Source organism: Hippopotamus amphibius, chromosome 1, assembly GCF_030028045.1.
Source record: "Hippopotamus amphibius kiboko isolate mHipAmp2 chromosome 1, mHipAmp2.hap2, whole genome shotgun sequence".
NCBI lineage: Eukaryota > Metazoa > Chordata > Mammalia > Artiodactyla > Hippopotamidae > Hippopotamus > Hippopotamus amphibius.
In genome coordinates, this window is record NC_080186.1 from 65,449,686 (window position 1) to 65,521,774 (window position 72,089).

A 72,089-nucleotide genomic window follows, 5' to 3' on the forward strand; every position below is an offset into this window, starting at 1 on the left:
TACAAAGGTGAGTCAAAAATTATCCACACTCTGACTGTAGAATCTATTTTAATTAACTTTTAGAAAAGACAAATACATCATTTTTCAACATAATCTCTTTGCTTTTCAATATACTTTGTCCATGTCAACAAGCTTTCATATTCCCTTATTAAAAAAATTTTGGGGCTGAGCTGTGAGCCACAAATGCATCACTGTCTTCACTTCTTCTTCAGAAGTGAATCTTCTGCTAACACTAGTGTGACCTTCCTTGAACTTCTCTATCCATTCGTACACACTTCTTTGTGACAAAACACTTTCTCCATACTGCACACAAAGTCTTTGATAAATAACGGCACCAGGTACACCCTCAGACCAAAAAAAATGAATCACTGGACGCTGCTCTTCTTTTGTGCAAATCACAAGTAGGGCATCCATTTTTGCTCGCACCGCAGTTGAATGAACTGATGTAACACATTCACACCTGCACAGCAGTGACTGGGGAGACAGTAGCCTTGAATGGAAAGTGCTGATAAGACAGTGTGGCCAACAGAAGTTTTAATATAACTGGAGTGCGGATAATTTTTGACGCACCCTCATAACTGTTTGAGTTGACATGTACCAGCCCTACATTTAGATATTCTTGTGCTTTTTTATACTAAAAGCATTTCCTAATGACTACTTTAGATGGTCCCACAAATTTTGACACGAAGCTCTTTCATTTTCATTTAGTCCTGTGTATTTTCAAATTTTCTTAAAACTTTTCTCTGCAAACGGCAGGTTATTTGATAGTATGTTTTTTAATTTCTTAAAAACTGAGATTTTCTAAGCTATTTTTCATTCTGTTGTTCCATTTTATTTATTTATTTTAATTACATTATTATATTATGTATTTTTATAATTATAATACATGTTATATATTGTACATGTATTTTATTTATTGTAAATGCATATATTCATTTTAATTTCTGAGAACTCAGTCCATTTGTGGATTTTTTGAAATCTATAGAAACTTTCTTTTGTGATGATGCATAGTAAGTTTTCTATTAGTAGTTATATATTCTTTAAAACAACGCATATTCTGGAGTGATGTCAGCAGGAGTATAGAATAGGAAGCCCCAGAATTCATTCTCCCACAGAGATACTGACTTAATAACAATGTGTGGTCCAAAAAGCCTTTATGAATCTTCAGAAGCCAGTTAAGAAGCCACAATACCTCAGGCAAGTGAAAAGCCAAGAACAGCTGCATCAAAAGGAATAGGAAAAACCATTGCATTTAATGTATAACAGACTTTCTCCCCCTAAGATTGCCCAACTCAGTGTAATCAAGAGAAAGCACTCTACTCATAACTTCTAACTTGAGGGGAAAGCATGGAACATACATCCAATGTCCCAGTTTTTAGTGGGGGGTCACCCAAGAGACCAGTTTCTTTCTCACCTGACTTGGAGTGCTGACAGGGAATTGCATACTTTGAATGCCTGGAGACCATTAAGAACAAAGCTAAGCAGCTTGTTTCAACATCAGAGAATATGTAGCACTACAAACAGACACAAACAGACAAGGGGAGGGGAGCAAGAGATTATAAACTCCTGATGAAGAAACTGGCAAACCTCTCTAACTGGAAATTTACAAGCACAAATCTAGCAAAGACACATCCCAGAAAAGTTTGGAAATGCCCCAAGAATCTCTAGCTGGGCTGATTTGTGGACTTCTTTCCCTATGCAAAGCTAGTACCTAATGTTGGGGAAGGTGGCTGTTTTTTCAAAATTACGCTCTAATTTCAGCATCAAAAATAACAAGGCATATGAAGAAACAGGAAAACATGGCCTAATCAAATAAGCCAAATAAATCTCTAGAAACTGACCCTAAAGAAATCTATGAGTCTATGAATTACCTGATAAAAATTTCAAAATTATTATCTTAAAGGAGCTAAATGAACAAAAGAAAACACAGGTAGACAACTAAACACAATCTGTAAAACAATGTATGAACAAAATGAGGATATCAACAAAGAAATACAAACTATAAAAAGAAAAAAAAAACAAGTTCTGGAGCTAAATAATACAGTAACTGAATTGAATAATTCACTAAAGGGATTCAATATCAGACTTGATAAAACAGAGGAAAGAATCAACAAACTTGAAGATAAGAAATTTGGAGCTATCAAGTAAGAGGATCAAAAAGACAAAAAAAGAAAAAAGAAAAAGAAAAGAAAGAAAGCCTAAGGGAATCCTGGTTTAAAAAAAAAAAAAAAAAATTCCAGGGGATAAATATACACATGATAGGAATGCCAGAAAGAAAAGAAGGCAGAAAGCTTATCTGGAGAAATAATGACTGAAAACTTTCTGAATCTATGGAAGAAAATGAGCATACAAATACAAGAAGCTCAAAATACTCCAACTAAGATGACTCTAAAGAGTTCCACACCAATATGCATTATAATAAAACTGTCGAAAGTCAAAGACAGATAGATTCAAGAGAAAAGTGAGAGTTTGTACAAGAGAGTTCCCATATCCAACAAACTGGATAACCTAGCTGAAATGGATAAATTTCTAGAAACATACAACTTACAAAGATTTAATCATAAAGAAATAAAAAATCTGAAGAAACCTATAACTAGTAAAGAGATTCAATGAGCAATCAAAAACCTCCCAACAAAGACCCGGGACCAGATGGATTCCCTGAAGAATTCTACCAAACATTTAAAGAAGAATTAATACCAATCCTCAAACTTCTAGAAAATTGAACAGAAAGGAACACTTCCAAATGCATTTATGAGGGCAGCATTTCCCTGACATAAAAATCAGGCAAAGATACTGCAAGAAAAGAAAACTACAGCCCAATATTCCTGATAAATGTTGATATAGAAATCCTCAGAAAAAAGTACTAGCAAATTCAATTCAAAAGCACATTAAATAGACTACGCACCATGACCAAGTGGGAATTAGTCCTGGAATGAATGGGTGCTTCAATATAAAAAAATCAATCAATATACTATGACAAATTAACAGAAAGAATAAGAAGAGTATATGATCATCTCAACTGATGCAGAAAAAGCACTTGATGAAATTCAAGTCTTTCACGATAAAAACACTCAACAAACTAAGAATTGAAGGAAATTACTTCAAAATAATAAAAGCCGTGTATGAAAATCCCACAGCTAACATTATATCCCAGTTGAATCTCTGAAAACTTCTCCTACAAGATCAGGGAGAAGGCAAGGATGTCTACTTTCATCACTTCTATGCAACATAGTACTGGAGTTCCCAGTTACAGCAATTAGGGAAGAAAAAGAAATATAAAGCATCCAAATTGGAAAAGAAGAAATACACTTATGTCTGTTTACAGATAACATGATTTTACAAGTAGCAAATCCTAAAGATTACACACACACACATATACACACACACACACACTCTCACAGAGTTCAAACTAATAAATTCAGCAATGTTGCAGGATACAAAATCAGTTGCGTTTCTATACTAACAAAGAACAAACTGAAAAGGAAATTAACAACTTTTAAATAGAATAAAATATTTACAAATAAACTTAACCAAGGAGGTAAAAGACCTGTATATTGAAAACTATAAAACATTACTGAAAGAACTTAAAGGGGACACATATAAACAGAAACAATATTCAAGGATTGGAGACTTAGTGTTGTTAAAATAGCGATACTACCCAAAGCCATCTACAGAGTTAATGCAATCTTTACCAAAATCACAGTGGTGTTTTTTGCAGAAATAGGAAAAAAAATTCTAAAATTTGTGGAATCTCAAAGAACCCCAAGTGGCCAAAACTATCTTGAGAAGGAAAAACAAAGCTAGAGACCTCACATGTACTGATTTCAATACATATTACAAAGGTATAGTAATTAAAACAGTATGGTTCTGGTATAAAGACATGTATAGAACAATGGAAGAGAATAGACAGCTCAGAAAAAAAAAATCCTTGCATTTATTCTCAACTGGTCTTTGACAAGAATCTGAAGGCTACAAAATAGGAAGAGGACAGTCTCTTCAACAAATGGTATTGGGAAAACAATATCTAACATGTTAAAGAATAAAACTGGTCTCCTACCTTAATACCATATAAAAAGTTAATTAAAAATGTATTAAAGACTTAAATGTAAGGCCAGAAATCATAAAACTCCTAGAAGAAAACATAGGGGTAACACCTCATGACATTGAATTTGGTAATGATTTCTTGGATATGATACCACCAAAAGCACAGACGACAAAAGCAAAAATAGACTTGGGACTACAGCAAGCTCAAATATCTCTGCATAGTAAAGGAAAGGATGAAAAGAGTAAAATGGCCACCTACAGAATGGGAGAAAATATTTGTAAACCATATATATGATAAGGAGTTAATATCCAGAATATATAAAGAACTTCCACAACTTAACAACAAAAAGCACAAAATAAACCAATTAAAAATGGGCAAAATATCTGAATACACATTTTTCTAAAGAAAATACACAAATGGCTAACAGACATAAAAAATGCTCAACATCATTACTCACTAGGGAGATACAAATTAAAACCACAATGAGATACACTTCACCCTCATTAGGATGGCTGCTATAAAAACAAAACAAAACAAAATATTAAGTTTTATGTAGTATTTGGAGATACTAGAACCCTCATGCACAATTGATGGGGCTGTAAAATGATACAGCCACTATGTAAAACACTATTAAGATTCCTCAAAAAGTCAAAAATAATACTGTATTATCTAGCAATTATACTTCTAGGTATACATGCATCAGAAATGAGAATAGGAAATATCTCTTTCCACAGTTTTGAAATCAGGGAATACCTTAAAGAGATATTTGAACACTCATGTTCATTGCAAGAGTTTTCACAATAGCTAAGAGATGGCGGCAACCTAAGTGTCCATGGACAAATGAATGGCTAACTAGATGCTATATACATGCAAAATGGAATATTAGCCTTAAAAAGGAAGGAAATCCTGTCATATGCTATAACACAGATGAACCTTGAGTACATTATGCCATGTGAAATAATTCAGTCATAAAAAAGAAATACTTCATGATTCTACTTATATGAAGGTTGTAAAGTAGTAAAACTGCTAAGAGAAACAGAAAATAGACTGTTGGGGAAAGAGGAGTTGTTATGCAATAGGTAGAGAATATCGATTTTGCAAGATGAAAAATTTATTTGTGTATAACAATGTGCATAAGGTTAGCACTCACTGTAATGTACACTTAAAATGGTCACAATGGTAAATTTTACGTTAAATGTTTTTACTGCAATAAAAATGAATAAATACAATTTAAGAAATGCATATTCTGAAAAATTATTTTTTAAATACAGAAATTACAAGTTTGGGGTTTTTTAACTGTCTTCCTATTTTTCCGATAGTGGTTTTATGTAGCATAGGAGTTAAATATGTACCATGTGAAAATATCTGTTATGTACATCTGAGTAATCCCTTGGTATGTCTTTCACAAGGATATACTGTTCTTTATTTGTTATTATGCTCTATCACTTTATCAATTGACATCACTAACAATGATTTCTCTTGATTAATATTGCCTCAAACACCTATTTTACTTCTTTTGTTTTCAAACTGTCAATTATTTTATACTAAAGGTAGACAACACAGTATTGTATATTATCTTTTTACAAATAAAGTTTCTGTATTTTGAATGACAATTTAATCCATTTATTTTTTCTAATTGCTGTCATAACACTTTTCCTATCTTCTAATGTTTTCACAACTCCCTGCTTTTTATTTTATTTTTTCTTTCTTTTTATCTTTCATTACCTAGATTGAAGTTTATTGCTCTATGTATTATATGGTATGTGGTTTTGTTATATATTATTGTTTATATCTTATAAATTCTATTTTTATAATATTTTCTTTAAATTATAAAGATATAGAACTTATAATTCTAAAATTATAGGTTCTATGTTTATTATTTTAACAACGGTCCCTGTTATTTAGAATTCTACTGGAATCATCTGAAATTTGATTTCAGAACTCTTCCCTGAATACTGCCACCCATTTTGTTCTTCCCTGATAACTTTTGAGGCTTTCCTAATACTTCTACTTTTTCTTCAAGTTCAATAGATTTTTCTTTCATAACACAGTACATTCATTATTGTTCCCAATTCTTCACTCCCTTCCTATATTAGAATTATACACCTATGTCCTGTGTCCAGTGGCTTTGCGGTGCCTAAACCTACAATAGGCAAAATACACAGCAGTCATATTGACTTTCAGCTCATCATGGAGATTTTCTTCAGCCATAGAAATGTGAATGGGTATAAAATAAACAAAGACTTAAATTGTGTTTGCTTGTTTTGGCTTGTTCTTCTGTGATTCTACCAACTACCTTGAGAAAAACAGTGTAAAAGAAGCAGGCACATATGTGAGAGAGATAAAATGTAACTGGTTTTAGCCTTTGAAATTTTGACTCTAAAAGTAGAATAACTGATACTAATAGAGGCAGTATCCATTCTTCTATTAAGCCCACTTATTAAGTTATTTTAGAATTACCTCCTTTGTTGTAAAACACCCAACACATAAAAAATGTATGTGTTCTAAAATATAACAAGATGATGATTAACCATGAACTCACAATTTCACTTAAGAAATGTCATTGCTAAAACAGTGAAACTCCTTATGTATGCCTTTCTGATAACTGTTTCTCCCCAGTTCTGGATTTTGTTTTTATCATTCTGTTGCTTAACCTTAGAGTATTATTAAATATGTCTATATCTCTAAGTAATGCATACTATATATGCATATGTCTCCATACAACTTTTAGGTTTACTGCCTTATTTTGAATACTTTTATTAGATTTTATTCACAGAACTATGATTGATTGATTTGAGAGTAGTTGTATTAGTTGCTGAGTGTAGCTCTAAAAGCTATCAACATCCTTTCTATTCTCTATGTTGAAATTTGGAGAAAAAACTAACTCATTAGCCTCATCATGCCTGCTAGTCAAAAAGACACTTTCATTTTTGTATAAATCAAAAACACTCCTTAAAGTGTTGTTCTTTTGATATCAGAATTTAGGATTTTAATGGCCTAACTGATTATAATTACAGACATTTGTTCCATTATACTCATGAATGATGAATGATTCAAAAGGCAATCTATTGAATTCACATTTTTCTAATCTATTTTTAAATTAGAAAACTCTGAGGCAGTAATTTAGAGTAACAAAGCAAAGATTGTTTTGTGGCCCCAGATTCCTCCTTTATTTAATTAAAGTTGTTTTTAAAAATGATAATTGGGAATGAGGTGTTCTGTTTAACAGAATGTTAAAGCATAAATACTTCAAGTATGCTTTTGAAAAAAATAATATTATCTTACACGAAATTATAAGAACAAATTTTGCATGCAGTATGTACATTTCCAAATATGATTTCTACAGTGTCTTTATTTGAAATATATTAATGCAAATATGTAGTTTGATTTCAGGGTTTTGGTAAGTGAAACGTAAACTTGAAGTCAAAATGAAATTTGCTTTATGAGATAGTTTTCTTTCTTTTCCTTTCTAAATTAAAAAAAATTTATGTAGTGTCACCAAATTAATTTTGTCAATATCCCTGTTATTTAATTACAATATAAAATATATGTGTAAGTATAGTATATAACATAGATACACATACATATATAACCGATGCAACACATATGCTTTATAAACAAAACATCCTTTAACTACAGCATATAACATATAACCCAACTGATAATGGTCCTTATTGTATTTGCATGGAAAAACAAATGTTCAACAGAATAAGGGCAGTACAGTGTTTTTTTCTTAGTTTCCGAATGCATTTTTGTCTTAATTATTAGTGGCATTTTAATTTTTTTTTTATTATTGTACTCCACAGCCTAGCATTAGCCAACAGGCATGATGGTAATGAACAGTATTCAAAACATGAGATTTGCCACTATCATTTGAAAGGGAGTGGGGATTTATCCTTTGCTTGATGCTTTATTTGGGCCTTCTTTGGGGTTTTAATATGAGGTAGTATTAAAAGATACAGGGGATATTTATTACCTTATTAAGGTAAACTGTCTTCCCTGCCGGTGGATGATATTTTATAGAAAAAATACAAAATCCTATAAACTTCTCGGCTGGAGTCCAGCCACTTTTTAGCTGACAACACCATAACCATTACTTTCATTCTAATTTTAAGGACAGTAGTAGCAGCACTTCAATTAACCAATTAATCAAAATAATATTCAGTTTCTGCGCACTAGTTCGTAAAGGCTCTCCATATAGCACATTATTTCAAATGAATGCCACCTCGTGCTATGGTGGGTGTTCAGCTGGCCTAGAAAAGCACCGTAGTTAGCTCTTTCCAATGCAGTGAAAAAAGTTAACAACACTGACACTAAAGTGACCATAATTACTCCATTGAGATTAATGTGGGAACTTTGTACCTCTCCTACTGTCATTGTCACAGACTTATGATCCCCTCTAAATTGCAGTAGTTCATCGGTTCATTTTCCAAATAGTTTTCTCACTTAGAATGCTCGAAGCTCATTAGGAAAAAAAAAAAATCTCGGTTACTATAGAAAGCAGCCTCAATGGAACAAAGTTTAAAGGAAGACCTTACACCTTCAAATTGTAGTATGTTTTCTCAGTGTTTGTGTGAAAAAGACACATCAAATGGCCATATAAAACAACCAAACCCTTGTAACTGATAACATTAAATATTTAGCAGAGTGAATGTGAAAGTTCAGAGATTAATTTTCCATGAATACAAGTTAAAAAACGTAAAATAATAAACAGAAAGCGAGTTTTGCCCTATTCAAACAATTTAATCCAAAGGTTTGACATGCTTTATGAAAAAAAGCTTATAATAATATAAGGGCATGAAACATGGTATCAGGTTACATATCATGAAAAAACTAACACACCAATTTTGTTTTAATGCTTTTCTATAGTAGTAGAAAAAACATACTGGTATGTAACTGTTTTTATAAGACTATTACTATAGTTTATTTTTTTTTCTTTTCCAGTTTTATTGAGATATAATTGACATACAGCACTGCATGAGCTTAAGGTATACCACCTAATGACTTGACTAACATACATCATGCAGTGATTAACACAGTAAGTTTAGTGAACAGCTTTCATCTCAGATAGATACATCCCCAGCACCATTCATCTTATGACTGGAACTTTGTACCCTTTGGCCACCTTCATCATCATCCAAAGATATTAAATTATTTGACAATATTCCCTACACTGCATATTTCATCGCTGTGACTCAACTATTTTGTAATTGGAAGTTTGTACCTCTTAATTTCTCTCAGGCATTTCACTCATCCCTCCCACTCTCCCTCCCCTCTGGCAACCACCTGTTTGTTCTCCGTATCTATGACTCTGCTTCTCCACCAATCGGAAGGAAATGCTAAACTGTAGTAATTACCCATTGAATAGGAGCTTCCTTTGTTGGACTATAGCCCAGGAGATTCAGTATGCAGCAGGGTTTAAAACCACTGGCATAAGTTTATATACTTGTGAAACCCTAAGCCTTAAATTCATTTGTAACATTGGCCTACAAGGTCCTTTATTAAAAGAACAGACTATTGAGGTCAAAAACCACTGCAGCTAATAGCTGAGTGCTTTTCCTGAACTAATTCGACTGTTATAAGACACTTCAAAAGCAATTTCCTAATTTGTATTTTCACACTATTGAAAATGCTTAAACACTATGCTGTGCTTTGTCAAACATTTTCCCATGTTACAAAATTAACTGTTTTATGCTGTAGAGTATATTTATCTTACTTTAAGCTCTTTCCTGACATTAGTGAATGCTAGCCTATTTTCAATAAAACCAGTCAGTTAGTTTGAGTTGGTTAAGGCACATAGTAAGTAATACCAAAAAAAAAAAAAAAAACAGGCCCGGCTGATATTGTGAAACCAACACTAGAAGTCTTTGTAATGGATATCCTCAGATTTGAGTGAATGGTGTGGGAGAAGGAATTGGGTAGGTAAATTTTAAAAATATAATCAGCTTTAATCCATGAAGAAACATAATTTTGTGAAGGAAATTTTGAACTGTTAATTTAGCTGCTGCTGTCTTAATTTAACTTGCATTTATATAGCCTGTTTTTTTTTCTTAGCCAAGCATGCTTTTATCAATTGAATCAGGTAATTCCATTTTGTTTATCAATAATGACAAGATGCAATGTAATCATTGTCCTTATTGCTTTGATAAACTAGAGTTTGTTCATTTTTTTCTTGACAATTTGTGCAGTAATGTAATTTTGCTTTTATTTTGGAGAAAAAAACCATTATTGTAGTTTATGGTAGACAATTCTCTGCCCTTCCTATTTACCTTTGGTGGACCCCTCCCAAGTTCAGTCTAAGGATTTGGTGAGATTTATTCCATAACTCTGAACCACAAGTGAGCACCATGTTCAGGCCTGGCCATCCAGTAACTGTCACTTAATTGTATACAGTGGAGGGACTCAGGGGTCCATGACCCAATGCAGTCCAAGGAGATTCATCCCTTTTAGGTTAAGTTATAAAGATAACAAGTGATGGCCATCTTTAACACAACTTTACCACAAGAAATCTTGATTGGCAGTGAAACTAACCTGGAAGAAAATTAAGTGAAACTCGAAAGATTCCCAGTGATATATTTCGAGGAGAAACAATGAGGGATTTTCCTGTATTAGTTCGTTAGGGCTACTATAACAAAATACCAAACATTAGGTGGCTTAAGCAACAGAAACTGGCTTCTCACAGTTGTGGAGGCTAGTGGTCCAAGATCAAGGTATTAGTGCATTTGATTTCTTCTAACATCTCTCTTCTTGCCTTTCAGATGGCTGCTTTTTCACTGTGTCACATGGCCTCTTCTCTGCAGGTGTGCATTCCTGGTGCCTCTTACTCTTCTTGTAAGAACACCAGTCCCGTTTTATTAATGCTTTACCCTTATGACTTCATTTAATCTTAATTACCTCTTTCAAAGCACCATCTGCAATACAGCATATGAATTTGGGGAGTATATAATTCAGTCTATAACCCTTTCCTTTTGACACTTGGATTCCTTCTAAAATATTTCTAATTGCAGATTCCTTATACCTCTAGAATTAGAAGTTCAGAGAGCTCTTGATTCTTGTTATGTGGGATTCATACTCCTCCCATTAATATGACTTTCTGAACTTATATCTCTGCCTTTATTATGTTTCATTCCAATTATTCAAAATGTTTTTTAGTTTTATCCTTCAGTGTGGTGCAATACATAACCAGGGAATAATTAATTTTAAGAGATTACCAAATTTTCCAAAGAATTCAATGTATTTTCTCATCAGGCCATTTGTATTTTGATGTAGTAACCTTTTCCTCCTTCACTTAGTAGAGTACTCAAAAGCCTGCAGACCTCTGAGCAATTAGTGTGAGTAATTACATACATAGAAAAATCTTACCTCTTTGAGTGCTGAAACAGTTGGTAACTGTTGGTTACTAAAATATATTCTGAAAAGTCAGGATGCATTTTAAATAGATAAGAGAAACATTCAGACATGCTTTTCTTCTTGAAAGTATTTGATAAATGTCTCAAGCTTGTAGCTCAGAAATTAAACTTTGTACACAAATCTCTTTGTTGTAGTTTTTTGTTTTTTTTCTAATTGATATAGAACGTTTTGGAGCCAAGATAAACTCTGCAGGTCACCACAGTAACCACTACCTTCTGTGAGCTCTATCCCATCACCTTCCTAACCTATGAAGATAGGTGGGGTTTGCATTCTCAGATTTAACACACAGGCAGTCTGTGGTATGGGACTACTTATACAGCATCAATTGTTTTTTATGCTGCTTAAAAACTCAGAAACATCAGAGTGAATGATTGGGGATAAGCAATTTGAGGTGAAAGCTAAGTTTTAGATGTCTACCATTTTTTTTCTTATGTGAATAAATATAAATTATTAGTTGCACATTTTAAGTTCCTGTATCCAGAATCAAGGCCTGTGAAGAATTAGCCTACACCATGCATTTTCTAAAGGATTCAGTAACATGCATTGCCAGCAGTTCACCTTTGAAAGAGTTCGTATTAAAAACCAGATCTTTTTTAAAGAACAGAAAAATTAGTAAAAACGTTGTCTGCATTCCAACAATCAGTATAGCAGGGTATTCATGTCTACTTCCCGTACTACTTCCTGTAGCTTGATCACCCTCTTAGTTTCTCATCTCTTATTTATATGAAGTTCCTGATCCCCACAGCTTTGGACTTTGTGACTACTACTTTGTGTTTCTACTTATGACAAATAATACTCAAATTGAACAAATTTAAGCAAAACAAACGGCGCTTATTGGCTTACATAGCTGGAAAGTTCAGGTATGAAACTATGTTCAGGAACACCAGAATGCAGACTCCATTAGTTTTGTTATAACTCTCACATCCCCTTCTTTTCATTAGACTCTGCTTTTGTCTTTGGCTTTGTTCTCAGTTTAAACAATATTTAACCTAAACTGTTTGCACAGCTAGAAATTTAAGGGGTAAGAAAGCATCTCTTGAAAATATCTTCAACAAATCTCAGCAATACCTTTCATTGGCTTAGATGAAATCATGGTTAGCTTCCTGAATAAACCTTGTAGCTAGTGTTTGGAGTTCCCCAGTTAGGCTTTGCTCACCTGCTCATCCCTACATTTCATACATCATCAGCACAACATGTACTGAGTAGGGGCTGTGCATGAGAAATTTGGGTGAAACAGGACAAATAGGAGGTGTTCACTAATCTCTTTCTGGATAACATTGACATCTTTTCCTCACTATAGACAATTTTAAAGCATCTTTTCCTAACATGGTACAACTATACCATAGGCTGATGCAGATACTTATCAAATTCTCCTTAGCATGAGACTACCTAATATCTCTCATAATTACTACATGCAACTGCTAACCCAAGGCATCTGGTTATGCTTTTCTTTTGCCCAGAGTGAGACCTGTTTTCTTACAGTTTGGAAACCACTCGCATCATACTTAATGTACTATGTCAGTGAGTAAGTAGGATATCTTCAGTAAAAACTTCATTTGGACAGGGCAGATGGAGGAAGAATATACAGTGTTCATATTTCCATACCAGACACAATGTCCTTTTTGTACACATAGCAAGGAGGCCCTGTTCTACAGTGAAGAGAGTTCCCTGTCAATCAATCTTCCTGTTTCTAATTCTGTTCTTTTAGAAGATTCCACATTTCTGTTTTTCTAAGGCATCATATTTGAGAAGAAGATTTGGTGAAAACCTTTCTGGTAATTACTACAGCTTAGCATTCCCTTCCCATTGGTGGAGACTTGGATCATAGTGCCTGCGGATTGCTTTAGGAATTAAGCAAACATAGGACTTTTTTTCCCCAAACTCGGGAATTTATCAGGCAATACAACTAATTCCATTTAAACCTCCCTTGGCTTCCCATCCATTTGTATTCGATCCACTTCATGGGATAATTACCAAAGCCGAGGTTTCTCGGGCTTTTTATCTGTACCCCAGCATAGGTGTTTGTCTTTTGGCCACAGCCCTTCAAGATGTTTTGTTCATATATCTTACTTTAAGTATAATGGCTTCTTTTTGGGTCTCTAAAATAATAAGGTTAACCTATCCTTGATTCAGAGTGAATCTCAGTAAGCTGCTCTTTTCATTTTTTTTTTCCAGGGGGAACTTAATTTTGACCACTTGTAGGCAGTTTGTGTAAATCAGAAGATGCTTGAGTGTATCCATGGCCAAGACTCATCTCCCTCTTGGAACATATTTTACTTCATGTTTTGCTTCCAGCTTTCTTCCTTTAGTGTGGAGTTTGGGATGTGGATTTTTGACTTTCTTATAATCAGGTACCTTGGAACGTTGAACAGTGGAAAAAAAAGTCTTCTCTAAGTCCAGCTGTTTTATCTTCCTTCAATGCTCTACTCAGGTCAGATTATCTCTTATTTGTAGGAATTTACTTGAGGTTATACATAATAATTAGCTAACTGATTTAAATACCCTCGCTTTCATATCAAGTCTCCTAAATTTCCAGTGGAAATAGGTACCTGGCCTGGGTCACAGTATCCAATAATTTGCTATGTAAGAAAGTTTGCCCCCTTATAACCTGAGGCATAGCATCTATTGCCTCAGCTTCCAAATGTTACATTTTAGGGCATTTTATTTTCAAAAACCTACTTCTTCAATTTTTCTGCTACCATATATTATTGTTTCTATTTGGCCAATTTTTCCAATTATAATGAATTTGAGGCTGAGATTCATCATGCACTCAATGTTTAATTGACAACTTTTCCTTTTCTTTCCTAATTGTCACATAAAATGTCATGTTATTCCCTACAAGTTATGACATTTAAACATTGGTAGTACAGGGGAAAGATTTAATTAGACCAGGACCCAAGTGTCATAGTCACATCGACACCAATGCACACTATTTATCAACTTGAAATGATTGTCTACGCTCAGCAAAATCCATTTGGTCTCATTGTCTAGTTGGTATGATGAAAGCTGGTGAAGCACATACTAGATAAATGAGAGGTGGCTCCCTTCTACATGTTCATCTTCTCAAAGCCTGGTGGAGAAAGTTAATCCCCCAAATTAGGTGGTAACTATGCAAGATAAGACATCTACTTTATGCACATAATTATTATACTGAAAGTAAATGATACTTTGTTTACTCTTCTCTATCCAAAAAAATTTTAAGTGAAGAAATAATTATTTTTAAGTTGCATGAAGATAATTGGTTTGGACAAACTAAACTCTAGAAAGAAAAGTCACCTATTAGGGAAAAGAAGAAAAAATTAAAAGAAGCACAGGTAACCTTATCATAATCCTTGGATTAGAAGCTAAAATTAAAATTTTAAACATTATTAAAATTTCAAAAATAGAAATATGTTTTTTCTGTATTATGAAAACATTCAGTACACCCCCCAAAATAAATAAATATAGCAAATAAATTAAGAACTAAACTGGGAAAATGTTATTTCCAAATAGAATCCACCAAATTTTGGTGTTCTTTATTATAAGGCTCATGGAAATAAATTCACACTAAAACTGACATTAAGAAATTAACAGTTACTACACGTATACAATTCACAAAAGAGAAAATAAATCTGATCTTCTGGAAATCAATTTACATGCACAAACAATAGTCTTAAAGAGTTTATTTATGGGGACTTCCCTGGTGGTACAGCTGTTAAGAATCCACCTGCCAATGCAGGGGACATGGGTTCCATCCCTGGGCTGACAAGATCCCACATGCTGTGGAGCAACTAAGCCCGTGTGCCACAACTACTGAGCCTACACTCTAGAGCCTGTGAGCCACAACTATTGAAGCCCATGCACCTAGAGGCTGTGTTCTAGGTGCAACAAGAGAAGTCACCACACTGAGAAGACCGTGCACCTCAACATACAGTAGCCCCCAATCACCACAGCTAGAGAAAGCCTGCATGCAGCAATGAAGACCCAACACAGCCAATAAATAAACAAATAATAATAATAGAAAGAGTTCATTTATGGAATCTCCCTATGATAGGACTTTACTCCAATCTAATCTGAGCATCCTCTGTGTGGATAATCGGAGTCTCAATCTAGCTTTCTTAGACAAGAGAGGGAAATAAACATTTTGCCTCAACTAAAACACTGTTATTCTGTTATTGCTGTTATATTAAATGACAATGATGTTAACCTAGGTACAATCAACAGAACTTTATGTTAAATAGTATAAGTTAAGTATAAGTATCATAGACATATATATACTACCAACTGTAAAATAGATAGCCAGTGGGAAGTTGTTGTATAACAAAGGGAGTTCAACTCGAGGGTGGAAGATGCCTTAGAGGACTGGGACGGGGAGGGTGGGGGGGACTCGAGGGAGGGTGGGGGGGAGTCAAGGGAGGGAGGGAATATGGGGATATGTGTATAAAAACAGATGATTGAACTTGGTGTACCCCCCAAAATAATAAATAAATAAATAAAATTAATTTTAAAAAAATCTCAATTAACATAAAGAGCAGTTAATGTTTTAAAGAACCCTCCCCCCTCATGTCCCCCAGCCAACTACACACCTCCCACTGTGTCAAACACTGTGATCTCTTTGTAGATCTTAAAGATTTACTATCTTGGACAAATCTTGTAACCTTTTTATTGATCTTAATTATTTTTTAGGTAGGTGTCATGTCCTCTTTCAAATATATGTTATCAGTACTCTTGAAATAATTTAAGAATACAAGTTTCACTTTCCTCCTCCCTGCTGAGTATCAGATCTAATCTTCCCACCTCCCTGTCCTGAGACTGCTCTTCCTCCTCTGATAACAAGGCAACCTCAGAAGGGATCTCGGGCCTGAAATTTTGATATGTTAATAAACTATGGTTTCCTCTTTTCTCTTGGCAATGCACTTCTTATCATGCTTTTACATTCTGAGTCTGTGGAGTTTACTTTTTCCTCTAAATATTAGCCAGAGTTAATCCCAATAATAAGGAAAACACACAAAGAAAACTTGTCATATTCAAAAAAGAAATTCACAGAGTAAATACTAAGAAATGAACATTCCTTAATTCTCATTATTTCCATAAGATAAGATGTTATTAGTTATACTCATTTCATTGATGAGGTTTTTGATGCTTCAAAAATTGAAATAATTTGTCCCAGGTAACAGAAATAGTTGGTCTTGGAGTGATCACTGTAAAAAGCAATATATCCAAGGTTTCTCCCTTATTTTTTAGTAGAAGACTACTTCAACACATTATGGAATATCAAGAGTCCTTTGTGTGCACCAGATGTACTAATTATGAGCTGACCTAAAGGAAAATTGCAAAGCCAGAAAATATTATTTTATATGATTAATTAATTAACACATTAATAAGACAAATATCTCCTTAATCTCCTATTATTTGCTAACTTGCTAAACTCCTCAAGGTGTTTATAGTGTATGGTAGGAAGAGGAGTTTGACATGTACATACAAAAGCACAATGAGATATTATTTATGTTTAAATTAAGGAACAAGAGATTTAATTTTGATGGGGGCATAAAAGAGGGAGTAATCACTTCTACTTTATGGAAGTGATCTAAATGGACTTCAAAGAGAAGACAACTTTAAAGCTAAAACTTGATAAGTGGGCAAGTATTGAGCAAATTGACCGGGGAGAAAGGGCATTTTAAGGAGAGGGCAAAGTTTAAAAAAGATAGAGAGAGATGAAAGAGCATGATACGTTTAAAAAGTACAAGTCAATACCTATGACTAGAGTGACTGAATCAGTAAATAGTCTCCAGATTAGGATGGACAAAAAATCAGAGGACCCCTGGTTTGCCAGTTCTTGGCTGGAACACTGGAGATGTTACTGTTTTCATCAGTCAATGCAGTTCTCAGGCTTCACAGACAGAGAAGCAGATAGTAGGTTGGCTACTCAGAAAATTCCCGGGAGCTGGGAGTGAAGCTCTTCCTGTTAGAGTGACATTTGACATTTTGATCCCCTCAATTAGATGCAGTTTGGCAAATCATAAGACTGTCAGGAGCCATCTGGGGAGCAGTGTGGTGGTGAAGCGCTTCCTGATCTTTCTGGCCAGGTCCCCCATCCTCATCTCAGCACTGCAGAAGCCCTGTGTTTCGGGTGATTTTCCATTCATATTCACATCTGTTACCCCTGCACTACCTCTGTTCCCCATCATACTTTGTATTTTTAGATAAGTCTCTTCTTTTTCCCCCTGCAGACTTACAATAGCCCTGAATTAATACAGAATCATCAGTATTTACTGTGTTCACCTAGATCTCATGAACTCTAGTTTAAGCCATTACAAAATGATTGTGGGTAGAAAAACGGAAACTCATTTATTGAGGAATTTTTCCCAAATCCAATTCTATCATACATGGCAAAGAGTTTTAATTAGGACCTTTTTGGGTGTTTGGTCCCCCTCCAGTACAGTTGTATTCTCTTTTCATTTCAACATCTTAAGTAGCTTCATCTTTTCCTCTGTTGTTCCAGTGTTTCCAGACATGCATCATCCTGGAATTACCAGCCTTGGAAACAGTCTATAATATGAATTTCATTTAAAAAACCCACTCACTTCCTGATAGAAGAGCCATCAGAAAGCACTGAATTCAGCCTTTACAGTTTAAATAATCTGTAAAAGCAGTAAACAAGGCTATGACTACCTGTTCAGTTAATACATTTTGTCTTAACATGGAAGGGTGGGTCCAGCTCTGACAGCAGAGCAAAGTGACTGTGAACCATGGCTGCTGGGGCAGGAGGGATGATGGAGAGAGAGAGAAAGAACCCAACAAATGAAATAATGAATGTTAAAAGGTTGATTCAGTACCCCAAATGAGTTTTCTGTGGAAACTTTCTCTAACCTAAAGAAATTAATCTAACGGTGGAAAATTTAAGCATTATCAAAAAGCAGCAGGAATTTGTGGTGTTAGCTCATTTCCAGTCACAACACATTTAGAAGTGACCTGACCACTCATTTGAGTTCTCATCCATTTCTTCAGCATCACTCACTAACACAGTCAGGAAACATCGTGCATTATTTGTAACATGAAGTAGATGATCAATATGAGTACTGTTTATTCATTTGACAAACAATGATTAAGCTTCAAACATGGACCAAATATTATTTTGATGCTGGGAATACAACGATAAACAAGATACATGGCAAGAGTCATATTCTGTAAAGAGTTGCATTCCAGTGGAAAGGCTAATAGCAGGAAAACATAATAAGGTGCAATTAACATATGTAATGGGAGTAAGCCAAACATAGGAATATCTAGAAGGGGTGTTTCATGTTCAAGCTTAGAGGTTAGAGAAAGCAGCCGCACTTGGGAATTGCAGAGAGCCTGGGATTGTGTTCTAGCTCTGCCCTATAAGGAATGTAAATCTGGATAAATTACTTAATAACTCTATCAATTTATGCTTCTATAAAGTAGGAATAATAATGATACCTATCTTGGTGTGGTTTGAGAATTAAATGAGTTAAAATGTACAATACCAGAGGAGTTCTTAGCATATAGTCATATAGGCAGCACTCAATAAAAGTTAGTTTTTTTAATTATATTATCATTTATGTTCTTCTGGTTTTTAGCAGGAAAGTGACATGATCCTCTTTGTAAGGCATGACTCCCTGCCTAGCACCAAATCAGATCTCCTGCTCTATTATTTCTTGCCTTTTGGAATGTTTTATTTCTTTTGTGTACACTTGTATAAAAATGAGTAAAGGAACATAATGACCTTTGAAGGAAAATGTACACTTACAATTTTTTTAAATGATCCTAATTTTCAATGTAGATTATCATAAAATGAGAAACAAGCCTTGATTTCACCATAAGACCAAATTTTGGAAAATGATACATGTCTGAATCTTACTGTATCACTGAAGGAAGAATTTGTAGAGGAACACAGTTCTGGGGCCTTGGCAAGCATGACCATGCCACATGTTTCTTTGGACCCTACAGCATATTTCAGACTCTCCCTTTTTCTTGTAAATTCTGTGTGCTGAATTTTAAGGAAAAATGTGGGCTAGAAGCCTGAAAATCTGTTTCTCACCTCTCACATATTCATCCTGATGGGAACTTTGCATGTTCTCCTACTTTTGAAAATCCACAAACAGCTAACTGAACATAACCTAAGTACAAAATGTAGCATCTGAGACAGCGTGCTCTGCCAGAGGCCCACTGCTCTTGCCACACATGCTCACTTTGTTCTGATCTCTCCTGCCAGCTTATGGCATTACTGTCTTTGGTCCAGCACTGCTCACCCTCTTCCACATTTCTCCCAAACTCGGCCCTCCTGCTATATTCTTTCCTTGCATCGTGGAGGGTGTTATTTCTTTTGTGTTCATTTATGTAACATCAGTTAAAGGAACATGAATGCATCTTATGAGAGCCAGGCTCTAAATGTCTTTAATTTTTCTTTATTCCATTTTGTTATCAACATCAGTGCATTATGTACCTCTACAGTAAGATACAATTTTCCATCTTTGAAAAAGAGGCTTATTTTTTTTTCAAGATAACTGGTGGCTTTTTAAAAAATGAAAAAGACAGATTAAATGGAGGCAATCATACAGCTGGGTTTACAAGCATGAGTTACTTACAAAGGCTGCCAATCACCAAAGAACTTTTTTCTATCTGATATTTTCTTTGACTCAACTCCAAATACATATTAAGTAATGGATTAACCATTTCCAGGGTAAATGCTGATAATAATTATAGCACATAGAGTTTATGGGTGATAGGAATGCTAAATGCCACTAAACTGAGCCCTGGTTGATTTTCAATTCACTTTCCAAGTCAAACCTTCAGACACATCTATATGCCTTTTGATATTTGTTCATTTTCATTTATTTTCAGTTTGATTAACTGATAATATGGCATTAATTAGAATTGCACTGATGGAATCATCATATTTACATCTCTAAAGAATACCTTCAGAAAATATTTACTGCTTACTTCGTCCTAGGCATAGTTTTAAATTTCAAACCTTTTATAATTTGGTAGTGGATTATTATGAACAAAAAGACAGAAAGAATCCAGATTTCAGTAAATAAACTTCTTGCTTCTCATTATTCATAATTTATATGACTTTATATGTGGTCTTAATTTATATATATATTCTGAATAAATGACATTTACTTTCTTCACTTAATTTGCCATCTAAACAAACAAGCACCCTAAACCACATTCAACAGCCATTAACACAGACTCTGTGACCTGCAGAGTTAGATATGTGTTATGTTCAAAATTTGTAGAGATTATGTTACATTTTAGTAGTTTGTACCATCGATATATAATTATTTATATAATTTTTTCATTTAGAATTTCATTTTTGCAGGTTTGCTAATAACAATTGTCTCAGGGTTGCCTTATCTGAAAATGGCACTTCTTTGCTTTTATCTTTGGAGGACATTTTCAATAGATGTAGAAGTCAAACTCTGATCATTCTAACTATGACATTCCATTTTCTTCTGGCTTCTGTGTTTTTTGGTAAGTCTGCTCTAAATCTTACTGTTCTTTTGAAGGAGATATTTTCAAGATTTTCTCTTTTCAGAGTTTGACTATGGTGTGCCTGATAAACTTTGCTTTCTTTGTATTTTACGTAACGTAAGTTATGTACTTATAGGTTTTCTGAGTTTCTTGGAACTATAAGAAAATGTCATTTATCAGTTTGCAAAATTCTTACCCATATCTCTTCAGTTTTTTCTTCTTTTCTATTCTTTGTCCCTCTTTCCATCTGGAACTCCAGTTAGAGATATATTACATCTTTTCACACTGTACTGTCCATATACTCTTTGCTTTATTTTCAATTACTTTTGCTCTTTCAACTTCACTTAAGATATATTTCTATTGTCCTGGCTTTCAATTCTTTAGGGTAATTTTCTGTAATGTCTAATCACCTTTTAAAGTCATATAGGGAGTTCTTAATTTCAGGCTCTGCATTTTTCAGTTGTAGGTTTTCTATTTGATCTTTTCTATAGATTCTGTTTTTCTTATGACTGTCTCCATTTCATCTATAATTTTCTATGTTACCTCCTATTTTATGGAACATATTAAAAACAATTCTTAAACTATTAATCTGAAAACTGCAATTCTGTGTAATTTATCTGTGTCTTTCTACTTTCAAATTCTCTCTCTTTTTTTTGTCCAAATGTTTCTGCTCACTGTCATGCACAATGATTGAATGATTGGATATTCTGGACATTGTAATAAATTGGTTAAGAATTCAAATATTGTTTTCATTCTTCAGAGATGTCTTAAGTTTCATACAGTGGCAAGCTAAACAGAGGAAAGTTTACTGCTTGGGTAATACTCAGTGTGCATCTGATGTACACCTGTCCCTAGGGTAAATCCTTCCAGGATTTTCAAATGAGAACCTGGCCATCCACCATGTTTTTTCTGGTAGCAGTTGAATTTCAATCACTATTTCCTCACTACTGCTAGACTACCATAACTTTGCTATAATTTTCAAAAATTCTAACCTTATTTTTTTTTAGGCTCCCACCCCATGCAGTTTCTAATTTCAAAAATGCTTAAGTGGGAAATTAGCCCTTTGACTGAGGCTCCTGGTTATTCCAGCTTTGCAATTTCTGCAAATGCCCTACTGTTTTCATGGCTCCCCAGTATGGCTCCTGATGGGGACAATATCAAATCCGTAGCCTCTTGCCTGCATCCAAATTCAACAATAAAGTTTTCCAATGGAAAAACAGCTGTAGAAAGTCAGTTCACCTTTCCACATGTCTTCACTCTGTGGACTCTTAATTTCATTATTCCAGATCGTTTCTGCAACCCTCTGTTGCCTTTCCTATTTTGTTTCCCCCCTAGATATTTATACCTAGAGCTTTAACCTGCCACAAATTCCATCCTACTCAGAAGTAAAATTCCTCTCAACTTTTGAATGATATTTTTTGCAGGATAAAAAAATTGTTCATTTTACTTTTATTCAGCACTTTGAATATATCATTTTACTATATCTTATACCTTCCTTAGTGCTGAGAAATTAGTTTTATTGTTCCTTCTTTTAAGGTAATATGTTGGGTTTCCCTCAACCCCTGCAGCTACTAAGATTTTTTTAAATGTAATTTTTAGCAATTTTACTCTAAAGGGTCTAAGTGTCATTTCTCTCTATTCATTCTAACTAGAAATTTTCTGGTGTTTCTTGAATCTGTGACTTGGAGTCTTTCATTAATTTTGGAAAATTTGTTTTAATATTGCTTCAAATATTGCTTCTGCTCAATGCATTCTCTACTGTGTTTGCATTTTTCCGCTTCATATCTAGTATCTCTTGTGTTTTTATATATTTTTTATTCTTTTGTCTATATATGCTACATTTTGAATATTTTCTTATAATTTATATGTAGTGCACTGAAGATGTTTTCAACTATGTCTATGCATCTTCAACTATATTTAAGCCTTTTCTAAAACATCAATTTTTAAAACTGTATTTTAGATAACTGTGCTTTCAGTTGCATTTACGAGAAATTCTATGAAGAGGTCCAATAGACCCTTTTCCTACTTTTCTACAAAGGTAACATTTTAAAAAACTATACTACAATATCTTAGCCAGGATATTCACATTGATCCCATTAAGATGTGGGGTATTTCCATCACAATGAGAATCCCTCATGTAACCCTTTTATAGCCACGCCCATTCACTTGCCTCCCCTTCTCATTCCCATCTGAACTCATGGCAACCATTAATCTGTTCTTCATTTCCATAATTTTGCCATTTCAAGAATGTTATATGAATAGAATAATACAGTATATGATCTTTTGGGATTGATTTTCACCCAGCATAATTATCTTGAGATTTATCCAGTTTTTATAGGTATCAATAGTTTGTTGATTTCTATTACTGAGTACTAATCCATGGTATAGATGTACCACAGTTTGTTTAACTTTTCATTCATTGAAGTACATCAGGATTGTTTTCAGTTTTGGACTGTTACAAATTATGCTGCTATGAACTTTCATGTATATTTTTGAACATAGTTTTTATTTCACTGGGAACCCAATTGCTGTCTTGAACAGTGGCTGCATGTTTAAATTTTAAAGAATGTTTTCCAGAATGGTTATACCATTCAACAAAACCAGCATTAATATATGAGTGATAGCTTTCTCCACAAACTCAATAGCAACTGGTGTTGTCACAATAATTTATTTTAGCCTTTCTGATAGGTATATAGTAATATATCAGTGTTGTTTTAATTTACTTTTCTTTAATAGGTAATAATGCTGAAGATCTTTTCATGTGCTTATTTGCCATCTGATATCCTTTTCAATGGAAAATTTCTTCATGTCTTTTCCCCATTTTTCTAATAGAAATTTATTTTCTGTTGCGTTTGAAAGTTTTTTATATATTCTAACACTAGTCCTTTGTCAGATACGTGATTAGAAAATATTTTCTCCCAGTCTGTAGATTGTATTTATTTCATCTTAGTTATGTATCACATAGAGAAAATGTTTTTAATTTTGATTAATTTTGAGAAGCTTGTCAATTTCTCTTTTTTATTGATTTTGCTTTTGGTGTAAAGTATAAGAACTCTTTGTCTAATCCTAGATACCAATGATTTTGTTTATGCATTTACTAAAAGTTTTAATTTTATGTTTAACTCAATGTCATGGTAATTTGGATTGCTTTTTATATAAGCAGGAGACAGGTCAAAATTAGTTTACTTATTTATTTAATGTATTTACTTATTTTTTTTTTTTTGCTTATGGATGACCAGTTACTGTAGCAGCATTTATTGAAATTATTAACTTTTCTCTACTAAATCGCTATTGTAACTTTCTCAAGAATCAATTGAGCATGATTTTGTGGGTCTAATTCTGGTTTTCTCTTCTGTTCTATTGCTCTTTGTGTTTATTTTGTGATTGCTATAACTCTGTAGTGATGTAATAAGATTTGATTTCTGGTAGGCTGATTCATTCCACTTTATTCTTTATTTTCAATTTTTTTCCAACTATTTTGTTTCTTTTGCCTCTCCATATAAATAGTGGGTGTGCATGTGTGTGAACAAAAATCTTGCTAGGGATTTTAATAACAATAGTATTAAACTAGTGGATAAATTTCAGAACAACTGACATCTATTGAGTCTTCCAATCCATGTCTCTCCATTTGTTTAGATCATCTTTGGCTTCTTTCATCAGAGTTCTGTAGTTTTCAACTTACAGGTCCTGTACAAGTTTTGTGAGATTTACACCTAAGTATTGATGTCTGTACATTCATTGCTGGAATCTTGCTGAAATTACTTGTTAGTTCTGGGAAGTTTTTTGTAGATTCCTTATGTTTTTGCATATTGAAAATCATTTCCTCTGCAAATAGGGATTTTTCTTAATTCCTTCCTTTCCAATCTGTGTGCTTTTTTTTTTTTTTTTTTTCCCTTGCCTATTGCATTGGCTAGAACCTCCAGAACTCTGGTCGATTGAGTAAGAATTGTGAGAGAGTATATCCTTGCCTTGGTCTTAATCATAAGAAGAAAGCATTTAGTACCTCAGCATTGAGTAAAATATCAGCTTTAGGATTTTTGTATATGTTCTTGAAGAAGTTCCTCTCAATACTATTGTTTTGGAAGTTTTTATCAAATGTATTTTATGTATAATTAATATGATCATGTGATTTTTCTTCTTTAACCCATTAATATGGTGGATTACATTGATTTAATTTGTAATCTTAAGCCATCCTTACTCTCTGAAATAAATCTTACTTGGTCATGAAATATATTTCTTTTTATAGATTCTGAATTCTCTTTGAAAATATATTTGTAAGGATTTTTTTGTCTATATTCATGTCAGTAATTGCTCTGTAATCTTCCTACAGTCTCAGTGTCTGTTTTGGTACTAAAGTAATATTAGATTTATAAATTAATTTGGAATCATGTCCTCTTTTATTTTTAGAAGAAATTGTGTAGAATTGGTGTTAATTTTTCTTTAAAATTTTGGTAGAATTCTCTAGTGAAATGAACTTGACCTGGAGATTTCTTTTTTGAGAAGTTTTTAAATTGCAAATTTAATTTCCTTAATAGTTAGAGGACTATTCCAATTATCTATTTCATTTTTGGTGAGTTGTAGTAGTTGTATACTTCAAGGAATTGATCCATTTGTTTAATTTGTTAAAATTTTGGATTAGGGTTACTTATAATATTTTTTTTTCCTTTTGATATCTGGTGAATCTGTAGTGATATCCTCTGTTTCATTTCTGATATTTATAATGTGTGTCTTTTTCTCATTGTCAGTCTATATAGAGTTTTGTCAATTTTACTGATCTTTCTAAAAGAAACAGCTCTTTGTTTTATTGAATTTTCTCTATGGTTTTCTTTTCTCAGTTTCACTGATGTTCTGCTCTTATCTTTATTATTTCCTTTCTTCTGCTTCCTGGGTTTATTTTACTCTTCTCTTTCTAGGTTCTTGAGGTAGGGAGTTCAAATTAGTAATGTGAAACTTTTTTCTATGTATGCATATAATGCTGAACATTTTTCTTTCAGCACTTACTGTGTCCACAGATTTTGACATATGGTATTTTCATTTTCTTTCAGTTCAAGTATTTTTTAATTTCTCTTGAGAATACCTGTTTGACACATGGGTTATTTAGAAGTATGTTGTTAGTTTCCAAGTGTTTGGGAATTTTCCTGTTATTTTTCTAGTACTAGTTTCTTGTTTGATTTTATTTTGATCAGAGAACATTCTATACGACTTAGTGTCAAATTTTCAAGGTTTGTTTCATGGCCCAGGATATGGCTATCTTGGTATATATTTCATAGACATTTGAAAAGGATGTGTATTTCCTGTACTGCTAGATGGAATGTTCTGTAAATGTAATTAGAGCCTGTTGGCTGAAGGTGTTATTGGGTTCCTTTATACCCTTTTTTTTATAGGTAAATTTATTTATTTATTTATTGGCTGCATTGGGTCTTCATTGCTGCACACAGGCTTTCTCTAGTTGCAGAGAGCAGGGGCAACTCTTCCTTCCAGTGCACGGGTTTCTCATTTCAGTGGCTTCTCTCATTGCAGAGCACAGGCTCTAGGCATGCGGGCTTCAGTAGTTGTGGCACATGGGCTCAGTAGTTGCAGCTCGCGGGCTCTAGAGCACAGGCTCAGTAGTTGTGGTGCTCTGCAGTATGTGGGATCTTCTTGGCCCAGGGATTGAACCCATGTCCCCTGTATTGGCAGGCAGATTCTTAACCACTGTGCTACCAGGGAAACCCCTGCTTTATACTCTTAACATTTTTCTGTCCAGGCATGCTACCAATTGAGAAAGAGTTGTTGCTATACTCAACTCTAATTGTGATTTATGTATTCCTGTATTTAGTTTTATCAGTTTTGTTTCACATATTTTACAGTTTTAAATATTTTAATATTTCTGTTTGGTCTGTAAACATTTATGATTGTTATGTTTTCTTGATATATTGATCCATTTATCATTATATAATATCTTTCTGTTTCTGGTGATTCTATTTGCAATGAAATTTGCTTTATCTAGTATTGCTATATCTATTACTGCACTTTACAATTTATGTTTATATGATATATATTTTTACCAATGTTACATCCCTAGCTGGGAAATATATATATATATTTGTATTTAAATATATATATTTATGTATTTATATATGTATTATGTATATAAATGTATATATTTATCTCTTGAATTAATGCTAAAATTCATATTATAAGTAATATCTAGTGTACTAACTAGTGCATAACTGTTCAAACATTAAGTGTTTGAATAGATGAATAGATATGCAAAGACATTTGAATGGATCAATCAATATTTTCCTTAAAGGAAAAAAGAGAAGATTGTTCAGAACATTATTTTACATGAGTATTTTTTTCTTGTCGTAATAAAAGGAACATATAAAATGAAATGACTGCCTTTGTATTATTAAAAGTAAGGTAAGCTTTTACTGATAATTAATGCATTATGCATTGGACAACATGATTATGTAATTAACGTGTTTATTTGATTATTTAGTATTTATACTTAGTGCTTTCTGTTTTGTCTGGTTTTGTTGTTTTTTTTTAAAGAATTTGAATCAGCTTCAATACAGTATAAAGCATTTCTGTTAAACATTTCTTCCAGAGCCTGCCAAGAAAAAGAGCACTTTAATGGGACAGAAGAATTGCTATTATCAGGCACCTGTGATGAGTCAATCACTGCAGATAAACACTGAATTTATGTCTGTTCATCTTGGCAGCCAAGGCAAAAAGGAAAAATGTGGTTCTCCCAAGGTTGTCTTCAGACACAAACATTTTCTTGGCTCAAAATTGAAGGGAGACTTTAACATGTGTTTTTTTATGTTTAGGGACATTGAAAAACATAATGGATGATGTCTTCACACATTTTTATGAAAAACATAGACATTGTTCAGCTATAAAAGCCACAGGTTTAACATTAGAAGTAACACAATGAAGACTTTTCTATGGGGCACTGAGATAATGAAGTCCACACATTCTATGTCCTGAAAACCTAAGTTTAAACAGAGTGAATCTGGAGGAAGAGATAATTTACTTGTCCAAAAGACAGCCTCTTTCAAATATCAGATGTTTCAAATGAACCTTTAGCAAGAACTGCACTGCTGTCAATTTAGAGATCCTGAAGTCCCAATATTTGTTTTGTTAATTGAAGATAGGACCCTAATCTTTGACTAGCTAACTTATGCCACCCCCGAAAAAATACTGTCTTGTCCACAAAAGAGAAGGTTTATGCAAAACATATATATCCCAATATAATGTATTAGACAAAGTAAATCTCTTACAAAATCAATTCTAAATGATAGCTGGATAAAATGACAATACATGAGGTAGTTCAATATTACAGTTATTTGTGTATTTTCCTAATTTGGACTCTACTTCCATGCATTTATGAACTAAATTTCAAGTCCTTAAAAATGAGATTTTGGGTTTTTTTTTTTTTTTTTTTTTTTGCTTGCTTGCTTTGCCTTTTCTACACAATAAGTAGAGATATCTTACATTGGTATACATTCAATAAATGGTATTTAATCTGACTCAGTTGTCCATTTCTTTGCTGGAGAACATCTACCAAAATACAAAATACATGGTGCAGTAGAAACATATAATGATATTATTTAAGCTATATTAGGAATTTAAAAAGAAGACTGAAGAAGTAATGTTTAATGTGAGAGTTGAAGAATGAGTAGGAGTTGGCAGGGAAATAAAAGAGTGAACAAGAGAGAATGTTTCAGAAAGAAAATAACATGTGCAAAGTCTGTGTTTGAGGTGGAGCGTGGCATGTTTTGGGTCAGAAATTTAAAGTGGCCTGAGTGTGAGAAGTTGGCAGAGCCAGATCTCAGAGAATCCTGAGCACAGGTTTAACATTTCAGAAAGCAGTGTCACCTGAAATGCAGAGTGTTGGCAGCTTAACACCATTACCCCTACCATTTTTTTCCCTTTATTTCAGGAACTGGAGATCTGAGCATTATATTTCTCAAGATCCTTACAGCAAGGATCCGGATCACATTCACCATTGAACAACAATTGTATAAGTTTTGAAAGATGGAAAAGAAATAGAGCCATTATTGTTTTTCCTTCTGGCATACATGTGCATTTGTCAGAGGTGAGATTTCATAGTGGTATTATGCATTTCCCTCCCACCCACCGGTTTTAATGGTAGGCATAACTATGATTATTGTTGGCAGTTTCCTGTGCTTCCTGCAACTTCCTGATTCCCTAAAATCTAGTAGACCTTTGATTTATGTACAGTTGTCACTGACTTTAATTTCCTAGAGAGCTGTTTAATCACATAAATCCTTAAATTACATCTATTTTTGTTCTCCTAACTGGATTCAGATTGATATAGTATTTGGTATGCGAAATGGTGGGGGAAAGTGCAAGCTGTAAAAATAAAATAAAATTTAATCCACATAGCATTGGCTTAGTCATATAGGGTAAGACAATGAGAAATTAAACATAGTGGGCTGAAGGGATGGACAATTCCGTTATTCTGTAGGAAAACATGTGGTGAAAGAGTCACCTGCAATAACTGTGATGGCAGAATCACATGCTTACTAAGTCTGTAGCTCTATGGAAAGTAGTTTGAAGGAGTTAGAATTATAGTGTGTACTGAATACGTAAGAGGGAAAAATAAATCTGACTCCATATTGGATCTGTTTCTCTTACTTTAACATTTGTATCCATTCATATACAGATAAAAACTTGCAGAACAGAGGATAACATATGTCTTATTGAAGGTTTACAGGAACACAGTTACCTGACCTACATGGACAGCTTCAAGAACAAAGGATTATGACACCAAGAAGTTTGCAACAACTAATCACAACCCCTCTCCTTTTAGTATAAAAGAAGCCTGAATTTTAACTTAGGTAAGGTGGTTCTTTGGGACACTAGTCCACCATCTTCTTGGTCTGCTGGTTTTCTGAATAAAGTCGCTATCCTGGCCCAAGCAAACCATCTCTCATTTATTGGCCTGTCGTGCAACAAACAGTATGAACTTAGACTTGGTAACAAATATTACTTGCTGCACTGACAAAGAAGAGATGAATTCACACTGGTCAGAATGGCCACCATCAAAAAATCTACAAACAATAAATGTGGGAGAGGGTGCAGAGAAAAGGGAACCCTCTTGCACTGTAGGTGGGAATGTAAATTAACATAGCCACTGTGGAGAACAGTATGGAGGTTTCTTAAAAATCTAAAACTGGAACTACCATATGATGCATCAATCATACAACTGGGCATATACCCAGAGAAAACAATAATTCAAAAGGACAGATGTATCCCAATGCCCATTGAAACAGTATTTATAATAGCCAGGACATGGAAACAACTTAAATGTCCAAGGACAGATGAATGGATAAAAAAGATGTGGTACATATATGCAATGGAATATTACTCAGCCATAAAAAGGAACAAAGTTGGGTCCTTTGTAGAGACATGGGTGGACCTAGAGACTGTCATACAGTGTGAAGTAAGCCAGAAAAGAAAAACAAATGTTGTATATTAACGCATATATGTGGAATCCAGAAAAATGGTACAGGTGAACCTATTTGCAGGACAGGAATAGAGATGTAGACTTAGAGAATGGACATGTGGAAACAGTGGGGGAAGGGGAGGGTGGGACTAATTAGGAGATTAGGATTGATATATACACACTACCATGCGTAAAGTAGATAGCTAGTGGGAACATGCTATAAAGCACAGGAAGCTCAGCTTGGTGCTCTGTGATGACCTAGGTGGGTGGGTTGGGAGGTGGGGGTGGAAGGGAGGCCCAAGATGGAGGGTATATAGGTATACATACAGCTAATTCACTTCATCACACAGCAGAAACTAACACAACATTGTAAAACAATTATATTCCAATTTAAAAATTACAAAAAAAAAAAGAATAGATTGATTTCAGGCATTGATTAGAGAGAATGCACAAAGTTTGGAAATGATGGGCCTCAAAGTGTTGGGAAAGCTAATTGTTTCAAAACTCGGGTATTGAAGGAAAAGACTAGAAAAGTCTTCAGTTGCAAAGGTCCAGCAAGACTTTCCATTAAACAAATTAGCAAATATCATAGTGAGGCTTTTATCTTCACAACAAAATCAGTTGTCTCACTCATTATCAATACAGCCAGCATTAATTCAAGAGAAGATGTCGCATGATAGTAGAAGCAAAGAAGTGAATCAGGCTTGGGAATTATGTTTAGGAAAATCTGGGACATAGCTACTGGTATGTGGATCTAGGTAGAAATAAATACATTAGAGGACAACTAAATTTTAAGATAATTATATTGCCAAAGAAATCATAAGCTTGTATTTAAAAATTTCATTCAAGCCTTAAAGTATCATTTGAAACCTCCAAATTTTTACCACTGGAGATACTATGCAAAATCTCTTCAGACTCAGGGAAGATGTTTTCCTAACACATGCTGGTGATATAGATACAAAGAGTTATGGACAAGAAGGAGCCTTCCAGAAAACACGACCACAACAACAATGAAAAAGTTCTTCATGAATAGGAGAATAATTACATAATTAAAGTATTTCTCTACACTTAGCATAAGAGGTCTTAATGAGGTCTGACTATCAGGATATCTCCCAATCTTCCATTTCACACTGAAGTTATTACTGGTGTTACTGTGTCCCAGCTTCAGCGTATAGTAATGAGTGTGTATATTGGACGTGGGAATAATTTGCCCTTCTTTGTGCACTGGTTCCTGTACATGGAGAATCCATTACTGATTTTGATGGAGAGGATAGTTCATCATCTAGGTGACTGATCATCTAAACTTTGAGTTGGATATTGTGACTGGAAATACTTTACATTGCCTCCCTTAGGGAAACAATAAGTATTTTAAGAGAGTGAGAAGGGGTACAACGCACATTCAATGAAAAATAAGGTAGACTGTAGCATCTAAGTGTCACAGAATCCTTTTCTCCTTCCAGCCCACACAATTAGGTTTCCTGTTCCAGGCTTCATTGTAGCTAGGTGTGGTCATGTCATTGGATGCTAATCAATGGAAAGTGAGAGGACACACATGCACCACTTCTAGGTCAAGTCATAAAGGTCTCCAATACATGATCCCTCTTTCTCACTCATTATTCCCTGTCCATGCATTTCTCAATAGGTTCTTTGAATTACCACTTTAAAGACAGCTACACAGGAATTCCATGTGACAGAAATCACTAACACTGGGCTGATGAACAATTAATTTAAGAAACACTTTGCTGCAAGATGGAAAACACCTTGGAAGTGGGCAATAAGAGGTGTAGTGAGATGAGCTAAAAGCCTTCATGAAATAGAAGTTACGGAGAAGGAAAATTTGGAGATGGCATTAAGCACTCTCAAAAGCTGCTGAAAGATTGTATTAGTTTCCTAGGAATGCTGTAACAAAGTTCTGGAAGCTAGAAGTCCAACCTTCTGTTATTTCTTCCCATCTCTGTCCCCTTCAGTTCAAACTGGCAGCATTTCTGCTGATGTGGTTGATTGGATCTGTGAATCACATATCTAAGCTCTCCAACAAAAATCGGTCCAACCACATTCTTGGTGCTCTCCCCCGAGCATGCTTCATTTTTTCCAACATATATGCAGGCTGAAAATTTTTCAAATCCTCATGTTTTAGTCCTTATTTGCTTTATAGTTTCTTCCTGAATTTCTTTTTTTCCTTTTGTATTTTGCTATAAACAGGACAGAGTAACTATGCTTTGCCTTCCACATTTTGCTTGGAAATCCCCTAAGCTAAGTATACAATTTCACCACCTACAAGTTTTACTTTCCACACAACAATAGAGCAAAATTCAGCCAAGTTTTCTGCCAATTTATAATGAGGATCGTTTTTCCAAAGGTATTTCCAAAATCACATTCCTCATCCATTTTAGATGATCAACTGAAGAACCTTCAGCTTTCATATTTCTACCAACAATCTCTTCAAGGCAACCTAGATATTTCTATCATGTACTTCAAAGTTTCTCCAGCCTCTACCCATTACCCTATTTCAAAGCCCTTTCTGCATTTGTAGATATTTGTTACAGCAGCACCCTACTTCCTAGTATCCAAATCTATGTTAGTTTCCTATGGCTGCCATAACAAATTAACACAAGCCATGTGGCTTAAAATCACAGAAATGTTTAATCTAAAAGTTCTAGAGATCAAAGCCTAAAGCCAAAGTATAGGTAGAGCTTTTCTCTCTCTAAAGTTTCAAGGGGAGGCTCTCTTACATGCCATTTGTTTAGATTCTGGTGTTGCTCTCAGTACTCAGTGTTCCTCAACTTGGGGATGCATCACTCCAGCCTCTGGTGCCATCATCAAGTGGTGTTTTCTCTCTGCATGTGTCTGTGTCTCTTCTACTCTTCTGATAAGGACACATCATATTGGATTAAAGCCCACCTTAATTCAGTATGTCCTTAACTTGATTACATCTGCAGTGACTCTATTCCCAAAAAAGGTCACATTTACAGTTACTAAGGTTAGGACTTCAACATATGTTTTTGAGTGACACAATTCAGTCCATACCAGGGGTCAACAAAGAAAAGATCTAATTTGTTTCACTAAGTTTATTAATATAAAAATTATTGGTGACCTTGGCAAAAGCAATTAATAAATGTTATGTTATATAGGAATCAATAATGTTATGTGATTACCAAAATAAATAATGCAACTTAAGATATGTTATCATGGTTATATTACTAAAGGAAAAGACTAATATAATCCTATGCTATTTTTTACCCATCAAAGTATGCATACATCACTGAATTTCATTCTGGCATCACAATTTTAGAGAGTCTAGGAGAGTGACTAGCATAGCTATGTCTGGAAACAGTGATATATTTTAAAATAATGTGCTGAGACTGGAAAAGACACAATTTAAGCACTTTTGAAGGCTATTTTTGATAGCTGTCTCTGATACTTGATAAACTAGCATTTAGTCGAGAGATTAGGTTTTCCTATGTAACTTCAGAAGATTAAGTTAAATTGAATGTAGGCAAAGAATATTTCATCTTAATATGACAAAGAATTTAATCATCATAGTTTCCTAAAAAATGAAATGTGCTTATTTAAATGATAGCAACCTCTATGTGAGTGGAGAACTTCCAAATGGGGCTAAACAATTGAAATTTGAAGTTGTTATAATAGGGAATCATAGGTCACATAATAAAATTACATTATTTTCAAATTTTCCCAAACCGTGTATTCTTTTTTTTTTTCAAAAATTAAGATGACTCTTAAATCTATTTTTAGCTGTTAAAAATTATAGATATAGAAATATATGCATTTCCCCCTATTGGTTATCACTGGACAAGCTTTATCCAACTCACTGAATATCTACGCTAAATTAATTTCTAATTTGGCTAACATTTAAATAGCTATAGTCTAATTCTAGCCAATATTTATTCCCTTACTTTCAGTCTATTTTCCTTACTATAACATTCACCTAACAATTACTTTAATATTTGTCTCCTACTCATATTGTAATTTCCATGGCAATCTAGACCATATCTGTTTTGATCAAAGCTCTCAGTTGTGTATTTACATCCTGTCTGATGTCTAAATGCTATGCAACAAATTATTATAAATAATAAATGTAAAATTTCATCTGATTTAAGAAGTTTTGGTCAGCCTTCATTCTATCAACTCATAAATAATTGTGATGGTTTTCTGCTGTTTTCTTACATATGGAATTAATGGCAGAAGAGAAATCAATGAGAGTTATTTAAAAAAGCAACTTTTTGTTCAAGGCATTTATTGTTTAATTTTATTACCAAATGCATATTTTTATTGGAAGTTGGGAAAATCTGAGAATTCAAAAAGACGATAAAGTTATTTATAACTTGAATCTTCTTACACATAAAAACCACTATCATTCTCATGTACTTCTTTTTAAAAACAGATGATTTTCATAGATGTGATTGCACCATATTTCATAATTTTAATTTGATATTATATGATGTTCAATAAAAATCATAACTAGTACACTTTTCCTATTATTAAGACATTTAAATTGATGAAAATATTTCATCTATTTAGCTCTTTTAAACAGTTTTACTCTTTACTCAATATTGAGGTTACTTCCAATTTTAATAGAATTTGTTTAATGAGTAGTTATGTGTTCACTATATTTAAGGCACTACTCTAGTTGTGGGGATACAAGAGTATACAAAAAGTCTTTCCTCTTCAGAAATTTATGTTCTATTTCAGAGAGATAGTAAGTAAACAAGATAATGTCCATGTGTGGAATGAAAGAAATTCAACAAGATGGCTTGATAGAGATCTGAGATCAAAATATAGAACAGTAGCCCCCCCCTTACAAAAAGGTGGGATGAGACATTCCAAGGAGAGAGAAGGGCAAGTTCAAATGCCCCTAGCTATAAGTAACATTTTTTTTTAGACAAAGAAAAGTTAAGAGCCCAGAGCACAGCAAACAAAGGTGACCTTGGAGTGCTTTGTGGGCCTCAGAGAATGTAAGATACACTGTGGCTCCTGTTAGGAAGTTTGAGTTTTATTTTAAGTAAGATAAGATTTCATTAGAGAATTTAATATTGGTGTTGCATTATCTGATTTATTGTTTTAGAAGCTAAATTCTCTGCCCTGCAGAGAAGAATAAGGGCACCAGTAGAAACAAGGAAACCAGTTAGGAGGTATTGAAGTCATCTAAGATTAAAGGCAGAGATGGAACTGAGACCTCTGCATAAAATCAGGAGCCATAAAAACTCCTGTCCTGGCTATGTAATCTGCATGAGAAACACCCTTGTCTGCTGTTCATGGTTTCACGTGAAACTATTCAGAGAGTCCTGGGACTAGATAATTTAGCAAGATTACCTGATACAAAACTAACATAAAAAATCAGTAATTTCTGTACTAACCTGCAATAGCAGATTAGTGATGAATCCATTCACAATAGCAATCAAATCTAAGGTTCTGATGTAAACAAACATGGTAAATATTTTTAAAGAGCTAATTCTTAAGTTATTTACTACCAAATGATGGGCTATCCTAAAATTTAGTGGCTTAAAACAATCATCTCTCATCATATATTTGAGGAACTTCAGAGCAAAATAAGCAAGAGGGAGAATTGCAGCCAATGTGATCCAAGAAGTACCCAGTGATTCAGACCATGTAGGACCTTTTATATTAAAAATAAAAAATCCCAAATTACCCATTTATAGTGAAAAAGATAAATAAAACATGGAACATTCATAGGCTATAATCTCAGAGGTGATTAAATATTGACCTAAATATACACCTAAACATTCACATTGCAAAGAACCTAAAACAATTGAAAAATGATGCATTCTGTATGCTAGTATTTGAGTGAATTCCAAAACAAAATCACTACAGGTTACTATTAGAACTTGAGCAGGAGACAGGCATGCCAAATTCATATTAGCAGCTTGGTTGCTTCTGTAAGGTTCAGAATGCAAGAATAAGAATGCAAGGAGTATTTACCATATCTGTATTACCTTTATAATTAAAACATGACTATCTGAGGCAAATACTAAACTGTTTATATTCATTAATGTTAGATATATTATTCTCTGTACTTATGTATATGTGTCTGTCTGGGTGTGTGTATTTGCAGGTCTGTGTGCACATGTGTATATTTGTTCATCAGTGGATAGGTATGTTATTTCAGTTAAAAGACAAATTGCGAGACTCTTGATAGAGTAGCAATCTGAGACTTGGCCACCTGGTGGCATGTTATGGTAATGGTAGGGTCTGGAACCTAAATGTAAATCCAATTCTCTGTCCTATTGATAAGGGAAACATCTCTACCCCCATGTCCAGATTTAGGTTATGCACCTATTCTGTCCAACAGCACACTCTGACAAACCCTCACCACAGATGTGTATGGACACGTGTGCACACAGACACACAGGGTTTGGTCTCACTACTGTTGGTGGTGAATTTTGACACTTCCACAGCAAGGTGACCAAAAGGTACACCTCCTGACAGATCCCCTACCAACTCCAACTTCTAATCCTCATACCTTTGTGATGCCTATATAAGTGAATGTGCAAGAAACTTTCTCTCCTCATGCCTGAATATATCGCTTTTTCACAGAAAGAAGACTGTGGTTGCAGGCCTCAAGGGCTTCCTATATTTTTATTCCATTAAGTTATAGAAAAATTTCACATTATTATTTATTATTATTAATTGTTATTATTAATTCTCTTGACACTTTCATTAGGAACTCTGAAGGTTGGAGAGGAATCATCTGTTTCAGGTCATATCACCATCTTTCCCAAAGTGCTCTTAAATTGTTCTTCGGTGGTTCTCTAGAAAAACAAAATATATTAACAGCAATTGCCCAAATCTAGTTTGCTTTTAAGTTATGATTTTATATTGAGAATCTTAGCCTTTTAAAAATTTTGAAATAGAGCTGAAAATTTTGGACTACATAAATAAGTCAATCATTGGGAGAGAATTAACAATTCCTGAATTAGAAAAAATATTAGCTCATCTTATGAAAGAACAATAAGTCAACTAAGCAGTAAGATTATAACAAAATGTGGAAGAGAAAGTGAGATGAAAGAGGGTTTCAAAAAGGCTGACAAAAGATCACAGTGATCTGGTGGCAATTTAAAATATAATATCCTTATAATAATGGCATCAGAAAAATATATATAAATGAGTACCATGTATATTTTAGACATTTGATTACTTCTCAGTATTTATTTAGTAGCTGCTTCTTTTGTTTATTTGTTTCGACCTGGCGCTGCCCTAGGCATCGAGCATGCAAGGTGAGTAAGACACTGGCCAAGCTCTTGAGGAATAATTATTTTTATTTACATTTTGGGAGGTATTTAAAGACACTCAATTTTTTTGGGGGGAGGGGGCACAGCCATGAGTCATGCAGGATCTTAGTTCCCTTGATAGATGGAACCCATGCCCCCTGTATTGGGAACACAGGGTTTTAACCCCTGGACTACCAGGGAAGTTCTTAAAGACACTCAATGTTTGAGAAGTGAGCTTCTCTCTACCCTCAGTGGCGAGAACTAACCAAGCAAAATTTTGCTTAGAAAATGAAACTTATAGGCCTTAAATTATATCTATTCAATGGCTCTCAACTGTATTATCTACTATGTTTCCTAAGTATATTATTTATACTTCAAATTCTGAGCCGTATACTCTACTTCATACTCTTCTAGACGTCTAGTCACAGATTTCCAAATAAAACTTTTAAATTTTTCACTCAGGTCTGCTTCTTTCCTTGTTTTCAGTATCTCATTGTCCAATTTTCTTTATTTTTTTAAATTGTAGCTGAGCCTTCTAAGCATTAATTCAGGAGAAATGTGCAAGGAAAATAAAGGCTATGCTAATTTAAATCTCCGGGATTTAAATTTCAATTTTGCTCAAATATTCTCCATCATTATTCTTTATTTTCCATTATTTAATGAATATGTTTTGAGCACTCAATCTGATACTCATATCTTCTATTCTTATGTGTATATATATATATATTTGTAGCTATATTTACTAAGATTTCTCAACAGTGGGAAAATTTAGCTTATTTACTTTATTCTTCAATGTTTCCTCCATGTCTTTGCTTACATTGCATTTTCTGAATTTTATTTGTGTCTTCTTCCTCTAGCTTTACTGAAAGAAAACTGACAAATAACATTGCACATATTTAAAGCATATGATATGATGATTTGATATATATATATATGCCTTGTGAAATATTTACCACAATACTTTAACAATTCTGTCACTTCACAGTTACTATTTTTTTTTATAATGAGAATGCTTAAGATCTACTCTCTTAGCAAATTTCAAGTATAAAATATGATTCATTAATTATAGTCATGATGTTGTATATTAGATGCTCAGAATTTATTCATTTTATAACTGAAAGTTTGCAGCCATGAATCAACATTCCCCCACTCCCTAAGCCCTAGCTACCACCATTTTACTCTCTGTCTCTAAGAGTTCATTTTTATTAATTTATTTTTTTGGATTTCACATATAAGTGATACCATACAGTATTTCTCTTTTTCTGGCTTATTTCACTTAACATAGTGCCATCCAGTTTCATTCATGTTGTTGCAAATGGCAAGATTCCCTTATTTTAAAGGAGGAATAATTTTCCATTATAGATAGATGATGATAGATGATAGATGGATAGATAGATAGACAGATAGATAGATAGATGATAGATAGTTAGATAGACCTGACTTTTTCTATATCCATTCATCTGTCAACAGATTAGTTTCTTTCCATATCTTGGCTCTTGAGAATAATGTTACAATGAAGATGGGAGTGCAGATATCTTTTCAAGATATTAATTTTATTTCCTTCATATATGTACTCAGAAATGGGATTGCTGGGACATATGGTAGTACTATTTTTAATGTTTTGAGGAACATCCATAATATTTTTCATAATGACTGTCTCAATTTCTATTCCCACCAGCAGTGCACAAGGGTCCTCTTTCTCAATATTCTGTCATTTTTTTTTTTTTTTTTTTTTGGTAATAGCTATTTTAAAATGTGTGAGGTAATATCTCATTGTGGTTTTGATTTCCATTTCCATGATGACTATTGGTGTAGATCACTTTTACATGTACCTGTTTGCCATTTGAATCTCACCTTTGGAAAAACATCTATTCAGGTCCTTTGTCCATGTTTAAATCGAATTGTTTATTTTTTCTGTTATTAACTGTATGGGTTCTTTACATATTTTAGATATTGACTTATTATCAGATATATAGTTTGCAAATATTTCTCCCATTCTGTAGATTTCCTTTTCATTTTGTTGATAATTCCCTTTTCTGTGCAGAAGATTTTTAGTTTGAAGTAGACCATTTGTTTATTTATGCTTTTGTTGCCAGTACTTTTGATGTCATACCCAAGAAATCATTTCCAAGACTAATGTCTTGGACAAGTTTTTCTATGTTTTCTTCTAAGAGTTTTACCATTTCTGGTATTGCATTTATGTTTTCATTCCATTTCTAATTGATTTTTGTGAGTGATGTAAGACAGAGGTCCAGTTCCATTCTCCATGTAGATATCAGGTTTTTCCAGCACCATTTATTGAATAGACTACCATTTTCCATTGTATGTTCTTGGAGATTAGTACAGTATAGATTTTCTTACAATTTCCCTTTCTGCCTTCAAACTAAAGAGAAATTTGGCTTTGCCAGATCAGTTCCCTCTTCAGCTTGCATTGGAGGTAAAATTCTGCTATTGCTTTATCTGTTCTCTCTGTGTGTGAAGCAAATACAAGAGGAAAATGAGCCCCTCCCCTACTTCTACAAGTAATCTGAAATGAGAATCAGCTCCTTTTAGATATCCTATCTCACTGTATACAATGTTTGATTGGAAAGTAAATATGCATCTTGTTCCAAGCTAATCATTTCTTTTTTTCTTAAAACACTTTTGAGATGGAGTTTGGACTGACTAGGGGAAATACTGTATTCCTGTAACAACTGATCATCAGACCCTGCCTCACAAAGAAAGCCTGAGGGAATGAAGCCAAGGTAGGCAGAAAACAACATATAGAAAAAGAACAAGAGAGCCAATTTGTCATCCTTGTTCTGTCCTTCCCTGTCCTTCCCTGTGGTTGGGGACTGTGAGGAGATATACTTTCTCTTGTGCCCAATGTTCCTGTTTTTGCTTTGTCTTTAGTATTAAAAAAAGTGATTTTTTTTTTTTTTTTTGCCAAGTGCTCCTTTCAACTTGCAGTTTGACATTTCCTTTATTCCAGGAGAATTTTCTTTTTTTATATATTGATTATTGTTTGTTCTCCACTTGTTTTACTGTCTCTCTCCTGTATACTGCTGATCTGCATCTTGGATCTCCGGTCACTGTTCTGCATATAAAGGCCTCCACGTCCATCTCCTACAAGAATAAATTGTCTCCTTCTGTCTGCTGATATTCAAGAGAAATTTTCAGGTTTGTCTTTGTAATTACTGACCTCATTTCTAACAATGCCAATTGTGTTCTTTCCTAAATCTAGTGACTTTCAAAATTCTGTAATTAACCCATTTGAATTTTTTTTCTTTTACTTAAATTTCTTCTACAACCTGTAGTTACCTACCTTAAAGCTAGTTACATTTTAAACTTTCAGTTTAAAATAATCCATCAAAAAATAGGCAGAAGACCTAAATAGGCATTTCTCCAAAGAAGACATATGGATGGCCAAGAGGCACATGAAAAGCTGCTCAACATCACTAATTATTAGAGAAATGCAAATCAAAACAACAATGAGGTATCACCTCACACCAGTGAGAATGGCCATCATCAGAAAATCTACAAACAGTAAATGCTGGAGAGAGTGTGGAGAAAAGGGAACCCTTTTGCACTGTTGGTGGGAATGTAAATTGATACAGCCACTATGGAGAACAGTACAGAATTTCCTTGAAAAACTAATAATAGAGATATCATTTGACCCAGCAATCCCACTGTTGGGCATATAGCCAGAGAAAACCATAATTCAAAAAGACACATGCACTCCAATGTTCATTGCAGCACTATTTACAATAGCCAGGACATGGAAGCAACCTAAATGTCCATCAACGGATGAATGGATAAAGAAGATGTGGTACATATATACAATGGAATATTACTCAGCTGTAAAAAGGAATGAAACTGGGACATTTTTAGAGACATGGATGGACCTAGAGACTGTCATACAGAGTGAAGTGAGTCAGAAAGAGAAAAACAAATATCGTATATAACACATATATGAGGACTATAGAACAATGGTACAAATCCACCAGTTTGTAAGGCAGAAATGGAGACACAGATGTAGAGAACAAACATATGGACACCAAGTGGGGAAAGTAGGGGGGGTGGAGGGGAATGAATTGGGAGATTGGGATTGCCATATATACATTCTAATAAGAAAAAAATATATCAAATTGTAGACTTTAAATATATGCATTTTATTGTATGTCAATTGTATCTCAATAAAGTTCTTAAAGAAAAAAATAAAGTTTCAGTTTATGTCTTATCATCTCGTACTTCCTACAGATCATGTGCACATGCATTTTATTGAGACAACAGTCTGCTAGTAAATTCTCAGTATATTCCAACTGTAAAGTATGTTCATTACTAAGATCTTCTATACAGTGAATGCTAAATTGCTTCTCATATTGCAGAATTGCTTCCGGGCTCCTTTGACCTGAAGTCTCCCTTACATAAGACAGTGATGAAATATTTTCAAGACTAGCTTCTGCCATTATTGATATGATTATGTTTTCTAATGCTCCTATCACTCTCAACTATTAAGTGTGAAAGCCTAGACCTTAGTCAGATGGATCTAAACCTCACCTAAATTTCTCTGTGGGACATTTACTTATATAGGTTGTCTCTGGAAGAATAATGAATTACTTTCACCAAAGAATAAAAAAGTCCTAAATTATTTGAAGCAATAACTATATGTCTGTCTTTCCAATGAATGAAAATTCAGCCCTGGAATATATCACCCTCATTGCTTTTCCAAGATTTCTTTCTCTCTTTTTCCCTATTGCTATCATTAGAAACCAGAAAATAAAGGATCAAACTATTCCAGGAAAGGATTTTGTTTCTGGGAAGTGAAATTCTGGAAGGAATCTGGGAAGAACTAGTGAAAAGCTACTTAGTCATGGCATTTTATAACCAAAAGTTTTCCATAGCATAAGGGAAGTGATATGGGTTGTACTTCAACTGTGTCAGATAGGGATTGAAATATATGTGGAGTATTCCTAAATGGCCCCGATATTTACTTCAAGATTTTATTTATGCTTCTGGCAGTGGAAACTCCGAGTTCTATTACCTTGCACTTTCATAATTGTGGCAGTGAATTCGTAGACGGGAAAATGGATGTCGTTAGCTTTCCATTAACAAATCTGGGAGCATAAAATAATACATTTTATTGTCCTTTTCTATACTACAATTACTATTACAATGCCTATTCGTTAGTTTTTACAAAAGAATGTTATTCTCTGAAAACTATAAGACTGGCTATTAGTAAATATCCAGCATCACAAACATTGTTACTGTCAGGTATAATGGTATTTGACATATAAAAACTCAGTGTGTGTGTATATGTGTATCCATGTATAAATATATTGCATATATAGTTATTAACTCTATCTTTTGATTCTCAGAACCATATCTAAGATAGGTATGTCAGGTAATATATCAGTTTTAAGAAGAAGAAACTAATATTTACACAATTTAATTAATTTAGGCAAAGTTAAACTGGTAGAAAATGAGTAAGCAAGACTTAATACTTAGACTTTTAAAATCCAGGATGGATTTTTTCCCCCCGGGTACCATACTGTCTATTAAATTTCTTAACCATATATTTTCAGTGCTTAGAAAATACAATTTAAATAGCTCTACCTCAGAAGTCTTATGTAAGAGAATTCAATTATTTCATTTAAAAAGTTTCCAGTGGTCTATGAAATGTCTATGCTTTTAATAGGAAATTACTTATGGATCAATACAATGTGTTTTGCCAAAGAAACATGTTGAAATGCGGTGGGTCTGATTCTACCTGGCTTATCTACCAATAACTAAATAAACAAATTAATAAATTGATGAATATCTGTCTGTCTGTCTGTCTCTCTTTAAATGTTGATAAAATTCTTCTAGGGCATGAGTGTTTTACATATCTACTATGACACAAAAGACTAAGTGATTTATATTAAAATATGAAGGTTTACTTCCTTTGCTCAGTAGTTGAATCTCTGATATAGAAGCAGCCGTGGTTAATATGAAGAACTAAATACATTATAAGCACTTAACAGTAATTACTCCTTTTCATACAGAGACATGATTCTAAGCTAATGAATATGTCCTTTTAAGTATTTGAGCATGGTTTCTTAAGTCACCAGCCAAAGAGCATCTGCTTTGTTCTATTTTTTAGAGAAGCTGATGGATTTCTCTGAGACCTCCAGATCTAATTTATTTCCTTTTGAACTATAGGCTATACTAGAGATGCAGCTAATTAAAGTAATGTGGACAAGTCAGCAAAGTTCCTTGTTCTACAGAGGAAATAAGTATTTCACTGTATTTTTATTTAATTTTTCCAAATGAGTGATAACTTTGTATACTATATAGAACTGTCTCAGTTTACAAATGTTTATCTTTACTTATGCACTCATTCCTTTGTTATCCATATACTCAAAAAATACTTATTTGGAAGTGTATTCTGTTCCAGGCAATATTTTGGACACAGTTATGGTGATAGTCAATAACTAACATATCCTTTCCTCCTGGAACTTAGAGTTTACAGCCAAAAATCAAATTTATTCAGATAAACACAAAAATAAATGTAAAATTAAAGTGTGATAAACATGAGCCATACTTAAAAGGAAAGGTATGTGGAGATGTGAGGACAAATATGGGGGACCTGATCTACCCTATGGAGCTAAGAAGATAGGAGGGAGGATTTGAATTGAGATCTAAAGAATTAATAGAAGTTAACTAGACCAAATGGCAATGTAACCAGGGAGTCTATTCCAGGACAAAAGAATAGCATATATTTAAGAGCATATATAGAGTGGCTTAAGTTTGCCCATAAATAAAGAGTATATATTTAAAAAAAGACACAAAGCAATTTTCCTGCCTTGGGACAATTATTTTTGTTCCCTGCAACAAAATTCTCTTTCCCCCAAATATGTTATGAATATGGTCAAATATCCTCTTTGCATATTACCTTTCTTGATTACCTCTTCTAAAAATACAAAATTATTCTTTCAGTCTGACAATTTCAACCCTTTAACATGTCCATCGTATTTGTCCATTATATAATGCAGAGCATCTGACAAATTCTACATTTTTTGTGTTTTTATTGTCTGTTTTCTCTCACTAGATTTCCTGAGAGTTAGGATTGTTATTCCCTTGAATAGCATGTGTTCAATAAATATCTCTGAATACTCACTGTATGCCAGTTACTTTGTTATTCTTTAAATATACATTCTCCCACTTCATCCTCTAAAAACTAAAAGTTTCTTTATTCCTATTATACTAATGGAATGTTTGGGGCTGGGATAATTCAGTAACTTGTCCATGATCATACTATTAGTTAACAGCAAAAGTAGAAATTGGCCTTAGCTCTATTTTACTCAAAAGCTGGCACTCTTGAAAACTACATGGCACTGCATTCTAATTTTTTACTTTGTTACCAGAAACTCTGTTACTAGAAATATAAGTAAAATAGAAAGAAGAGGAAAATGAGATCCAAGGTATAGATCATTCTCACTGGTCCTCTCTTTCCTCCGTATAAAGGAATATATGTTCTAATACAGCTATAAATTTTGGGGTAGTTCCTTGTTAAGTGACATTAACATACATATTCATTAAGTAGAAATGATTCACCTACTTCCAAGTGAGTGGTATATAAAATCCAGTGGATTCTTTTGTGTGACTGAACCAGTCTTAACTAAGTCTCATATGCTTAGAATACAAAATAAAATAATAATGTCTTAAAAAAAGAACAATTTCCTCCCCAAGTGCCTTCACAATTGATTCAGTAAAGGAGATATGACCCGACTCCATGCCCCTTCAGGGCCAGGTAGACATTTTATTAAAAGGTCTTTTTCCAAATGACCTACAAATCACTGCATCACTATACTGCAATATTTTGTTGTCCTAGTTGGCATAATTTCCCAGTCCTCTCCCCTAAGCAGGCTAAATTCTCACACCAACATTTCAGCATTTCCAGCTGGTCGCTTTCTGGCTTTCATGTTTGTAAAGATGCCAGTACATCCCTTTCAGCTTATGAGCCAGACCTGGACAATCTCCATAAACATAGGAAGAATCTCCATGACACTAATACTGAGGCTGACTTGGCAGAAGGAAATCACTGCTTTCCCCCAAGCATGGAAAAGTGCACAAGGTCCGTGCCAACCTCCAGGCTGCTCCTGGGCTTGGCACCATTTTCATCCTCTAAACTATAGATTCTCTGATATTTGTTATCCATTTTATTATCTTCTCGAGCCAATTCACCTTCTGGCATCCATGACTCCCAAACAAAGAGTTTGTTTTCAATATGTGGTTCTTAACCGCCTTTACTTTTTATTGTATGAGCAATTATTTTTTTCTGGCAGGAATTTTCTCCTCTCCAGAGCAAGATTATAAACATCCTATAATAATATTCATAATTGTCAATAGTAAATCAATAAAATAAATTTTATATAAATTTGTGAAATAGGCAGTTTGTCTTCATTGTTTCTCAAGTGATATACGTATTGTATCTCTTTGATCATTTATTGAACGAAAACAACCTTATTGTTGGAAAGGAAAAGGAGACTCCTCTCCAGTGAGAGGAGATGGTGAGCATTGAATTGACCACGAGAAAAAATGTTTCTTTTTGCCCAATATTTGTGAATACCAGCCCACCATTGTCCCATCTAAAATGTTCTCTCCATCTGGACCATCCTTATATGTAAGGGTTATTTCATTAATATATTAGATGACTTCCTGTTTCCTTATGCAACCCTATACTGCAAAAGAAAAGTTTATTGCAGCCAGATCAAACACTTTTGGTAAGGATATTTTCATTTAGAAAAAATAAATAAATCAATCAAACTTTAGGGCCTTCCCTGGAGGTCCTGTGGTTAGGACTCCATGCTTTCACTCCAAGGTGCATGGGTTCCATCCCTGGTCGGGGAACTAAGATACTGCATGCCACGCAGCACAGCCAAAAAAAATGTGGTGTGACATTTTGAACATTTCAAATCTACTAAATGATTTGATTCTAAGTAGAAATTGTTAATAGCCTTGGGTAAAAGACCTGGATAAAAGAAAGAGCATGAAGAACCAAATGACAAGCAGAGTGAGGTTGTCCTGTAACTTGTGTGATAGTATGGGTAGCCTGAAAAACCAAAGTTGCCAGACAAGGGATGCTCCCACACTGGAATTTCACAGTGCTATATATGGGACACATTTTACTTCACCTGTAGGTGAAGCCTCGGACATGGCCCTTGTCAACTTTTCAAACAAAAAAGGTAAGTGGTTTAGCCAGCAAAATTTAGTTTATTCAGGTATAGGAGAAAAACTACAATTCAGGACATCCAAACTATGGTGAACCATAGGTGAGCTCTGAGAACAAAGGAGAGAAGTATTCTTTTACAGAGGAAAGGAAGAAGTTGGGACAGGCTATACTGAATGCAAATTCATAGGAGAGTGAGAGTTTGGAATTGTGGTGGCTTCTCATTGGCTGAGTTGTAGCAGTTTCCCATTGGTTGGGTTGTTGCTGGCCAAGGAGAAAACCTTCCTTCTTCCTGCCGGGGATTTAAAGTAAGCTTCTCCCTGATGGGTATATAAAGTACTTGTGTGAGGGCTCCCTCTTAAGCCTTTCCCAGATCTGAGACTTAGAGGCCAAACATTTACCAGCAGATTAAAACAAAACAAAACAAAACATTGTCAAGTCGTTCTCCAGTGTCTGTTGCAAAGAATTCAGTAATGTTATGCAAAAAGATAAATAGAATACAAAAATATGTATCACAGGAAAAAACAAGCACACAATAATTATGAAGATGAAAAGATGATAGATCTAGATAAATGCTCTAAAGGGTGAGATATGAAAAAGCATCTGTAGAAGAGTTAAATTATAATTATACACTTTGCTATATTAAAATATATAGAAACTCAGAAGTCAATATACAAAAATGTTATTCTACACAAATAATATTACTACTTCATTTTCCAAAATTGTATATTAACTGCTGTGTTTTCAGTACAGTAATTTTCTCCCCAGCTCCCCAAATCCTGTCCCTCTCCATGTCCCTTCTCCCAATCAACTTCATTTCTTTGGCAACTAATACCTTAAGGAAGGGCTGCTACAACAGAACCAGTGAACAACATATTGAAATGATATAAATCATTGTAAGATCCAGTGAATAAAGATTCCCTGGGCTGGGAGAAGTAGAGAAACATTAGTAAGAAGGAACCTTAGAAGAAGGGGCACTGAGAAGGACCTCTACGACTTGCGCCTATCTCCAGGTGGTTTTGGGGCAAGGTGTAAATGACAGAATAACAAAAAATGGGTTTGAAATGATCTGGAACCATAGGGAACTTGCACAGTTCTTTCTAAGGGAATGATAAGCCTCTTTATTATCCCTCACATGTTCTCTGCACCAAGCAGTAGGAACAGTAAAAAATGACTAGGAGAGTAGCCAGCAAGGACTGTGACATCCTTTCATAATTTTCCCATGCTTACTAGTATTTGGAGAGTAGTAAATATTTCCTTTGCTTCCCAGAAGGGAACAGAAGTTTCTGGGAAAGTCAGAAATGGAATATTCTTGGAAATGTAAAAAGGGGAACAGAATACCTGTAAGGATTGATATGCAGCATGTATCCAAGCTAAAGGCAAGAGAGATCATGACTCATCTAGAGTTCTCAGTGGCTTGGCATAGATAGAGTTTACAGGGGGAGGAAGAACTAAAGAGAACTGTGTTCCAGAGGCCAAGAAAAGAAAGTTTCAAGAGAAGAGGAAGTGGAGAAGTCAGGACAGCTAAGCATTGAAAAGCATCCTATGGATTAGCAACCCAGCAGTTGCTGGTAAACAGAGCGACAGTAAGAACAGTGCTGGTGGGTGTTGACACCAAACTGCAAGTTTCTGAAAAAGTGGAAACAGTATTGTAAGTGAATATAGAAAAATACTTCAGATAATGCCACAAATATTGGCAGTGAGGAAAAAGAGAGAAAGCAATACTTGAGGAGGTGTACAGTTAAAGGAACATGGTATTCTCACTGTTTTGGTTACTGCCAGGGACAAAAACATGGTCACATAATTATTGAAAGAAGCAAATGAGGTGGGAATGCTTAAAGGAATCAATGAGAGATGGCAGAGTTGAAGACGTGAATTAGAAGTAGGTGTACTGGACTTCCTAGGTGGTGCAGTGGTAAAGAATCCGCCTGCCAATGCAGGGGACACGGGTTCGAGCCCTGCCCTGGGAAGATTCCACATGCCACGGAGCAACTAAGCCCGTGCGCCACAACTATTGAGTCTGTGCTCTAGAGCCCATGAGCCACAAGTACTGAGCCCATGTGCTGCAACTATTGAAGCTCATGTGCCTAGGGCCCGCACTCCACAACAAGAGAAGCCACTACAATGAGAAGCCCATGCACCACAATGAATAGTAGCCCCTGCTCGCAGCAACGAGAGAAAGCCCGTGTGCAGCAACGAAGACCCAATGCAGCCAATAAACTAAATAAATAAATAAATAAATTTATTTTTAAAAAAGTAGGTGTACTTCTGTTCTCAAGAGAAGCATTCTGTCTTGGACAGAAAAGGTGGCCATTAAACAATTTTTTTTTTTTGGTATTAGATTGTCCCTGAGTATTCAGAGAGTTAGGCATCAGCATAAATAAACCAAAAGGAATGAAGGAGTTATGAAAGCATATTTCTATGGAAGCTTCTTTTTGGTCACTTTTTACTTAATTCACTCTTTTTAGTCTCATTTTGATTCGGCATGGATTAATCTTCCACTTTTGATAGCCTTGCCCTTCTAACTATTTTGGATTTCTGTTCCTCTTCTCAGATTCTCCTTTTCATTTGCCTGATCTGAGATCCCCCATACCTTCTGCTCATACCTGATGGTAATACATAGTCCTGAAAAATGCCACATTATGTTAAGGTACATGTGCATCTGGAAATAGTTAGAATATGACTTCACACATTTCGGAAACAAAAATCACTGCAGTAAAATGCCCCAGTTTGCTGAGATTCTGAACATGTGTTTGGTACAGACCATCAATTACATCACAAGTTATAAAACTCATAACACTGGAGCTTAGGCTTGAAATAAGAGTCTCTATAAATAAACCCTATTTCTATCACATTAATGTAACTATTATGAAAGTGCTATAGCTTCTGAGACTTTTGCTGCCCCCTCCTCCTCCGATTTTCATATCGGTATATATTGGACAGTTACCTGGATTCTCAGGTACTCAAAATTTATAAAGAAACATGATGTAACAATGCTGCATCCCATAACTGCTCATGGATTAGGTCAATGAATCTAGTTAAGAGTGAATAATGTAGTGTTCTTTCAGCATTTTGATTGCGTGACAAGGTCAAAAGATCACATACCACAATGACAAAATGTGTTTTTACCATTTAAATAGAGACAATGTTAAAGTATTACTCCCATCACTATAAGTAAACTAAGGAGAAATAAGCCTGTAAAGGTATTTTGTAAGTATGTGTCAATATAAGTTATACAAAGTTTAAAAATGAAATGAACTTATTAAATCAAACAATACTGAGAATTCTAATAGGTATACCACTGGACAGAGAACACAAATACTTAATTTAAGCTAAGGAAAAATTATTTCATTTATATCCCAAATATTCAACATAGATCAAGGTTATAGGTAAATATTCTTGATCTATATCATTCCTATTAGAATTTGTTTTACTAACATGGAATAGTGTCTTTCTCTATGAAGATCATTGGAGGGGAAAAAAACCTAAAAGAGTGTTAATTGGCCATTCTTTCATTTTACACATTTGTATCTTAGCTAAAACTATCAGGTCTAGGGTAATGAGATAATCTGTAATTGCCCAAGAAATGCCCTTCGCGATTCGGTAAACAAATTAGATCAAAGGTCTCTGAAAGTTGACATTTAAAGTGCCACAAAGAACCAAGTTGAACATGAATCAGTGCAATAGGTTGTTTTCCTAAAACAGGCATGGTGAAAGCAAATTGTGGGAAGTTAAAATGTATTTTATGTGCATTCAGGAAATTTTCTTCCTTAAAAAGATTTTTATGGCAATATATTTTAAAGTAAATAATATACTTAGTGCATCGGATATTCTTAAAGATGCATATTTGAGAGCTGACTTATACTCTAATTTATGAACCTAAGAAGCACAGAGTATTGAATATGGGCATTTCAAACGTGAATTCATAGTTATATACAACATGGGTTATGCTCTTAAAAATCCCCATTTTAGAATTTGTAACTGAGTCGTTTATTACTATGTCAGAATATAGGTAAGTCAGATTATAAATGCTCATGAAAATATGATTTTGTTCCTGCTAAAATAAATCAATACAGATCACATAACTATCAATAACATTAATTTACTGTGAAGCAGTAAAAAGTATATATTGTAAATTTAATTTCCTTTTACTACCATGTGCTAACTAGAAACTTTTCATTCTCCCAATTTCCAATTTTCAAATTGATATCTTACAAATTTGTTTTGCTTGTCTGGTTAATTTATATATACATACATAGTATGAGACAAAAATGAGTTTAGTTTCATATACATACATATATTTTTTCATGCTTTTATTTACTTCCTATGCTTGACATTTATACATCCTATAATTATTTACTTTTGAATATACAGCAAATTCTTGCTCTTCACAGTAGTTATGATCACTGCAAACATCTCACTAGGGTATGCTAAATTATTGTTCATAAGGGAAATGCAAAGTTAGGTTCCTCTGTGTCCTCTGTTCACAATAGTTTTGCCAATCATAAACTCACTTTAAATGTGTTTCTACTTAAAGACAGCATATTTAATTGTTGATTCTTTAACAGTGAACTCACAACAAAGAGCTCTATACATCATGTCTGAAAAATAAGCTTATCTGACACAAGTATTTTCTCCATAAGTTACATCACAGCCTTCTTACACTTAGAAACACTAGACAGCGCTTCAACACTAAACTGGTAGGGGCAATTTCAGCAACAAAATCCCAACAAAAATCATAAAATTGCAAAAAAAAAAAAAAAAAAGAAAGAAAAGGTGGCACTAAATAGATCTTGAAAGAGGGACACTTGTTTACAACATGAAAGCTTAAACTAGAAGGTAGTGTCTCCTTGTTTGAACTCAGCTAGGAATGTGCACATTGGTGACTTGAAATTTTCCCTGCTCTGGGCATATCCACAAATGACTGCAAAAGTTCCCTGTTTGTTGATTTTGGAGTTACAAGCAAATTTTAGCAAGTAGGAAAATTTGTAAACATGGAATCTGTGAATGAGCTTCCTCTCCACTAAAAGCAACAAAAGCATATTCTAAGCAAACAATTCCATGAATTAAAAAACAAATTGAAATGAGGAGTGGAGGAGTGTGACCCTGTGCAACATGACTGTCTCTGAGTTTAAACCAAGAATTCCACTAATGTAAGTTTAATATTCCAAACCTTATGACTTATATAAAAATTGTCCAAACTGCTCCATGAATACTGAAGCAGGTAATAAGTGATGGGAAGGAAGAAGGGAGGGAACTGAAAATGAATAAGAAATGAACAGAGACTGATGGAGAAGCCAAACTGTCAAGTGTTTATGAAAGTAAGAAGAGAGACAAATCTTTTATTAATTTTAAATAACTAAATTTACCTTAAGGAAACAACTGTAACTTCAACAACTCTAAATAGGAGTATTAAAGGAGACTAAGAAAGTGTCTGTCAAACTACATGAAACTGTGTAGTTGTCCTTCAAAACAAACACATTTGTAGAAATGGTTAAACTGAATAAGAGCTAAGTAGGAAGGTTATTATCCAAGTACCATAATCAGTTGAGTAATAATATTTTTCTTTATTTTTATTGTGATAAAAATATACTCCTTTTGCACCTTCTCATAACAAGAATTATGACTTTCATTTCACAGTCTCATAAAGGCAATTCTAATTGTTGAAGTGTCCTCTTTCTTCATTGAAACTGTAAAAAGAGAACTTTTTTTTCTCCTTTCTTACTTTTTTCTTTTTTTCTCCCTCCTGCCCTCTTCTTCCTCTTTTCCCTTCCTCCTTCCTTTTCTCCCTTTCTTTCTTTCTTTCTTTCTTTCTTTCTTTCTTTCTTTCTTCCTTTCTTCCTTTCATCTCAATGATACACTTATAAAACTTGCTTTTGTTTTATCACTACTAAGATTGCTTTGACAAAAGCTCTGGCACTCTGCTATTTATATGAAATCAATTTATCTTACCAAAGCCCTACTAACTCTTTGAAATGTTGTGTTTTACTTATTTATATTTTTAAAAATAGTTTAGGCACAAAAGATTGAGACACAATGCATATACATTTTAAAGAACAGTAATATAGGAATTATTCATATACTTACCCAAAAGATGTCTCTCCAGAGTCACACCTTTCCTTCCTCCACAGAGAACTAGCAGATTTTGAGGTTCATTTTCTTTCATTTCTTTCACCTATACACTTGTCCCAGGTGTTTAAAAACTATATAGTTGAAATTATTCTGTGTATATTCCATTATCTTTCTTCCTCAAATTATGTCTTTGACAGTCATTCAAGTTAGTACATACTACTTTAATTCATTCACTCATTCATTCTCTCCATTGCACTACCATTGACCTTGAAATTATTTACCTATTCTTTTATTGATATCCATTAGGACCATTATCTACTTTTTTAACATTATGAATAATGCTGGTTCTGGGACTACAAAAAGAAGCATGAAGCTGGAACCAACCACTAGCACAGGTGTGTGAGCTATTGCTGACCTGATGCTGAAAAGAGCAGCTATCAGGCAGAAGGAAGCAAAGTCTTCATTCCTTTTCCCATCTCCAGTCTTCCCTAGCACCCCCACTGGCAAAATCTAACAAGAGACCAGATATCCAATGACAAGTATATTATTAGTGTCCCAGCCCATAAGTCACAAAGATGATTATGGAAAAGTGAATTTACAGCTGAGAAACAAAATTAATAACCAACAAATTAGTTAAAATAATTAACATAAAAATTATTAGTCTGAAGGCTTTGCAAGTAGAAGATACATAAATCAATGATGGAGACTAGAACTTAACAAAAAGGAGTAAAAAAATATTGGAAATAGAAGTGGTGCAATGAGACATATCCTGGTAAAGAAAATGGACAAGGTGTCAGAAGAATTTGAATCCAGGTCTATTTGAGTTCATGGTCCACATCTTTTCAATTCTGTATCGCAGCCTGACACAAATGATGTTGAAGTCTTTAATAAGATTTCTCTGTTTAATTAGACAAGCTCATTACATATTTTTGAAATAAAGGGAAGACCATACATGCACCCAATTTAGGAAAAAACGTTACTTCTCAGAGATTTTCAGGTGGAATTGTTTAGTCTATTTCTGTTTTAGGGAAGGCAAATAGAAGAAGAATGTTGTGAGAGAAAAGATGGCGGCGAAGTAGAGAGACGTGGAGTGCATCCCTCTCCACAGATGCATTGGGAATGCATGGAAGGACGCAGTAATTCCCACAGAGAACCAGCTGAAAACCAGCAGACGGCCTCGGACACCAGAAAGGACTGCGGGGAGCCCGACAGAGCCGGTAGGGAGGCATCTATGATGGCTCAAAGAGGGTGAAGCGGCGGAGCTGTGGCAGACGGGAGGGAGTGAGAAACATACGGAGGGTCCCGCAGCGCAGCTCAGTGTTCCCGGACTGAGACATCGATCCGCGGCTGAACGGAGGGTCCAGGAGCAGGAGCGTGGGAACCGGAGAGCTGGTTCAGGGCACCTCCAAGCCCGACTGAAACAACAGTGCACACCTGCTCACTCACTCCCAGGAGAAGGAGCCACTATTGTACCCTCTCCCTCCCCACACACCGACGCTTACAGACGAACAATAAAGGAACCTCTGCAGGTCACAGAATAACACAAAAAAACCCAAGGCGAGGAGAAGGACACTTACAGCTGAGACGACTTAATATTCGTTTAATCCAATACTTGGACATTAGTCTGAGGCTTGGACAGTCTTCTATAAACACCTCTATCGCCAGGACAAGCAACCCCAAAAGTTTGGACAACCATGAGGAAACAAAGAAACACCATGCAGGCAAAGGAGCAGGAAAAAAGCCCACAAGACCAAATAAATGAGGAGGAAATAGGAAAAATGCCTGAAAAAGAATTTAGAGTCATGATGGTAAAAATGATCCAAAATCTCGATAACAAAATAGAGAAAGTACAAGAAAGAGTTCATAAGAACTCAGAAAAACAAACAGCAATGGATAACAAAGTAACTGAAATTAAAAATACTGTAGATGCTATAACCAGCAGAATGACTGAGGCAGAAGAACGAATAAGTGAGTTGGAAGATAGAATGGGGGAAATAAACACCACAGAGCAGGAAAAAGAAAAAAGAATAAAAAGATTAGAAGACAGTCTCAGAGACCTCAGTGACAACATTAAGCGTATCAACATTTGAATTATAGGCATCCCAGAAGAAGAAGAAAACAAGAAAGGGTCTGAGAAAATATTTGAAGAGGTTATAGTGGAAAACTTCCCCAACATGGGAAAGGAAATAATTCACCAAGTCCAAGAAGCACAGAGAGTCCCATACAGAATAAACCCAAGGAGAAATACACCAAGACACATATTAATCAAACTAACGACAATTAAACACAAAGAAATAATATTAAAAGCAGCAAGAGAAAAGGAACAAACAACATATAAGGGAAAACCCATAAGAATAACAGCTGACCTTTCTACAGAAACTCTGCAGGCCAGAAGGGAATGGCAGGATATACTGAAAGTCCTGAAAGAGAGAAACCTACAGCCAAGAATACTCTACCCAGCAAGAATCTCATTCAGATTTGAGGGAGACATCAAAAGCTTTCCAGACAAGCAAAAGTTAAGAGAATTCAGCACCACCAAACCAGCCTTACAACAAGTGCTAAAGGAACTTCTCTAAGTAGGAAACACAAGAAAAGGAAAACACCTACAAATACAAACCCAAAACAATTAAGAAAATGGTAACTGGAACACACATGTCAATAATCACTTTAAATGTAAATGGATTGAATGCTCCAACCAAAAGACACAGACTGGCTGAATGGATACAAAAACAAGACCCTTCTATATGCTGCCTACAAGAAACCCACTTCAGACCAAGGGATACATATAGACTGAAAGGAAAGGGATGGAAAAAGATATTCCATGCAAATGGAAGTCAAGGGAAAGCTGGAGTAGCAATACTCATATCAGACAAATTAGACTTGAAACTAAAGACTATTAAAAGAGACAAGGAAGGACACTACATAATGATCAAGGGATCCATTCAAGAAGAACATATCACAATGGTAAATATCTATGCCCCCAATATAGGAGCACCTCAATACATAAGGCAAATGCTAAGAGCTATAAAAGGGGACATCGACAGTGGCACAGTAATGGTGGGAGACTCGGACACCCCGCTTGCATCAATGGACAGATCATCCAAACAGGAAATAAATAAAGACACACAAGCTTTAAATGACACATTAGACCATCTCGACTTAATTGATATTTATAGGACATTCCATCCAAAGACGACAGACTGCACTTTCTTCTCAAGTGCACACGGAACATTTTCCAGGATAGATCACATCTTGGGTCCCAAATCAAACCTCAGCAAATTCAAGAAAGTTGAAATCATATCAAGCATCTTCTCAGACCACAACGCCATGAGACTAGATATCAATTACAGGAAAAAAACTGCAAAAAAGACAAACACATGGAGGCTAAACAATTCACTCTTAAACAACCAAGGAATCACTAAAGAAATCAAAGAGGAAATCAAAAAATATCTAGAAACAAATGACAATGAAAACACAACAACCCAAAACCTATGGGATGCAGCAAAAGCAGTTCTAAGAGGGAAGTTTATAGCAATACAGTCCTACCTTAAGAAACAAGAAAATGATCGAATAAACAACCTAACCTTACACCTAAAACAACTAGAGAAAGAAGAACAAAGAAACCCCAAAGGGAGCAGAAGGAAAGAAATCATAAAGATCAGAGCAGAAATAAATGAAAAAGAAAGGAAAGAAACCATAAGAAAAATAAATAAAACTAAAAGCTGGTTCTTTGAGAAGATTAACAAAATTGATAAAGCATTAGCCAGACTCATCAGGAAAAAAATGGAGAAGATGCAAATCAACAGTATTAGAAATGAAAAAGGAGAAGTAACAATGGACACCTCAGAAATACAAAACATCATGAGAGACTACTACAAGCAACTATATGCCAATCAATTGGATAACCTGGAAGAAATGGATACATTCTTAGAAAAATACAATCTTCCAAGACTGAACCAGGAAGAAATAGAAACCATGAACAGACCAATCACAAGTACGGAAATTGAGGCAGTGATTAAAAATCTCCCAACACACAAAAGCCCAGGACCAGATGGGTTCACAGGCGAATTCTATCAAACATTTCGAGAAGAGCTAACACCTATCCTTCTCAAACTCTTCCAAAATATTGCAGAAGGCGGAACACTCCCAAACTCATTCTACGAGGCTACCATCACCCTGATACCAAAACCAGGCAAAGATGTCACAAAAAAAGAAAACTACAGACCAATATCACTGATGAATATAGATGCAAAAATCCTGAACAAAATACTAGCTAACAGACTCCAACAGCACATTAAAAAAATCATACACCACGATCAAGTGGGGTTTATCCCTGGGATGCAAGGATTCTTCAATATACGCAAATCAATCAACGTGATACATCATATCAACAACTTGAAGAATAAAAACCATATGATCATTTCAATAGATGCAGAAAAAGCTTTTGACAAAGTTCAACATCCATTTATGATAAAAGCTCTCCAGAAAATGGGCATAGAAGGAAATTACCTCAACATAATAAAAGCCATATATGAGAAACCAAAAGCCAACATCATTCTAAATGGGGAAAAACTGGAAGAATTCCCTCTAAGAACAGGAACAAGACAAGGGTGTCCACTCTCACCACTATTATTCAACATAGTTTTGGAAGTTTTAGCCACAGCAATCAGAGAAGAAAAAGAAATCAAAGGAATCCAAATTGGAAAAGAAGAAGTAAAATTGTCCCTCTTTGCAGATGACATGATATTATATATAGAAAACCCTAAAGACTCTACCAGAAAACTGCTAGCACTCATTGATGAGTTTAGTAAAGTAGCAGGATACAAAATTAATGCACAGAAATCTCTTTCATTCCTATACACGAACAACGGAAGAGCAGAAAGAGAAATTAAGGAAACTCTCCCATTCACCATTGCAACAAAAAGAATAAAATACCTAGGAATAAACCTGCCTAAGGAGGCAAAAGATCTGTATGCAGAAAACTTTAAGACATTGATGAAAGAAATCAAAGACGACACAAACAGATGGAGAGACATACCATGTTCCTGGATTGGAAGAATCAACATCGTGAAAATGACTGTACTACCCAAAGCAATTTACAGATTCAAAGCAATCCCGATCAAATTACCAATGGCATTTTTCACAGAACTAGAGCAAGCAATCTTACGATTTGTATGGAAACGCAAAAGACCCCGAATAGCCAAAGCAATCTTGAGAAGGAAAAATGGCATTGGTGGAATCAGGCTTCCAGACTTCAAACACTACTACAAGACCATAGTGATCAAGACAGTATGGTACTGGCACAAAAATAGAAAGGAAGATGAATGAAATAGAATAGAGAACTCAGAAGTAAGCCCAAACACATATGGGCACCTTATCTTTGACAAAGGAGGCACGAGTATACAATGGAAAAAAGACAGCCTCTTCAATAAGTGATGCTGGGAACATTGGACAGCAACATGTAAAAGAATGAAATTAGAACACTTCCTAACACCATACACAAAAAGAAACTCCAAATGGATTAAAGACCTACATGGAAGGCCAGACACTAGAAAACTCCTAGAGCAAAACATAGGCAAAACACTCTATGACATCCATCAAAGCAAGATCCTTTTGGACCCACCTCCTAGAATCATGGAAATAAAATCAAGAATAAATGAATGGGACCTCATGAAACTTAAAAGCTTTTGCACAGCGAAAGAAACCATAAACAAGACTAAAAGGCAACCCTCAGAATGGGAAAAAATAATTGCCTATGAAACAACGGACAAAGGATTAACCTCCAAAATATACAAGCAGCTCCTTCAGCTTCATACCAAAAAAGCAAATAACCCAATCCACAAATGGGCAGAAGACCTAAATAGACATTTCTCCAAAGAAGACATACAGATGGCCAACAAACACATGAAAAGATGCTCAACATCACTCATCATCAGAGAAATGCAAGTCAAAGGCACAATGAGGTATCACCTCACACCAATCAGAATGGCCATCATCACAAAATCTGGAAACCACAAATGTTGGAGAGGGTGTGGAGAAAAGGGAATTCTCCTGCACTGTTGATGGGACTGTAAGTTGGTACAGCCACTATGGAAAACAATTTGGAGGTTCCTTAAAAAACTACACATAGAACTTCCATATGATCCAGTAATCCCACTACTGGGCATATACCCAAAGAAAACCATAATCCCAAAAGAAACTTGTACCATAATGTTTATTGCAGCACTATTTACAATAGCCAGGACATGGAAGCAACCTAAATGTCCATCAACAAATGAATGGATAAAGAAGATGTGACATATATATACAATGGAATATTACTCAGCTATAAAAAGGGATGAGATGGAGCTATATGTAATGAGGTGGATAGAACTACAATCTGTCATACAGAGTGAAGTAAGTCAGAAAGAGAAGGACAAATATTGTATGCTAACTCACATATACGGAATCTAAAAATGGTACTGATGAACTCAGGGACAAGAACAAGGATGTAGATACAGAGAATGGACTGGAGAACTCGAGGTATGGGAGGGAGTGGGGAGTGAAGGGGAAACTGAGACGAAGCGAGAGAGTAGCACAGACATATATATACTACCAACTGTAAAATAGTCAGTGGGAAGTTGTTGTATAACAAAGGGAGTCCAACTCGAGGATGGAAGATGCCTTAGAGGACTGGGGCGGAGAGGGTGGGGGGGTACTCGGGGGGAGGAGTCAAGGAAGGGAGGGAATACGGGGATATGTGTATAAAAACAGATGATTGAACCTGGTGTACCCCCCCCCCCAAAAAAAAAAAGTCAAGGAATAAAAAATAAAATAAAAGAAGAAGAACGTCGTCATTAATATCTGTAAAGAGGTAATAAAATTACAACTTACATAAATGAGAGTGTAAATGAGGTTGATATGAAAGATAGACCCCCAAATAGAACTGACATTTTATTTTGCAATGTGTGAACAAAGAGGCAAATGGGAAACAAATACCTAATGACTGACAAAGCTTCAATTACTATAATTGGTCTTTTTTTTTATAAATCAAATAATTAACCAGTCAACAATGCAAAGTGTGATTCTATGCCTTGGTTTTTATGTCTTAATATTTTCACTTGATGAATGAGACATGCTTTACCCTCCATTCATTTTTATAAAGGCAAGTATTGCTTATATTAATCATGCTTAATTTTCTTCAAAGCTGTTCCTGCCTGATGTTTTTGTCCTTCCTTGGGGTTCAAATTCACTCTTCTTAAATTGCATTCTGTAGAATTTTAAGTGAGGATCTATCTTTGGTAAATTTTTTTTTTTTTTTTTGCTTTAAAATGCGTTTCACCACCTGACAAATTTATTTTGTACTATATGTACAATTCTTGTTTAAATATATTTTTTCTTATACTTTGCACACTTTTAATTCATTATCTTTCAGTTTTGCTATTGAGACATCTAGTTTTTATCTATTGTAATCTTATTAAAGTAATCTTTTTTCACTTTGCGTATTTTATAGTATTGCCATAATGTCACCCAGAGTACCTCTTTTAATTCATCTTGTTTGGATTCGTTGCTCTTACTGAGACTGTGAAATCATTACTTTATTAGCTATAGAAATTTTTCAGTTAATATACCTTCATAAAGTATGTGTTTCCCTATTCTTTGTATGCTCTTCTTCTGGAACTCCATTTGTATGTATGTTAGACATTCTATCACATCTCCCCAGCTCTATGTTTTCTACCTTAACCTTATGCTTCATTATAGAGAATTTTCAGATGCTCAGTTTATTGACTGTCTTGTCACCTGCATAGAGCTTATTGTTTTAGCTGATCATTTGGGTTATGTTAATAATAGTTATTTTTCCAGTTAGATCATTTACATTTTAACTGTATTAACAGCCATTAATACAGGTACTTTACTTTTAATACTTTAATAGCATTTATTTTTGAATTTCTATCCTTTAATTATGGGACTGTTCTAAAGAATATTAACTTGTTCATTTTATTACATGTTTTCTTTCCTTTAATATTATAAATATACTTAATGCATAATCTTTACTTGATAATTCTAAAATCTGAATTAGTTTGCATTCTAAATCTGCTCTATTATTCCTTAACTTTGATTTTGGAGACACATTTTCTCACATGTTTTGTGATTTTACATTATAAATTTAAATTGGTAAGGATTTATCTATAGGATTTTATACAACCTTAGCTTTTAGGACACCATTATCTGTTAATGTTAATGTTAAACCCTGACTCCATGAAAGAGCATAAGGTCAGGGCCATAGTCATAAATTCTCATGGTAATTGTTCTTTCCATCTGGACTCAGTCCCAGGCAGAAAAAAATGTCCTTGTTTGTGTTTCTTTCCTTTATCAGGCACATATAAGATAATTTGGGAAATTAAGAGACTTATGGACATAAAAATTTGTGTAATTAAATGGAAAGATAAAATTAATATATAATTGTGATAAAGAATATATCAGAATAAAAGGATTCAGATCAAGGCAAAAATAATTTTTCATTATTATTAGATTTTTTTTCCTTCTGCACATCTTAATGTACTAATGTACTTAATAAACCTTAATATTTTGAGATTTAAACTTCAACTTTATAGTAGTAATGTGGCCATTATGTAGCCAAATACAACAGGTACTTTATTTTCTATGTATCCAGAACATGTGAACAAGTTAGCTGACTGAAATTTGATATTTATACAAATATCTTGAGAAAATCTGTTTGTTGTTTCCACCATGAAGTTTAACTGTGTTTTACAGTACAGACTCCTGGCAACATAGGGACCTATAAATTTATGCCCTGAGAGCCCCACCTTCTTTAACACACAGCAATTCCATTCAACTTTAAAAATGTTTTTCATAAGATCAGAAATGTTGTATTACAATAATTTGCTTTGGTTTTTACAACACTAGAAATATTTTTTCACACTTATTCTTTGTGCAACAGAGAAACCTGGCTTAGGTACCATGGCTGCTTCTTGCTTCTTTGAATAGTTTGTGAAAATAGTTTTGAAGTTAATAGACCTTACATAGTTCCTAAGAAATAAAAGAAAATTGCTAAAAAAAGAAAAATGTGCTTGTATTGTACCAAAGGCTAACAACAGCTCTAGATGATGTGTATTATTTTCACAGAAATCATGATGATACAATTAGAAAATACGAATCCACATAGGGACTCTACTGTTCTCAACAAAGAATGTTTACAAGAATCTCCATTTTCCTTAGCTGTCCATGATGCTTCCCTAGAGTTGCAAGTCCTAATTTTGTGTGTGTGTGTGTGTGTGTGATCGTGTTGTAATTTCTGTCAACAAAAATGCCTTAAAAAAATAACAACCCCCTCCCCCAAATAGCCATGTGTCTAAACTGAAATACTCTAAAATGTATATAAACTGGTGATAAAATGATAACTTTATCTGCACATCACTTTTAAATGTCTAAACAACCTCCAGAGATCTCATCAGAACGAAACATGTCCTAACTTGAAAATAAAATTTCACAAACTTATGTCCTTATTTGGAAGTAGAATAGGCTACTTTATTTTCAAAGAAATGGGTATTTAAAAGCCAAATTAGTAAAGACAGCTGCATTTTTCCAAAATAAAGTTTGTATGTGACTTTCTTTTTATGAAGCTATAATGTGTTATTTTCTTTGGCTAAGATCTTGAGCTATGAAGCCAAAAGGACATGATTTTGAATTCTTGTTACTTTTTACTTACCTTGAACATGTGATTTTATCTCTGTGTTTGCATATTTATGTAAAATGTGACAGAGTTTCTTTTTGAAGGTATTTATAATTAAGATAATAGTTGTAAAGTGCCTGTTATATTATTTGTACTAAATTGGCATTACTGATTATTACATTATTGTTATTCAAATGCAGTGCTATTGACAGCAAAAGATAATTTCCCATTTGAGTTACTGTGCAAGACAATTTGGTGGCAAGTGAACCACTGTCATGATTCCCAGGTGGGAACAGCCTTCCTGACCCTGGAAGAGCACTTAAAAGTAGAGATTTGATAAAAAGTGCCATTTACTGATTTAGCCCCAGCATTCTAAGCGTCCTCAATTATTGTAATCTTGGCTTACACAAAATAAGATTTCCCTGACAATACTGCAGTGATTGTTTCATTATTAGTTTCCCTTGTGTGGGGTCTTTTATGTTTCAGAACCTATGAGCGATGTCGAGCCCAGCTGTGATTTGTGCCTTATTTCAACCTAAATCAATCAACTCCACTATTGAATCTGCCTCTTAATGAATGGCTTACATTTAGTTTATGTGTTGATTTTTAAAAAGTGTAATATGCTCTTCATCAAGTGGCCAGGCTGCTTTTAATTTCATGCACATTGAATTACCTATACGTAAGAAATCCTAAGTTGAAATGATTTAAATAGAAAAGTTAATGGCAATTACTTTTATGTATCTGTAACATCACTCACTAGTTGTTGATAAAAAATGTCATCAAAATTCCTAAATTCTCAGATTGAGATTATGAAATTATAGATATAAAAGACAATTTTGAAGTATGTTGTGAAAACTTTGTAAAGAAATTTAGAAGTACTGATAATTTTTTTATGAAATCTGATCTATAGTTTTTTCAAAATATTTTATTTTATAAACCTTAATACATTATTAAATTGAAGTAATATATGCATCATGAAAATAGTTGGAAATGTTTTCTTTCAAATACATCATTTAATTGACAATATACTTGCAAACATAGCTTCAGTGTGTATTTAGCAAACATGCAGTAAATATCAGCTATATATAGGGAATATAATGACTAAGAGCACGGACCCTGACCAAACAGCTTTTCGGCTGCTGGAGAAGACAGACAAGAAAGAGGACAGATAGAAACTGTACTGTGTTGTACAAATGTGCTATAATGAGATATGCAGGAAGTAGCTATGGGGACACCTGATGGGAACCCAAACCACTCTAAGAGATGGGATAATCTCCTCAAAAGACTGGAGATTGTTCCAGACTGAAGGAGCAACATGCACAAAGGACAGTAAGGCAGAGGACTAGGGAAATGGGGTCTGAAAACGGAGAGGTGAAGCAGTTCATTTTGAAGAGTACTTAGAGGCCAGGTCAGGGGAACATGGAGAGGTAAGCAAAGCCAAGGTGATGAAGGACTTCATAGGCCATGCTAATCAATTTCATTTCTCCATCATGAGAGATACAGGAAACTATTGGAGGGTCTGAGGTGAAGGATGGTGTGATCAGATTAGATTCTAGAAAACTAAACCCCACAGAGGTTCTGAGAAGGAATTTGTAGAATGCCACACTGCAGAGGAAGGGATCTAGTGAGAGTGGGTAGACACAGGGAAGCAGGGAGAGCTGAAGGTGTTTAAACCAGAATGGCCATGAGAATGGTGATGACGGTTTGAGAAATTCATGCAAAGAATCAATAGAACTAGGGGTCAATCTCCTCATGTCACTTTTGGGTCACTTTTACCTTTCTATTTCAGTTTGAGATTATGCACACTTTGGTGGGTTAAGAGGAGCTTTAAGTACAATAACTTCTTGCTTTGCTGTCAGTGTGTCACTTTTGATGGAAAACGCAAACATAGGCCACCAGGTGAACTGTCATGTCCCTGCCTAACTCTACAAGGAATAGGTAAAAGTCAGTTGATGCAAGAATGATTTCATTGTTGGAAAATGTTAGTCTCCTCTAGACAGGACTTATTGAAGAGGGAAAAAAACGTGAAATATCTCAAAACCAAATATTTCACTTATGGATGAAATCATACTTCAGTTCTCTCAGTGTTATTAAGTACGAATTGTCATTAAACTGACAACCTCTTCTAAGCAGTAAATTGAGAATTACTATGTAATAACTCTAATAATCATTACTAACATTTGTGAGGGTTTTACAAGTTACAAAATATTTCCTAATTCATTATCTCATCATGAGAAACTTTTCTTGTGATGAAAATGTCTTCTATGTGATATTAGCAACATATTTTATAAAGGTGAGATCATTCAGAATTTCTACATATGAGTTAGCTGAGCCATGCTCTTTCCAAAACATATTCTCTGTTGAATGTAGCCAGCCACATCCTTACAGGAATTCATCTGTTTGAACATATTACCTTTTATTTGAAAATCTCTTCATTGGCTTCCCATAAAAATCTCTATTGATTTTAAAGTTTTGTTTCTCACTTATAAGGCACTTAATGGCCATAGACCAATATGTATGCTGGATCTACTGTCTCCATATGTCCCTTGTTGCTCATTGAGGTCATGATGAGCAGGCTATTTAGTCCTTCCAAAGCATAAACTCAAATCCCTTGAAACTGAGGCTTTTTAGAAAATATGTTCCCTGTTTGTGGAATATAGTTGCAATTTTGATTTGTTATAGTCCATCTATCTGCACGCAAAAAAGAAACAGTTGTGTTTGGTTACATCTCAAAATGCTCAAGATATTATTTTTGGCTGTCATATCTCCCTATTTTAGTCAGTACATGTGTATCTTTAATGAGGTAGACTGATATGTTTTATCCAAACTATTCAGTATAAAACTGATTATTTTCTAAGTCCATCTTGGGACATCAAACTTCCAACTACAATGATTTCCTATTGAAGATATGCATAGGTTTCTCTGGCATTTGGATATTAATAGATAAGCTAGTAAAGCACATTTTAAAAACAGTATGAACACTTTTCTTTATTCCCATTAACTTCAGGTTCTCAAAAAACAAAACAAAGCAAAACAAAAAACCATTGTGGGTCATCCAGTTAGGTTTAAAACTAGAAAATTAGAATCATGAAACAAAAATTAAATTGTATACAATAGTGAAACTGCTACATCTCAAAGAAAAAAGAAAAAAATAGAGACAAAACCTTCCTTACAGAAGAATTCCAAATAATCTATGTAGATATTCTTCTTTCCAGAAAGTAGAGCTTGAGTCTCTCCACTTGAGTATGGCTGAAGAGGTAACTTACTTCCAAAGGATTAAATATAAAAAGAGGAAACCACGGTGGAGGCATCTAGTGAACATTAGCTTCATCAAGGTTAGCATCACTAGGCATATGTCATTGATACCGAGTAGTCTCTGATATGATGTACGGAGAAGGCCACTTCACCCCTGTGGTATTCTTCCCCAAGACCTCTAACCCCAATTTAAGCATGAGAAAACCATCAGAAAAATAAAAAATCAGTGATACTCTACATTACACCTGATTACTTCCCTTCAAAACTGACACAGTTGTTTGAAATAAAAATAGACATAGGAATTGCCATAGACCAGAGGAGACTAAAGAGATGCAATGACTGAATGCAATGTGGTATTCTGGATTGGAGTCTAGAACAGAAAAAAAAAACTGTTCATGAAGAAATTAGTGAAATCTTCAGTTAATGGTAATTCATCTATGTTAATTTCTTGGTTTTGACAAATGCACCATGGTTATGTAAAATGTCCATATTAGGGGCAAGTTTCTAAAAGCTACAGTATATGTGAAATTTCACAAAATGTGTTTATTTTACAAATATTTGTTGAACATCTGCAATTCTTAAAAGATGGTTAAATATAGCTACATCTACCATATATTTAATATAATTTTCTTCTTGACATTTGTTTTAATTTACAATAACCATAAATATTGCATGGAGCTTAAATTTGAAGCTTAAACTAAATTTGAAGCTTAATTTGAAGATATAAAAAGGTCAAGATGATGGTTGTTCATTAGTCAAGTAACTCTTTACTTCAAGGATTTTTTTAAAGAAATATTTTTAGTACCCATCTATATGACAAGTAATTTCAACTGCAGAAATTGAGGTTCTGTTATTGAAAATTAAATTTGAAATGTTTTCATTTTTGTATTGCTTTACCTTTCATGCCTTACACTTGGTCCTATGATATTTTGGAATTTTTACATACTACATATATATGGAAGCCAAGTGAATAAAACATGATATAACATGGCATGCAATAGAGGGCTGATGAGGCAAGGTCCGCTCAACACTAACCAACTGCATTTGGGAAACTTTGACCACTCTGAGCTCTGTTTCATTGTCTAAAAAACAAAGAAAGAGGTGATCTTTAAAAGAGCTTTTATGATTCTGAATTTTGTGATTCTTTATAATATAATGAGGAGAGAAAATCTTTGTAAAGAATAGTTAAAAAACAATTTTAACCCTCTTTTTAAATTTTATATTTTGGTTAAATGTTCTTGGTTACATAATATACAATAAAAATCACAGCCATATATTAAAACTAGTTTAATATCTGTGGACTTTTTATGCATATCTCATTTGAACTATTTATATTAATATGCACAATCAGCTTACTAATACATTAATACAATTTCAAGTGTATGAATGCATGACAATCGACTAAAAGGCAACCTATAGTCAATATATATAGACTGAATGTCTAGTAAAGTAGTACACTCAGTCTCACACACAGCAAAATTTCTACCCTCTTTCTGACAACATCCTCTTCTCAAGTACTTTCACTGTCAATCTTGACCTTCAGTTTTCAAAGTGAACAATAGTAGGAAAGGGTCATTCTTCGATCCCAGGTATTCCTCCCCAAAACATATAGTTCGACACACTGTCAGTGAGTTTGGAAATCTCCTAAGGTGGAACTTTCTTGCATAACCTTAAGTATTTGCATTTTATCTGTTATAAATATCACATGAATTATGCATTTTTGTTGTTTTATAATGTCTCACATTTTCTGACATCAAATGTTAATAGGATTAAGGAAATAGTTAGAAGGAAAAAAAGTGTGGAAAATAAGAGGTTGATGTAGCAGAAGAGGCTCTTTGGAAAAAAGAGGGTAACATTAAATGAGATGTTTCATTCTCAAGGCTAAGTACTTTCAACCAATCAGGGCACAGGATGTGAAACAAATAAAGTGGATCATTGGGACACGGACTATGGCCTGTCAAGACCTTGGGCCATACAGACATAGCCAGTCACTCAGTTCCTTTTCCTCTTCAGAAAAATCTTTCTCAGCAAGAGGCAGCTAGTTTTTTCCACACAGCAAGCAAGACTCAGCATGTGAAGCTTTGAACAATCCTGCACTGCAGGGAATGTTTTGCAGAAACTGCATGACAAGATTGCCAAAAGGATTACCTCTTGATTTCCTTTGTCCTTGGGTTTATTTCATCTAATAATGGGGCAAAGATGGTGCCTTCTACAATGAAGAGAAAATTTATTCATGAGTCATATGTGACAAAATTGATTTCAAATCCTTGTTGCTCATAATTTTCTAAGAAAACAATACCTCATTGTATATAAGATATATGTTTTTCCTTTTAAAAGTGTTTATTATCATACAATGAATTGTACGCATGGAATAATTTGTTCTTACAACAGCTTGAAGCCAGAATTCTAAAAAGAAGTATTTCCTCCCTCTCTTTACTAAAAAGTTGTGAACAACCATCAGGAACATAATACAGGTTTAAGTTAAACTCAGGCCATTTAACTACAATAAAAAATTCTATAAGCAAAATGGAACTATAAATTCTAAGGATATTATTTGTATCTGTTACTTTGATATCTGGCTAGATAGATACATATCAATTATGATTACACTAACATACATGGTTGTATGGTTGTTCTGGCCTATAAAAACACAATGAGGTTGGTGTCAGAACACCTACCTTCAAGTATCACTTCTGTCCCTTAGCCTTTGACAATTTGAATTGCAGTTTCCTTACCTGTGCATTGGGGATGATGATGTTTAGCCTGGCTGATTCACATAGTAATTTTGAGGATACCATAAAAGAAGGTGTACACATTTTCATAGAATTCAAAGGATATATTTCATGAGAAGTAAATCAAAAGCTAGTGCACAGAAAATGTATCATTGTAGTATGTTGTTTTCAATTTATAATCATTCTGATTTATCCAGATATTCATAAAGTCAGGGAGTTAGAGTTTATAGGAGCATGAAGACAGAGGTGAGCTGGGATCAGGAGAGTCTTTATTTATGAAGTAATACTTGATTCCCAGGTCTGAAAGATGAATAAGAGGTGACAATTAGGAGGATTAGAAATAAAGATACCCTCCAAGTAAATGTTCAAACAGATGGAAAGGATGGCAATTAGCAAGGGAAGTTACTGAGGCTGGAGTAGAGAAAAGGTATAGGAGAGTGATTATGTCTCTGTTCTGGAGAGGTTTCAGCTCATATTAACTGTTAAATATGTCTTTAAGAAATAATTTTAAAAATGATTAAGGGATTATTTAAAGCAGTAGAGTAATATAATGGGATGTCCTTTTTCAATGGATCATTCAACAACAATGTGAAGAATAGATTGAAGGGGAACAACTGTAGACCAGAGGGACTAGTTATTTGGTTATTTCAAAAGTCCATGGCAGAAATGATAACTGGACAAGAGGCAAGGCAGTAGAGACAGAAGTGAAATGTTTTGCAATATGTTTTGGAAACAGAATTGTCAAGATTTGGGGAGGACTTGAATGTGGGAAGAAAGAGGGAAAAGTTAGCGATAACATCTCATTGTTGAGATGCTAAATGTCTTTGTTTACTGTGATAGGAAATTTTGAAGGAGGATGATGCTTGGTGAGGTAAACAGTAGAGACAAATGTCAAAGGAGACATCTATGCTACAGATAGAAAATTGACATTCTTTTTTGTAACAATGGCAATTTAAATCATCAGTATGGATGAAATCAACAGGGAAAGGGTACTAGGGCAGGAAGAAAAATAGCCCAGGATGGCATTTTGAGAATCTCTAAATTTAAGAATGTTTATGACAAATGTGTCAATAAGCTGCTTACTATGAGTTACTATTATGTTAGACTGCAGATAGAAATATTAATAATATTCAAACATTCTCCACAAATTCACAGATTAGGAAGAAGTTAATATTTAAAAATCCATGGATGCAAACGTTTTCTATAAGAACACAGAAGAAGGACACTTTTTCTAGAACTGTGGATATGGTTAGAGAAGAGGGAAGAATTCAAGAGGAGATGATAGCTTGGTTGAGCTGAGCACAAAAGGACAGTGACTAACACACAGTACCCATGCTCATAAGGAACTTAACTGACCTCCTAGGGGAGCCAGAACATATAAAAGTAAACCAACAGACAAGGTAATTTCATAGAGTCATCACACTATGAAGATAATCAAACAAGAGGATGGGATGGATATTAGTGGGTTCAGTAGAGGGAGGGGATATATAATCTATTCAAAGAAGGCCTCGCTAAGGGGATGCCCTGTGAACTTAAACCAAGGATGACAGGAAGCAACCAAACATAGGACAATTTGTAGGAGACAGAGATAGAAAGTAGTAAGTGTAAAATCTCTAAGTTGGGGGCTCATTAGGTGCATTTGAGGAAAAGTAAAGACATTCAACAAGATGTAGGTAGGAATTTTTCAATAAGGTAATGAAATAGGCTTGTCTGATAACTCTTACTTCCTCAGTGAGATATTAGGTAATATAATCAAGTGTCATTGAGGATAGAAGAGAGAATTCTGATATTTGAGGAGACATATGATTATACCTTTGTTATTGTTGACAGTGTAGAGAAATACGTGGTCTTAATTTAAAGTGAGAAAGGTCAGCACATCTGCGGATTTTTTTTTCCTTCCAGGCCATTTAATGAGTCTTCTTATGTGAAATCTACAATAAATTGGGTTAAATGTTACAGTTTTATCAGTGGAGTACAGCAGAAGAAAAATGGCACAAGAGAGTGATCACAATAATATATGATAAAATGCAACTAGGAATCAGGGAAGTAACTCTAAGAAGCAGACGAGAGTAAAAGACTAGAGTACTTGGCAAGTCTAAACAAATATTTAAGCAAAAATATTAGATTACAGGAGCTAGACATGATGGGCCAAGAGTAGAATGCTTTACATTGTGATTTTGCATCTTACGCATTTATAGTAACGTCAAGTTCCACAGCTGCATGGTCCAATATGATAGCCATTAGCCACTGTGGCTATCTCAATTTCAATGTTGATTAATTAAAGTTAAACAAAATTACAAATACAGTCCCTCAGTTGCACAACCACAATTCAGGTAACACAGTAAGCACATGTAGCTAATGACAATTGTAATGGACAGTGCCGAGACAGGACAATTCTATCAATGCAGAAATTTCTATTTGGCAATGCTGATCCAGATAGCCATCTTTGGAATGGATGGTAGAGGCAGAAGAGAAGAGATATCAATGTAAGAAAAATGTCCCACTCAGAAAAATCCCCACTCTAAAGGAAGGAAAACGTAAATTCCCATTACTTAAGCTGTGCATGATGACTGCTTTTCAATGAGTATGCTATCAAAAGGGGAGGGGGAGGAACTTTACAGGGAAGAGACCTAACAAACACTAAGCCAGTCAGATGTCAATAGTGATGTCATTTTGATAGTATGTACCCTGAATGTAATGTGATGAAATTAACACTTTCCCTCTGTGGCCTTCCGCTCAAGAAAACATAACCCCGGTCTAACCATAAAAAATTCCGTTAGAAGGGCTTCTTACAATATCCCTGATCAATATTCCTCAAAACTATCAAGACTATCCAAAACAAGGAAAGTCTGTTGGAGCCAAGAAGAGCCTAAGAAGACATGACAACTAAATGTAATGTAGTATCCTGGCTGGGATCCTGGAACAGAAAAAAAGACTAAAAATAAGGATTTCTGAATAAAATATGTATTTCAGTTAATAATAGTGCATCAACATTGGCTCATTAATTGTAACAAGTATAGCATACTAATGTAAGGTGTTAAGTAAAGGGAAAACTGTGTGTAGGTGTGTGGGAAGGCGGGGAGTAATACGAGAACACTCTGTACTATCTGTTCTATTTTTGTGTATATTAAAACTGTTCTAAAAATTTCAAAAATATATATAATGTAAATGAGGAGAACAGAAAAAAGCTATCATGCTGATTGAAACTGTAATGTTTACCAGATTCATGGAAGCCTAAGAGAAAGCATGGTCTTTTTGGAAAAAAGAAAAAAAAAGGAAAAATAATGGAAGTAATTTCAAATAGCTGAGAAATTGAGGTGTGGAGTGCCCAAACACACTCATACATGATTTCCGTTTCATTGACACAGTCAAGTCCACCAGTAGCCCCCTGCGGGGGCTTGTAAGAAGACTTTCTAATCTCCTGATATTTGGTTCCCTGCTGTTTCAATAGTTTACCCTCAAAGGAGTGCCACACATGAAGGCAACTCATTGCTACATCATCAGCGTCTCACAAATCTGCTTGTGATTGATGGA